General features: G+C 46.1%; 2 protein-coding genes across 2 annotated transcripts; both read left to right on the top strand.

Annotated features, from left to right (window-relative positions):
- The first annotated feature begins 5,409 nt into the window (after positions 1–5,409).
- nucks1a (nuclear casein kinase and cyclin-dependent kinase substrate 1a) lies at positions 5,410–15,892 on the top strand. The gene is made up of 8 exons (XM_056273797.1): positions 5,410–5,684; positions 7,625–7,674; positions 8,065–8,155; positions 12,461–12,507; positions 12,668–12,820; positions 14,057–14,209; positions 15,059–15,211; positions 15,636–15,892. The coding sequence occupies exons 1-8, from the start codon at positions 5,668–5,670 to the stop codon at positions 15,890–15,892; spliced, it is 921 nt and encodes a 306-aa protein (XP_056129772.1). The 5' UTR covers positions 5,410–5,667.
- Positions 15,893–68,233: 52,341 nt separating this feature from the next.
- Positions 68,234–69,850, top strand: si:ch211-117k10.3 (Krueppel-like factor 15). The gene is made up of 3 exons (XM_056275083.1): positions 68,234–68,730; positions 68,770–69,360; positions 69,482–69,850. Exons 1-3 carry the CDS (start codon positions 68,234–68,236, stop codon positions 69,648–69,650), a joined length of 1,257 nt encoding a protein of 418 aa, XP_056131058.1. The 3' UTR covers positions 69,651–69,850.
- The last annotated feature ends 2,239 nt before the right edge of the window (positions 69,851–72,089 follow it).

Below are 72,089 nucleotides of genomic sequence, written 5' to 3' on the forward strand. Positions count from 1 at the left end.
AACGTGTGTTGTGACAAATTAGGGACACAGATGTGTAGAAACACATATGCTTATTAAAAATAGTTTAAAACCAGGATTGACTGGATTTAGAGTTCAGATGCCTCTTGGCCAAGGGCGTTGGAACCGGGGGGGGGGGCAGACGGGACAAGTCCCCCTCAATGTGGAGGGGAGGCGAAATAAACAAGAACATCCCCTACTAGATATATGCATATATATATATATATATATATATATATATATATATATATATATATATATATATATATATATAATATTGGACATATATTCCCTGTATGTGCCAGTATTCATGTCATTTCCATCCCACAATATGTAAAAGTATTAGTTATTAACAACAGCAACAACAAAAATGCCCCCCCCCCCCACTCCCGATGCCTTGGTACTGGCGGCGGCTCGCTGAGACGTGACTGCGGTGAAGTGACAGTGGCACTCACAACTTTTCAATGCAGCAATGATGAATCCTCCTCTATTCATCATCAATCACAGGTTTGTAAATTCCCTCCCAAACAAAGTGTACTTACCCATTTTTACAAGATAAACATGTCGTTATGATGGAACCTGAGGTTGAAACCTATGTATTTAATTAAGTAAATGTATTATAGCGAATTCGGGGGGCAGTCTGGGACACCGTCGCCATGGCCGGGACGCGAATCTGTGTCTCCCGCTCCGCAAGCGACAACGTTAACCAGTCGACTAAAGGGTCCGACTCGTTAGTCAAGGACCAACGTGTCTACTTATCCATGCACGTTACACTACCCCCCCTCCTTCGGGAAGCGCGTCCCCGCGCTTAAGCATATCAGCTCTTTCACGCCTCAGAGCGCCTACGCTTCCGATGGCCTTACGGTCGCTCCATCCCACTTCTGACACCAAGGTAGCGAATTCGGGGGGCAGTCTGGGACACCGTCGCCATGGCCGGGACGTGAATCTGTGTCTCCCGCTCCGCAAGCGACAACGTTAACCAGTCGACTAAAGGGTCCGACCCGTTAGTCAAGGACCAACGTGTCTACTTATCCATGCACGTTACACTACCCCCCTCCTTCGGGAAGCGCGTCCCCGCGCTTAAGCATATCAGCTCTTTCACGCCTCCGCTTCCGATGGCCTTACGGTCGCTCCATCCCACTTCTGACACCAATGTAGCGAATTCGGGGGGCAGTCTGGGACACCGTCGCCATGGCCGGGACGCGAATCTGTGTCTCCCGCTCCGCAAGCGACAACGTTAACCAGTCGACTAAAGGGTCCGACTCGTTAGTCAAGGACCAACGTGTCTACTTATCCATGCACGTTACACTACCCCCCCTCCTTCGGGAAGCGCGTCCCCGCGCTTAAGCATATCAGCTCTTTCACGCCTCAGAGCGCCTACGCTTCCGATGGCCTTACGGTCGCTCCATCCCACTTCTGACACCAATGTAGCGAATTCGGGGGGCAGTCTGGGACACCGTCGCCATGGCCGGGACGTGAATCTGTGTCTCCCGCTCCGCAAGCGACAACGTTAACCAGTCGACTAAAGGGTCCGACCCGTTAGTCAAGGACCAACGTGTCTACTTATCCATGCACGTTACACTACCCCCCCTCCTTCGGGAAGCGCGTCCCCGCGCTTAAGCATATCAGCTCTTTCACGCCTCAGAGCGCCTACGCTTCCGATGGCCTTACGGTCGCTCCATCCCACTTCTGACACCAATGTAGCGAATTCGGGGGGCAGTCTGGGACACCGTCGCCATGGCCGGGACGCGAACCTGTGTCTCCCGCTCCGCAAGCGACAACGTTAACCAGTCGACTAAAGGGTCAGACCCGTTAGCTAGGGACTAACGTGTCTTATTAGTAGTTTACAGTCGCCACCCTCCCCGGAAGCGCGCCCTCGCGCTTTGTCATTCCGCGCTCCGAAGAGACTTCTGAGGATCTGCACACTTCCGGATCCCACCGCTGCCACCAATGTAACCGGTTATTTTCTTGCCCGGTGCGGGATTCGATACGTGTTGTACTGCACCACAAGGCGATATCACTAACCGCTCGGCTAAAAGGTCAGACCCATTACCTAGGGACTAACGTGTCTTATTAGTAGTTTACACACACACACACACACACACACACACACACACACACACACACACACACACACACACACATATATATATATATATATATATATATATATATATATATATATATATATATATATATATATAAATAAGGAACGATTCCTTATTTATATATATATATATATAAATAAGGAACGATTCCTTATTTTAAGGAACGATTGGCAACCCTAGTTATAACGTTAATACGGAACCGGTCACATTAAACTTATTGTGAATTCAATGTTTTATATAGCATTTACATTCATTTCAGAGTACCGTGTTTTGGTAGTTTGGTAACTTCATAATGTGCAACTAAGCTAATTTGAGATATTTGGCTATGCAAATAAAATTGACCTCACTTGACTTGACTAAGCTGTTGGGTAACATTGCTAGCTAGTTAAGCTTAATATGAGAAATGAAAACGTTGCATCCAGTACAGCAACCTGACCTTACAAGGCTGTGAAGCATTTACAGTATGCATTACATACAGGTTAAATGCATGTTTTGTTGCACTTTGTTGCATATTGCTTTCTTGCACTGTTCTATACTCTTTATTATCAATACAGTCTTCCGGGGGAGGCCATGGCCATGAAACATGATTTTCTTTGCTGAAAACTGTTGTAAAATGGCAGTTTAAAACCATTTTTTAAAATTTTTTGCAGGGGAGCATGCCCCCCGGACCCCCCTACAGGGTTTTTCCCCCCCCTCACCATATAAAACTCTCTCCTACGCTATTGCTCTTGGCCTCAACCAATCGCAAACCACCAGTAAGACATTAACATACTCTATAGGCTGAAAGTAATTGATGCATTTGGTTAATGCTATTTTTGTATTAAACGCACTCACGTTTCATAATCAGACCAACAAATTCAAATCCACTCAAATCGACCCCATGGTCATTTTATATACTTTGTTTTTTGGCGTTCAAGCATAAAAGCTCAAATTCACTTCATCACAGTCGAGATTTTTTTTATGTTGGGTGTGACTGTCCAAACAGAGACTATGTCCATACAACCACAATTCAAACTTCCCATATTCACTCTCCCTTTTTGTACAAATCTCTTCTTGTCTCCTCTTGTGATCGTCCCAGTAAGCATTATTTTTTCTCTTATGCCACTCTCTGTCAGAGAAAGACAGCATTTCAAACCGACTTCCATGCCCTGGAGTCTGCTGTTAACAGAGTTGCAGTATTACTTATGAATCACAAGGTGTCAGTGCTACACTGAAGAAGGGGCAGACGCTATTAAGTAGAGTATTTAGCATTGGTGCATTGCCAGCAAATCCTTTACACCTGGCACCAACTCGCCATGTTTGACGCAACCTTGCTCAAAGCAATTTCAACAGTCGTTGAAAAAAAAAAGAGAAACAATGGTGTTTTAAGCCATGCACTGCACAATTATTTGCACATTATGCTAACAAATCTGAGCTTATATCTATGGTACTATACTGTCCCCCATCTAGTGGACAGTGACTGTGCATAAACTGCAGTATATAAGTCATCACATTGTTGGCTGGCTGGAACATGCTTGTGTGCTTCAAGGACTTTTCTATAGTTCCATGCTCAGCAACAGAGCTTGGATGGATCCAGAACCTCAGCCATGAGCAGAGGGAAGAGACTCACTTCTCTCGTTGCCATAGCAACATACCTGACCCTCACTCCAGCATCGTCCCTGAACACAGATACCGAAGTCTGTGTGATCTAGCAAAAGCAAGTGATAGACTGGCAGTGTGAGGAAGAAATACAAAAAGCGAGGGAGAAAGAGGGCATGAGTTTTTAAGTATTTTACCGCATAATGCAAAAACATTTAGCAAAAATTTAAGCAGTGGTTGGTTTCCTCATCAGGGTTGATCATGGATTCTGCAGTGCCCAATTTATGTGAATTTGAAACTGTTAATTTTTTTCCATTTACACTCATACATAAATCCAAATGCATACAAAATACATACATACATACATACATACATACATACATACATACATACATACATACATACATACATACATACATACATACATACATACATACATACATACATACATACATACATACATACATACATACATACAGCACAATGGGAATATCTCACATTCCAAACAAGCCCTTTGCACAACCTACAATTTGATAGATCCTACTCCAAATCACCACCCTTGTGGGTGGACTTAAAATTCACTGAATCTCTAAAACAAAGACTACCTCCACCCAGAGCTTCCAGAAATTACTTGGAATTCTCAACAGAGGGAATCACTGCAATTTCCTTGCACGTTTCTTGTGAAATCCATGTTGGTTCAGTTTATATCAGAAATGTTTTGAGGTTACCATCTTAGATGACTGTTTCCAGGACAACAGGTATCATTTCCAAGACAACATCTTCGTCATTTTTTTCCTCATTTGAATGCCTGAAAAAAAGGCCCTCGGTGAAGTTTAAATTTTTATCATGGCTTGAGAAAACCAACACAACTAAAACATTCTGACAATATGCTTGGAACCACATTCCCGATGCCTTTGTGCATGCTCTTTGATACATTCCTGATGACTGAAACTCAAATAATGATGTTAGACCTCATAGTGAGGGAATGGTGCACCATTGTATGAGTATGGTCATTGCTGTATATTAGTCATCATCCGAACAAAACTAAGACTAACCACATGAGACACTTGGGAAAAAAATCTCATTTCTTTTTCTTTGCATTTCCCAACAATGCTTTGCAAACCTATGTTGAACGGTCAACATCTCGACAGGAGGCTACATGTTCAGTGATTTTCAGACGTATTACACATGTATCTCCAGTGTTAAACACACATTTGTTATCCATGAACAAGCTATACAATGGAAATGTGATGTCCGTATGTGTCCCCTACGGCATGTGAATACAGACTTAAGCCAACTACCTGCATATTAAGCTGCTGCTCTTTCTTGCCAGGTAAGATAAGGAGGGCTGTTCTCACTGCTGTTGCAGACTTGGTATAATTCTACTAAACCCTATCCTAAATTATATTGCTTATACGTTTACAATGTGCTTATGTATGCATTTTAACACACATCACAATGCTATATCGGGGCGATCTAGGACCCAAATTGAATCTTTGCAATGAAAACTGAGGGCCTCTTTTTGTTTTCTTAGCACTGCAAACTCAACCAACCATGCTCGAGGGGGGAGGGTAAAAGGCTCAAACAAGGTCTGAAGAGCAGCTAAACGCCCCAAAAGAAACAGGAATCATCGTTCAAATCGACCAATTACAACGTCGGACTGACTCGTTGCTCCTCTCAGGGCAGAGTATGGGCGGTCGCTCTGAGCAAGTACCCTCCCCAAGGCCGTGGGTTTGGTTGCACATGGGCTGCAGTTTCAGTTTGTTTTATTCACCATTTTGAGTAGGTGAAGGTAAAAATTTAACTAAAATCGCGTCTGGGAGACAAATCCCTCCCGTTATTTTAGTTTAACACACCAGCTCGGGCGTGGAGTTGTGCGCCTCTCCTCCCGCACCTCGGAGTTGTAGAGTGGGGATATTTTTTTGTTTTTTATTTCCCTGGGCTTCTTTTCCATTTCTTACATTCTCTACAGTATTCCTGCAAAATGTCAAGACCAGTGAGGTACGTTTGCCGAATATGTCCTCCGCCGTGCCTACACGCTGTACACGCACGCATCGCGGACTACCGCGCACGTATCTTACTATGTTGTGCTTATGACCACAGAATTGTTTATTTCATGAAAGATTTATGCAAATTTGCGTTTTCTCCCCATGCACGCTCATTCTAACATGGATCCCAGCAATGTGGAAGGTTCGCCATGTCTCGTAGATATATCTGCTGGTCGCGCTGTGGTGTCTTGTGTGCCATGATTAGGAAACCGAGCCGTGGTGCGGTGCGTTGTGTTGTGTTGGGTGCAATATAGGCCAGGCGTAATGATTTACGCGTGATTAGCTACCTTCACTGTATAGCACGATTTAGGGGCCCTTATATTCCGCCCCGATGCAAGTAGACTGGACTGGGAATAAGAATATGGCTACCCATTCATCCACTGGAGGCTCTGAAACGCTAATAAAAAACAGAACTGGAAGGTGGTCATCGGCCTCTGAATTTTGATCTTGTTACCGTGCCGTCTGGCGTGCGCGTTTGATCCCATTGTTATCGCGTTATTGGGTTTGTGGATGTGCTTTTTGTATTTTCCATTTTTTTTGCAATACGAGTGCGTTAAAGTGCCACTTTGCCTCTCAAAAATGCTGTAGTACATAAAGGGAGAGCGGGGCTACATTTTCACTGATGGCAGTAAATTAACGCTGTTGAAGTGATGTCAGAGGGAGGCGGAGTGCCCGAGAAAGTCCACCACACCCCCATGCTCGTTTCTCCGCGCATATAACGCAGAACAGACCCCCTGTTTTTTCTTCTTTTTTTTACCGCCCTTGTAAATCACGCTGAATTCAGCGATAATCCCAGTGAACATTGGCGGACGACCGCAGATGTCGTGATGTCGTAATCTGAAGATGTAAATTTGAAAGGTTTAGGTAACCCTGGCATGGCAACAACGTCTGGGGTTTTTTTTTCATTTTTTTATTTTTATTTTTTCGTGGCTGGATGCTTGCCCCTCCCCTCCGCCGCTCCAGGTATTGCGCGGGTCCCCTTCTCTTGGTATTCCGCTCAGCTCCGCAGCTCAATTTGAGCTTTTTGCTTTCAGCACATGAAGTCGTCGTTTTTGTAATTGCTGACGTGCTTTGAACGCCACAACATCGAGGTGTACGCGTTCACAAAAACAATGCACATAGTTGTGAGTTGGAATGTGTGAGATTTGGCCAAACTGTCTGTTGTAAGACACCCCCCCCCCAAAAAAAACGTGTCTCAGGGCCCTCTGTAGAGTGTCTGTTTCTGTCTGTCTGACTGCTCTTGGGGTTGAAAATGGTTTTATAGCCCCTTCCCCCACCACTGCCGGCTCATTTAACCTTGGGTGGGTGGGGGGGGATTGCTATTACAGACAATCCTTGTGGATGCTCTGGGGGGGGGGGTGATTGATGGTTCTTGAAGTAAGAGTTGGGGATGCAAGATTTTTTTTTGTTTGCTTTGTTTATTTATTTATTTTGTAGCTTGTGAACCCCATCCCAGGATTTCCTTGCTAAAACGTTGATCCTCGGTTCTTTGTCAGCATGCCATATACTTCAATGGTGAGCGCCTGGACTGTGATTAGGTGCTGTCACCTGAAGCCCCATTCATGCACTTTGCCAAATGAGCAAAGGAAACTGTAGAAGACAGACAAGTGTCCAGTTCAGTGTCCTTGTGGGAGGCAATTTTTCAACACGAAAGTACAGCCCCAGCTCATGTACCCTCACACACACACACACACACACACACACACACACACACACACACACACACTTAGTGTAGTGGATATCAAATTGCCGGTCATTATAGGTAAAATTAGTTGCTACCCCCTATTATGCGTATGATTGTGGAGATGTTTAATGTTTCCCTGTACGTTTCAGCAGAAACATTGTGCTACATAAATCTAATCTGCTTGTTTGATGTTTGTACTTCGCTTACAGGAACAGGAAAGTGGTGAATTACTCACAATTCAACGAGTCTGATGATGCAGGTAAGAGCTGACTGCAAAAATAAATAGCATACTAATTATACTATTCCTTTTACTGCATATAATCAACCAAATACTAGTTAAAAAACAGTTATTGTTGACATAGTTTTGCCATGCTGCTGTTACTCTTAACACCACAGACATGTAATGTGTTAATACATCAAAATATTTAAAAAAAGAAATACACTTTTCTTTGTGCTTTATGGCATACAGGGAAGCTGAATCATAGCCTACATTTTAAACATATTCTTTAGGAACAAATGTACATGGTGTGGGAGATTACAAGGTTTATTTCTTGAGTTTAATATAGAAAACAAGAAAGTCAGATTGTTGTGTTTGCCAAGTGTTCTTGTGTGGCAATGAAACGCTAAAGCTTTGTCCTTCCTGCTGTAGATGAGGAGTATGGAGGCGACAAGCCTAAGAAGGTGCGCGTGGCCCCTCGTGAGCCAAAGCACAAGCGCTCAAAGAATTCACAGGATGACAGGTGAGCTCTGCTTTATAGCTCAAGACAAATCTTCATGATTTCGCTGGATGCTGAAATTTGGCGTTCCCGAGGAACCAATCAAATCACAGCAGTGCAAAAGAGCACCAAAAATGTATGACATTTTGGGGTAACTTTCAATACTCTGTTGCTAGGGATCAAATAATGCTGGACTTGTCTGCCAGGCTAATTGTCTGCCAAGTGTTAACTTGTTTAGCATTTGTATTTAACATCTTTAAGATATCAGCAGTTAAGGTAGCAATTTTAAGCCTTGATTTTTGTCTTTCACTTTTCCATACATCAAGTGGATACATCTTGTTGGTGTAACAGCTTGGTGCAGTATAGCACCTAAAACACTTCTTCACTGCACATTTTGGCTTTAAAGCATTTTTTTCCACAGAGCCAAAAAGGAGCAACTTAGGATGATATTATATGGTACAACAACCAATTGTAGCAAATCTAAATGCCACTTGTCACTAGGGGTGGGTACCGAGACCCGGTATTAAATAGGAACCGGTGCTAAAGACCATTGTATTGCTAAGCTGTGATGTTAACGGTTCTGCTGTCGGTATTAGAGAAATTAAGAAAATAAATTTCTTATTTATTTAAGAATTAAAAAAAATAAGTAGGAAATATTTCCTATAAAATAAATAGGAAATATTTCCTAGTTCTATATAGATACAGGAAAAATATATGTATATATTTTTTTGTTTTCCTGTATCTGTATTGATATTTCCGCTTCTCGTTAGTTGAGCACTCAAAACACCATTGACGGTTTCGGGAAAAAAACGGTGTGTGTGTATATATATATATATATATATATACACACACACACACGTTATCGTGCCTCTTTTATCTCACCAAGTCAAGTCAATCTTTGTATAGCCCAATATCACAAATTTGCCTCAATGGGCTTACAGCAACACAACATCCTGTCCTTAGACCCTTGCATCGGATAAGGAACAACTCACTAAAAACAAACTCTATTTCTAATTTTCAATAAGATTAAGACATTTGTGTATGATGCATTTTCACTATTCCCAATCCAGAAGAGAGATCTCTGTTGGAGCCTGTTGTATGTGCAAGCCAAGGGGCGGGGCCAGCGACCTTCCTCTCTTTCAGATGCACACACACACCCACAAAGCCTGCTCTTAAGGACAATGGCAGAGAGAACTAAATGGTCAAAAAGTCTGGTTATACTTCACTTCGAGTCAATGCTGACAATGCTCGTTGCCACAAGTGCAACAAGTATTTTGCACATAAGGGCAGAATCTTTTGAAACATCTACCTAATGTGCATCAAATACAGGTGGAGAAATGCACAGTTTGAGTGCCTAGCTCATAGTTCATCTCTTGTTGCCCCATCCACCTCAGGTATGTTATGTGTGCTAGCAGTTATACAAACATGTTTTAATGATTAAACGTAACACTGTCCAGATGTGAGAAAATAAAGCAATGTTAATTCTGTTCTTCATTTGATTTGTTTTTTTCTCTTAATGTAATAACAAAAAGAATGGATAAGAGTACCGTTAAAGCACCGGATTGATAAGCTGTATCGGTAAGGGTAGTAGTAGTATTGTGAAATATTAACAGTACCCATCCCTACTTGTTACTGAAAGAGTCCAGCTTTACCCCAGCCAGTTTTTTTTTGCTTCAGATATTATCCTGTTTTTTTTTTTATATATATATCACACACCCCATTATCATCTCCGCCAGGTGGTAGCACGGAGGGAATTATGTGTTTGGTCGTGTGTGTGTGTGTGTCTGCGGCTGATCTTGCAAATTACCGGATCTGAAAAAAATATGTGCACAGAATGCATGACGAAAAACCTCTTGTGGTTGCGGTGATATGAAACCTTAGAAAAGCATTTGTTCCCGCTATTGCCGCTGCCTCTCTTCATTCATCGTTGCTCTCCATTTCTGCCCAATCTAAGTCAACCAGCGCATGTGCGACTCACATCTACGCTGAGTCAGATCAGGCAGCGATATTGTCAAAACCAAAATATGTATTTGGGTAGAAGTCTTGAAAGTAAACAAGAAGTTGATCATATTTTGCAAGCCAACAAATCATTCACTGCTGATATCGGCACAGGAGAACTGGAAGAACACTAGATGAACCAAAAATAATTCTCCTTATTCACCTCGCTGCCACGCAGAAGTGCCATAGTCTCCAATGTTAAAACGTCACTATAAAATACAATTTCAGGGGCGTCCGGGTAGTGTAGCGGTCTATTCTGTTGCCTACCAACACGGGGCTCTCCGGTTCGAATCCCCGTGTTATCTCCGGCTTGGTCGGGTGTCCCTATAGACACAATTGGCCGTATCTCTGGGTGGGAAGCTGGATGTGGGTACGTGTCCTGGTTGCTGCACTAGCGCCTCCTCTTGGTGGCCTGTTCGGGGGGGGGGGATAGTGTGATTCTTCCATGCGCTACATCCCCCTGGCGAAACTCCTTTCTGTCAGGTGAAAAGAAGCGGCTGGCAACTCCACACGTATTGGAGGAGGCATGTGGTAGTTTGCAGCCCTCCCCGGATCAGCAAAGGGGGTGGAGCAGAGATCAGGACAGCTCGGAAGAGGGGGGTAATTGGCCAGGTACAGAGCCCTAGAAAGAGAGAGTTGCGTCAATGAGGGGTCAGAACGCAAGAGGGTCACGTGGTTCATGTAGCCACCGAATAGTTCCCAACAAAGCTTGGCGGGTCATTTAAATGAACTGCTTAGCCGTGATTTCTGGTAACTACTAACCTATATTTTCAGATTTTTACATTTATATATAGATATAGATATATTCCAACGTGACACATATTCTGTGCGCACTGTTTGGAACTATCCTGGGCTGCCATGATCCGCCATTGCTGTTAAATAATTGGCCCATTGACGTCTACGGAGTTGACGTAACTTTCTCTTTCTAGGGCCCTGGCCAGGTGCTTTTGGGGGGGAAAGCCACAAAAAAAATAAAAATAATTCAAGAGTAGGATTAGTTACAGTTAATCATCTCAGTAGCTACAATAAAACATTTCCCATGGCTGACCTATGTTTTCTTACCATTGTTTTATGAATGAAAGTCAAACAACAGTGCAGCCTTCATTCATCTTAAGTCATTAAAACTGTGACAGTTAAACGCATTTAAAGTCTTAATAAGGGCTTTGAAATTATGATAGCCTGAGCTGTCATTTCATGTCAGACTTGGTCACTTTTGTGCAAGGGTCTGCCAAGGAAACTGCACATCCACAGACTGACAGGAAAAAATATTAGAAGAAAAAGAAATTACAAACTTTAAGACATTTTTATTTTGTAGATTTTTTTAGTTTGAATGCTGCATATTGAAACAATTGTTTTGTTCTTTTTTCCATATTTCCAGTTCAGTCGACTCGGGCGATGTGCAAAAGTGTTGTAATGGTAAATGGATTGCATTTATATAGTGCTTTACTAGCTGCAACAACCACTCAAAGTGCTTGTAATTGGAAGGAAAAAGTTTTTTTCTGTCCATGTGTGCGTGTATTTCCTTTCTCCCGGTAGGTGAACAAAGGGTTATTCACCAAGTTCAAACACAGGAGAAGGGGAGATATGTTCACCTGGCGGAGATCTGCACTCTACTGAGTGCGCTCCTCTAGTTTGACATGTTTTTTGCTCGCTGTGGTAAGATGTTAGACTGCTTTGTGGTTTTATCCTTGCAGCCTTGAATACATCTCCAATTAGCAATGTCAAAGTATTTGCAAAGTATCGTCATTGGTAATGTAACCTGTATGCATAATTTGTGGGTGGGCTATTACTGAAGGAGCAGTTAAACTTTGAGTTGAACCTCTGAGTTTATTATTGGATACCTCACGTTACCCCAAGCGGCATTTTTTTTTTATGCGTAAGTCAGGCTAATGAATTAACTTGCCACTGCATTAAATTAATACATCACAATAGTCACATAATAAACACCGGTGTGGTTACATATTAAACATTTTCAAAGAAAATATATGATATGCAGTTATTTGCATTCCATGTTGGCTTTTGTAAAAGCTCAATGTGCTTCTGGATAAAATGTTATTTAGTATCAAGTTGAAAAGACGAATAATATGTCGGCATCAGTATTGAAAAGACAGGCTCAGTTTCTGAATCTATAACATGTTTCATGAGAGCACAAGGCTGATTTGCCAGGTCAGAATTCCACACATTTCTACTTATGTATCGGTTAACCAGTAATGGAAACTAAAATATAAACTGAATCTGTGATTTTAGATGTTTTTCCCTGGTTTATCCTTCCTTACCTTGATGTTAAGATGTTTTTGTTTGTTTTTTTCTTCCCCTTCCATGTCTTTTCAGTGAGGACTCTGATGACAAGCTCTCCAAATCCAAAAATGATTCAGCAGGTAGGCCGTTCTGTTGTCTAGTGACTTATGTAGGGATTGTGGAAGGGGGGAGGCACTGCTTGAGTTTACAATGTGATGTATGGAGCTGAATCCTGGAGTTTGAAAATGAGAAAACTGACTTAGAAAGTTGACTTAACGACTTAACTCTTAATCACTACAGATGACTTTGGCAGTGATGATGAAGACAATGACTTCGGAGAGGAGGAGGAAGAGGATGGGGGGAGTGATTATGATGCAAAAAGAGGGAAAAAGGGAAAGAAACCCAAGGTAGAGAAAGCGAGCAAGAAGACACCGAAGAGAAAACGGCCTGCAGGTATACAGACAAAATCGGGTTAAAGGCAGGGTTGTGTTCAGCAGTGGGTATAACCTATGACATATCTAAATATTTTAATGTAAGTTGTTATATATATCCAGTGAGTCAAGTAAATTATTTATGAGACAGTACAAGCCTGTTTCATGCCATAAGCAATCATCAGCTTTGTGGCATTATGGCATGAAACAGGCTTGTACTGTCCCATAGAGAATTTACTTGACTTTTGCTCCTTATTTGTTGAGCACTTTCCCTACCATTGAGTGTTTCTTTTAACAAAGTTTTATATTTGTGTGTGTGTGTGTGTGTGTGTGTATATATATATATATATATATATATATATATATATATATAGCACCCAAGAGCTCATTTTGAGGTCGTCCCTTGAATTTAGGTCGTCCCACACAAGCTTAAACTAAGCATGTTTTATTAAAAACAGTTAAGGATAATTTGGGTGAGAAGTTAAGCTAGTTATCTGCAAAGTTAATGGTTGTAATTACAGTATTGTAAGAGGGTGACAGGTGAACTGTTAGGCCATTTTACAATGCTGTGATTGCAACCATTCCCAAATCCTCTGTGAACAGTACACATTGCCATTGAAATTCTAGTTAATGGTCATGGCAATTTGCATATGAAACTGATTGTTGTTTTCAGTCGTTATGCCACTATATTGTTTATAAGGATAGGGATACCTGCAGTCAGTTTAGCCTGAAGAGGTCACTTAGATGAGTGATGAAATTTTTCTCTGAATAAACGTTATGTCCAGAAGAACTAATTTGACGTTTTGATTTTCTTACCTTTATGTATGCTCAATAATCCAGGTAACAGCCACTGTTTTTTAAGACTCGAAATGTTCTGTTTTACAAATGAATAGGTAATAAACAAATTTTTGAATAACTGGCAGACCTGATGCCGAATATAAGTTTGCCAATGCTACTACTGTGTCAACATTTTGTTTTCAGTAATCTAAAGGACACCTAAAGTGTTACATCTTAGTTGGCCCATGCAAATTCCAGTCATAGAGAAGACCGAACAGCCATAGAAGTCAAGCCCTGATATACACTTTTTCTAGATTATGCCTTAACAGAAAAGCTATTCCAAAAAGTTGAGCTGAAAGTGTGTTTGGAGGGGTGCTAGTATATTTTGCCAAATTCAAATCTGTCAGTATTTTTCTTGAACATGCCAACTTGATTAACCAGAAATTCCTATCTTGTGTGTTTGTGCACTGATGGTGCATAGATGACAGTGATGATGACAGGGAGGTGAGTCGCAAGGTCCGCACGGTTCGCCAGGCTGCATCCAAGGCTGTGTCAAAACAGAGGGAGATCCTTCTCGGGGATGGAGGCAGCGAGGATGAGGAGCATGAAGACCAGGAGGAGGCCTACATGGATCGTACGTCAGATCTCCCTTTATACAATAACAGTCACCCTGTTCATTACTGCTTTAAATCCACATCAGTATTAAATCCAAATTTCAATCTTGAACGCTGCTATTTTAAGGAGTAATTGCACTCTTAAATTATTTGAGAGAAAAACTGAAAATTAATTCCAAAGGAAGACTGGATTGTAATTCAAAGATGAAAACTCTTCTTGGCATTTCTATGCAAACGTGATCTGCCAACATTTCACCCTGGCTGGTATAACTCTTGCCATATGCGTGCAATCCTGAATGCTTTTGTGTCCCAAGTAGTTTTGGCCACAGACACCTATTGCCTGCAAAAAAACTATGAATCTGTTACTGCCCTCACTGATCAGAGATGGTCTGATCCCAACCAACACCATCACCAACCCCAAATACCCTATATCTCAGCATCTTTGAAAGCTAAGAAAGGAGTGAAGCACAGCTGCTACTGCAGGGGTGATGTTACTCTTCAAGTCAGCGTTTTTACGTAAAAACAATTCTAGCCCTTCACTGGCTACATGGACACTATCACCAGACACCACCAAACAGGCAATTAGTAGATTGCTTTGCCAGTGATATCCAACCATATGCTACCAAGAACCATGTGTATCCAGGCTCTTGCACCAACAAAAACACCACGTCAGTTGATTTCATGGATAAATGTAATAGAGTGCACCTAATTGATGATATCTTGCTGGTAAGAGTGTGACACTTTACACAGACAAACATATAGCATAGGTCTATTGTAATGCTGCAATGTGAAACCAAGCCAACACTGTGCACTTCCTGTACACATGGTGTCAAAGGCTAATGGATTTGTTGTGCCTACCTTGTGTGCAGCTGACGAATCTGGCAGTGACGAGGACTTTATGGTGGAAGACGATGATGACAGCGACTATGGTCGCTCCAAGAAGAGGAGCAAGAAAGTGATCAGACGGGGGCGGCAAGAGAAGAAGGAGAAGAAATCCCCCAAGCCTCGACTAAAGGCCACAGGTAAAGGACGTAGATCAACCACAGCTTTTGGCCTCAGCCTACAAGTGGGATTCAGACTCCTGCCATTTTAGCAGACGATATCAACGGTTAATATCAGTGAGAAGGACTAGGTTGTTATCCTCAAAAATTAAAGGATAGCTTGTCTCATTCTGTGTTTTGCGTATGAATTATGAAAATAGCAGCACTAAGGTGTCGGCACATTGCATTTCTTGTAAAGGTGGCAGAGTAACTTGGTGAAGCCAGTTGCCCACCATACTTTTATTTAATTTGTGTATCTGAGGTGGATGTCTGTAACAAACTCCCCTTCTGTCCTCCAAACACAAACTAGGCTAAAGCATTGGAGATATTAGCACGGCCAGTGTTGTCAAAATGAGAGGAGCTGTGTAGTCCTAACTCTTTGTTTACCTGCATCACTTCTCCCCAGTCACCCCCAGTCCAATGAAAGGCAAGGGGAAGGGACGCCCCAGCGCCAAGGCCCTGGAGAAGAGCTCACCCAAAGAGGAGGAGGAGGAAGAGCCTGAGAGTCCCCTAGAGGAGGAGGAAGAAGAGGAAGTGGAGAAGAAAAAGACCTCCCCCGCCCCCAAGAAAACAAAGGAGGCTGCAGGGGAGGAGGAAGAGGAGGAGGAGGATGAAGAAGAGGAGGATGGATCAGAAGAGGACGCACCCTCTGGAGATGACTAGAAGACGGAACCCATCGACGTTCTTCCTCCTTATCTTTCTCTCTTTCTCAAGTTTTTGTTTTATTTTTTGCTCTGCGTTAAGATTTTTTTTTTTTTCCTTTCCTGTTTTTGTGGCAGCCTGGCTCAATGGTTTGGACTTCATGCGCTCTTATTGTTTTGCTCCCCTCTCCTGCCCTTTACCTCGTCGACCATGATAACCCAAGAAGTTGTGCTCATGAAAACATACTGCGTATGTAAGGAGCTGTCTATCTCTTGCGTATTTCAGTCACCTCCGGCTACAAGACTCAGCTTTACCCATTCCCACTCTCTTATTAACGTCTTCAAATGTGATTTAGTAACCTTTTATCGTGCTATTGCAGCCATGTGTCCAGAATGGGGCGTTTTCAGATTTTGGTTAGTTTGCCTTTCTAAGAGCTCAGTGCTAGTGAGCATCCGTCCTGAGCCATTGCCTAAAGCGTGAACCAGTAGTTCACTCTCCACAGGCTTGCATGTTGATTTCCTTTTTGCTTTGTTTCTTCTTTCCCTGGGCTTATCTGTGATCTGACATGGGTGGGCAGAGGAAAGCGGGATGTGGCATCCTTGATATTTGCTCATCCATCTACCCAAATAAATCTATAACTGGGCGACTAGCTTGTTAAAAGGATTGCTAGACGAACCCACTTATTGTCATCAGCACTGCTGGCCACACATTAGGCCACGCAGGGACTCATAAGGGAGGACATTACATCCGTCTCTCTGCTCTAGATTCTTTGTACTTTTAATTGTTTGGAAAGAGTGTAACAAGACACTAGAGCTGTGGTTTTCAAACTGGTCCTTGAGGACATGCAGTACTGCTGGTTTCCTATTTTTACTCTGGCAAGTAGTTGCATTCATGTTGTTCCAGGTCTAAAACCCCCTGATAGCTGGAATATCGAACACAACAGGTAAATGTAATTACCTACTTGACAGAATAGAAAACCAGCAGTGCTGCGAGTCCTACAAGTCAGTGGTTTGAAGACCATTAACCTATATAGGAAGGTTGTTTTAAAAGTTTCTACTTTGTGCCCTGTAAGGCTGTGTAACATTTCCGTTGATGTGCTTGAGGAGATATAGCCTTTTTTTTTTTTCTTCTGGTAGTTTTTGATTTTGATTTTTTTTTTTTTTGATTTTTTTTTTTTCTATTTTATTCTGTGGTCAACTTGTGGCCGCTCTGTGCTGTTGCGTCTCAGTCAGCTATTGAAGATTTATAACGGTCAAAGGTGTGTCACATAGACTGGTCTCAGTCAGTCTGTAGAGATGCTGTGGGGGTCACCAATGGGTGTCTGTTATGTGCTAGACCTGTGCTACCACAGATAGCCAAGGCCTGCGCGTTTGTGTGTGGGAGTATGTGTGTTTGTGTAGTTGTGTATGTTTCTGTGGGTACTGAAGAGTATCTGGTATTTTTCTTGGCCTTGAAGGGCCCCCATCAGCTGCTTAAGTGACTTGGGCCCAATCCCAATTCCCCCACCCCCACCCACCCTCTGGCCCTACCCTAGTTTTGGAGTGCCCTCTGCTGGGTAGTGGCCCTTCAGAACGGCGCTACAAGGGGTAGTAGGGTTTGAAATCTTAACCTAGGAAATGGGGCACCACTCGTTACATCATCACCATCGTCATGTCAGCTGCTCAGAATTTCATTAGTTGCCTGGTTTGCTCAGGAGTCTCTAGAATTTTACAAAATGGTTATAACATGGCAGCACAGTAACCCAGTGGTTAGCACTGTTGCCTCACAGCAAGTCAAGTCAAGTCTATTTTATTTGTACAGCCCAATATCACAAATTCCAAATTTGCTTCAAGGGGCTTTACAGCAACAAGAAGGTCCTGCGGTTCGCCCCAGGTCATCCCAGGTCCTTTTTGTGTGGAGTTTGCATGTTCTCATGTTGTCCCCTTGTCTGCGTGGGTTTCCTCCGGGTGCTCTGGTTTCCTCCCACCGTCAAAAGACATGTATGCTAAGGTTAAAACTCCTGTCTGTGCCCCTGATCAAGGCAATGGAAAGAAGAACTGGAGTTGGTCTCCCAGCGCTGCAGCTGCCCACTGCTCCTGTACAATAGGATGGGTTAAATGCAGAGAACACATTCATTGTAAGAATACAATGTCAAATAAAGTGGCTTTCATTCTTTCATTATAATACTACACATTTCATATTAAAGCCGGTTGCTTGCTATCATTATCAGCTATTATAGTGACAAATCTGACCAAAATTGCAGGAGTGAACAAGACAGATTAATCTATTGGCAATAGCTAGGAAGCATGTTTACACAAAGGCTATTTCAGTGTAGTCCTGCCCATAGAAATTTCTGCCCTGCAGTGGTATAAAATGAACAGGGAAGTGCAGAAAATTTGCTGCTGGATCATTTTTCAAGCTTCATACATGGGACAGCGAAATAACAGTACTCACAAATCGTCATTTACGCAAAGTTCTGTTGACATTGTGAATAGTGATTTTTCTAAAATGCTGGTTATAATGATGCAATTACGTATTCCTTTGCATCTACATGAAACTAAGATATTCCAGTGGATTTTAAATTTTTTGCATGATTATTTGCAAAGATACACATTTATGGGCTTCTTTCCCAGCACCGGTGATCATGGGCCATGTTACACTGCATCAGTTCGCATAGCATTCTGGGAATTTTCTTTTACCACTCCATTTGAAGTCGGCATCTGAAAACGTTCCGTTTGGAAGGCTAGATGACCACTACTCGGTCCCCAAAAGAAACGGGACACCCTACCCTACATGACAGCGCGTAAAACTGAGGGCCAGGGCCAAGGGGGAGAATTGGGATTGGGCCATAGTTTATATTGTATGTTGGGCTTTCAAATAACATTCATGATGCTGTGTGAAGCAACCCTAAAAACATGTTTCCTGCATGGCCAAAGCATCTTCTCACGTTCAATCCTTTGTGCCAGGTCAATCCCCCTTAAATCTTTTTTTTTTAATATCAAGGTTTTTTTTTTCTTTTTAAAGTCCAAAAAAAAAAGAATGTTTTTTCTCCTGTTGGTTCATTGTTCTAATTCTCTATTCAGATTTTTTTTGTAATGTTTGTTTTTTAAGAAAAGAAATAAAATGTATCTTGATTTTAAAAGAGAAAGTTGATCTTATCTAATCTGTTCTGCTTGTGGCTGGCCTGAGAGGAAGACCAGACCTGCCATCCCTCAAATCTAAACTCTCCTTCATTCTCTTTTCTTACTTCACCATCGATACAAGAGTAAACACGACTATCACCCTCCCCACCTCTCATACACGGCCAGTCCAGTCTTTCTCCAGCCCAACTGGTTGGTTTCCATGTGTTAGGATTTTCTCTTGAGGTCTTCTTGCTCCAGCTTCCTAGACAGAGGCAGGCCATACAGAGAGGTGTTCATTTCACAAGTGTAACATGAAATTCAGAATTCTGTGGTATGAAGAGTCAGCAAAGATTTTGACAATATTGTTTCCAAGAAGGCAGCTCAGTAATACACTCCAGAGATTAACCCCAGGCATTCATCTGTCTATGTATCAATGCCTTAATCAATGAAGTTTGTCAATGAGTGATTTTAAAAAGGACAGGTAGTGGCTCTGATACTGGCGGAGGACACTTTGAAGCCTCCAGAATGTATTCTAGCCCTACTGATCTCTGCCACATGGGCTAAATTTGGCTTGTGTGACTTAAAAAGATGTGATTACCAGACCATCCAAAGCCATAAACGATCTCGATACTAGTGACTTGGAGATCAGGTGAAGCACTTGAGATTTTTTTCTTCGGTGATCTGTAGGGTTTGATTTTCAAAGCAAAAAACAAAACAAAAAAAAAAGCAAAAAACAAAACAACAAAAACAAAGCTGCCATTGGGATCTCGGGAGCATTTAATGAATTATTAGGTATTTTCCAGGAGTAAATCAGATAATACCCACTTTTCAATTCGTCCCAAGGCTCCCAAGTAGATTAGTGTCCTGGTTGTCTTCAGAACACACCTAGTCTTTGGTACTGAAGCACATTCATTTGATTTTAGCAAACTTATTACAGTGGATTAGTGTTTCTCTTTTGTTGCTGTTTTTTGTTGCTTTTTTTTGTTTTTTACATTGAACTCCCACATCAGCACCAGCTAGGTAATAACTAGATAAATTGTTGTAAGATGATTGAAGAGGAATCTGGAAAAATTAGTAAAGGAAATGAAAAAGATGTGTTGGCAAGTGTGCTGATCTAATGCTCCAAGACCCTTGTTTGTGGTTAGAGTAGGAACCAGTGTCAAATAGATTGGTGATCTGGAGGTATGTAGTGCTGCTGAGGGACTGTTTGAAAGAGAGTCTACTCTATTTGTGAGATCACAGCTTCAGAATCCATCAACCAAATGTGATGCATATGACATAAGGCCTTGATTTTTTTTTCTTCTCTCATCCATTGTACAATCTCTTCTGTTGATCTGATCTATATATTTTTTTTTTATGTACCTTGAATTGTACTTGCAATGTAAATGTAAGCAAACTTGTGACTCTTACAGGGGATGGACATGGACAAGATTTTGTCTTAAGTGTGAAAAGGGAACGCTGAACTTTTGAGATCTGTTGCATGTTCTGCAAAAAGTGAGAAGCGGTGATGATAACGATAATGGTGGCAAAATTGTGGTGGTAAGGAAAGTATTAACGACAATGATGTTGATAATGCTTTGATTTCCCAGCTTCTAATAAAGGCAACCTACTTTTTATACATTTATCTATTTGATTTCTGGTGTCGAGGTCTGTGTGCTTTTCCAAATATTATGAAGAAAACCGTGTAGAAGGCCTCTCCTGCCAAGAAAGAAATCAAGCGAATACAGGGCAATGTTCGCAGTCAACCACACGGTGGTGCTGTTTGTCAGTCGTGGGAAAAACGGCATACATTTGCATTAGACGGATTATAGAGACAAAGGGGTCCTAAGCACCCCCCCCCCCCCGCACAGGTACACGCAATTAAACCAAACAGCTCATTAACTAAATACACCTTTCTCAACCACAAATAGATCAGTTAAAGGTACGTTCAATATTAACAAATGCAAAGCCTATAAAAACGGTGACAGCAAGCTATCATTGACGTGAATGGCTGAGTGCTTCAACTTTGAGACAAATGAAAAATTAATAACAGCAGGGGCTCTGTCTTAGGGGCCCCATATGCCTGCACTGACTGGCTGTGCACTACACCTCTGACCTTGCTTCCTGGTTTAGTTTTCCTGGGGTGGCACGGTAGCCCAGTGGTTAACACTTGCCTCACAGCAAGAAAGTCATGGGTTTGAACCCCAGGCTGTCCCAGGTCCTTTCTGTTTGGAGTTTGCATGTTCTCCCCATGTCTGCCTGGGTTTCCTCCGGGTGCTCCGGTTTCCTCCCACCATCAAAAAGACATGCATGTTAGGGTTAATACGCCTGTCTGTGCCCCTGAGCAAGGCAATGGAAAGAAGAACTGGAGTTGGTCCCTGGGTGCTGCAACTACTCACTGCTCCTATACAATAGGATGTGTTAAATGCAGAGAACTAATTCAGTGTAACCTGTACAATGACAAAAATAAAAGTGTCTTTCTTCTTTATGTATAGTATCCCTGGCACCTGTTATCACTGCACTGCTAAACCCACAAACAACTTAAGTGATGTTTTAGGGCCAGCATGAAGTATCTTGAAAACTGTGGATCTGAAAAAAGAAAAATAGCCATAATGGTATGTACCAAAGAATAACTTTATTGTTCTCTGTCTCTACCTGATTGTTTTCTTTTACATTCTCAGACACTTGGTGCAACTGACAATGCCATGCCTGTGATGCTTTCTTGACTTTAAAATATGGTTCTCAGTCATATTTGAATACACTGGACGTGCTGACAAGTAGCAGCTTCAAATTCCCTAGTTTGACTGGTTACCACAGTTACCTCCTCCCTCTCTCTCTCTCTCTCCCTCTCTCTTTCTCTCTCTCTCTCTCTCTCTCTCTCTCTCTCTCTCTCTCTCTCTCTCTCTCTCTCTCTCTCTCTCTCTCTCTCTCTCTCTCTCTCTCTCTCTCTCTCTCTCTCTCTCTCTCTCTCTCTCTCACACACACACACACACACACAAGTGCAGGAGAAGGATCTAGTTCTGAGTTGTGATGGTCTCAGCAAACAGTGTAGTGCATGTTGGGTAGAATCATGACCTATTTATTCATTTGCCAGTTTGGCTTATCACTGACAGAAACTCTCCATACCATTCCACAAGGTGTGTCAAGCCAAGTGTTCATTTCTGTCCACAAACAATTTACATCAGGATTTGTGAGGGAGTGGGAAAATAAAGATGTTGTAGAAGTTGCCCTCAGAGCAAGCCCCTCCACCTGCTACAGGATGGCTGCTATGCTGTACTGGGTCAGCAAATCGACCCATAGCTTCCTTCCCCAGAGGGAGAGGTGGGAAAGAGGATCTCTCAGCTCCAAGCCTCCCGGGGTTGGGCTCTCCTCCCCCTCTTTGCAGGTGTGCCCCACCTGTTCTTCCACTATTTCCCTGACAAAGATGAGTGGCATGAACACACACACACACACACACACACACACACAAACACACACACACACACACACACACACACACACACACACACACACACACACACACACACACACACACACACACACACACACACACACACTGCTCGTAAAGCAGCTGTACATCTCTTCTGGTGTCCCTCAGGCTGAGTAGGAACTGGTGATTGGACTTGGTGAGCTGCTATTAGCTTTTCAAACCACTTTACTGCTAGTTTTTAAAGTGGGGATCAAAGGGTTTTGTTTTTGTTTTTTGTGGCACGTTAAACAACAGAGCTGTTTTCAAAGAAGGTTGAATCAGTTCATCTGCTTACATTTATTGACAGATATGTTTCATCTTGAAACGTATCTGTCAATAAACATTGTATCCATCCATCCATTATTCAAACCGCCAATCCTTCTCTCAGGGTCACGGGTATGCGGGAGACTATCCCAGCAGTCATTGAGCAGCAGGTGAGGAGACATGCTGAACAGGCCGAACAGGCCAACAGGCCTGTCCAGATTCAACCTTCTTTGATTTTCGTAGCTGGATTATTGAGCATGCATCAAGACCAACAGAGCTGTTGATTGCTTATAATTTTGGAGTGTTTAATTAGATGAACGTTTAACAGAAATATAAGGCTCTTGTTCGGTGAAAAAACAAAATGTGATGTAGTTAAGCATGCCGTGTATGAATCCTTTACAACAGTGCTCTCTGTATGACTATATGGTGGTTGTGTATCCCAACAAGGCACCAAAATGAAACAAGAATTTAAATGACTTGAAAGAGCTGAAAAGTTTAATTCTGTTACCAGCAAACTTATCAAACAAGCTCTTCATTATTTTTCCTGTACTAAACATTATTTAAAATGCCACTTTTTGAAAGCCTAAAGGGTCTGTTTGTTCATCTTGTTCAAGGTGTGTAGATGGATATAAAAGTTGTCAAGCGACAGCTTGAGAGACAAGTCAAGGAAACACAGTGAGTAAGTTCAGCTGCCTGCAGCAGACCCTGTGGTTTGGTGTGCACCAACCCCAAGCACCAATTCAAACCAACATTAACTTCACAGGGTTGCCATTCAGAGAGAAAAATCATTGGGTAGCCGATATGTTTCATACTCTTTTGTGGCCAGATTAATACCTGCAGAAATATGCAATTGCACAACTCTGTAAAAGTAATGATTTTTTTTCTACCATTTCCAAAGACCTGAAATGGGGGACCAACATCAACTCCATCCTCAAAAAGGCCAAGCAGAGGATTTTCTTTCTGCAGCAATTGAGGAAATGTGGTCTGCCACAGGAGCTGTTGAGCCAGTTCTACACCGCAGTCATTGAATCTGTCCTGTGCACATCCATCACGGCCTGGTTCGCAGCAGCAACAAAACAGGGTAGGAACAGACTGCAGCGAACAGTAAAGACAGCAGAAAAAAATCATTGGCACTCTCCTACCCACCCTGCAGAACTTGTGCACCTCTAGAGCCCGGAAATGGGCGGACAGAATCAGCACAGACCCCCCACACCCAGGACACAGTCTGTTTGAACTCCTACCCTCTGGCAAGCATTACAGAGCAATGTGCACCAAAACCACCAGACACAGGAACAGTTTTTACCCACAGGCCATCTCTCTCAAGAACACTTAACAGCATGGGGCAATAATGGACACTTATTATGTAAACATGACACTTTGTAAACACGTCCCTCTGGTCAAGATGTCTTAACTACATATCCACAATGTGCACATGTGCACTTCCTCTTTTTAAATCAGATGTGCAATACAAATGTACAGTTGTAAATACTGGTCATAAATTATCGTTTTTATTTTTATAATTATAACATAAGTATATATAGTATATGATTATATAATAGATAATAGATAAATATATAGTATATATGTTAGTATATATCAGCATAATAAGTTATAAATTATTCAGCCATGACAAAACTCTGTATAGTTGTGACATACCTTGTTGTGCATTTATTATTCCACTTATTTCTTTTGTTTTCTTTTTTGGGGGGGGGGCTATATGTAAGTACTAGAAGCTGCTGTAAACTGGGATCAAATTCCTTGTATGCATAAGCACACTTGACCAATAAAGTTGATTTTGATTCTTGATGGGAGTCTATTTTGCTCTTTTAACATTTAGTTCTTTCATGGTAGACCCAGGCAGCCTTCTTTACCTGAACAAGGAGATATAGAAGTGGCCACAAATTTACCTTTGATGAGCCAGGTTGCTTCTCTTTTTTTTGCCACAGATCATGGATTATCACCCACCTTGCTCTGTTACAAAGTTTAAAAGGACAGTTTAAATAAGTGTCCTTTGCTAAAATCAAAACAAGACTTTTCTGTATCGCCTCTGGTTTCACGTACTGCAGACATCAAGCAGCGGATCAAGTTGAATCAGCAGTCTGTCCAAACTCCATTAGAGCAGCCTTTTTTTTTTTCTTACATGGTGTGATGACATCAGGGCTGCCAACCCTCATGCACTGAGCTTGACACTCACGCAATTTGGTCCTCTCACACGCACTCATGCCACACTTAGTAATTTCTCACACGTGGAAAGCGGTAGCCTATATTTCACGGAAAGTTGAATCAGTTCATCTTGACACAACGTTTATAGAGAGAAACGTTTCATCACTCATCTAAATGACCTCTTCAGTCTCAACTGACAGCAGGTATCCCCACCTTTATAAACAATACACTGGCATAACGGCTGAAAACAACCATCAGTTTCATATGCAAATTGCCATGACCATTAACTGGAGTTACAATGGCAATGTGTGCTATTCACAGAGGATTGGGGAGTGGTTGCAATCACAGCATTGTAAGATGGCGACAGATGTACTTTGGGGGGCTAAGAGGGGGAGAGGGCTGGCTCACTGGTTACTTATTGTTCTTCATTAGTTTGCATAGTGGGTTGTTGAGTTAATGCCGATGTGTACGGCATGGCTGTGGCCAACAACAGCCGAGAATAAAGACGTCATTCGGTTGTAAGTTCTGCAAATGTGATCTTTATAGTGGTGAACGCTACAACTGGTGTTAGAAGTGGGATGTCAACGGGGGCCATAGTGACAGCAGATCCCCCTTTGAAGTTCACTTTGCCTCCTTCTAGGTACAGCTGGCAACCCATAGCCCTCAAAAAATTCAAACCCAGGGTACACGGGTCCTGCACCGCAGCTATAGCTACACCAGGTGACGCATCGGCCCATCCCCTACAGTCACAGTCAACATGCCTTTGCCTTTCAGCAGCGCTAGCTCACCCATGACCATGCGCACTCACACAGTGGTGGCTCAAACTGAGCCCAGCCCTGTACCACATCTAGCCTCACCAAGGTCATGGTCGACCCTGTGTCCACTAGAGCAGAGCAGGAACCCCCCCCCCCCCCCACGGTGATAGGAACATAAGAGTCCCCAACACAGTCATGTCCCAGCATGATGACAGGCTCCAGACTCCAGACATGTGTATTTTCTTCTGGGCGGAATGGGGCCTGGCTCCTGACCCCGGGGCTTGGGCGTGGCCTGCATGCTGTCTGTAGTGATACAGCTTTTATCATTTCAGTCACTTCAGCCACCCATGCCAGCCTCTCTCCCTCCGAGGAGTACTCTACTCAGCCCTCACAGCAGGTGAGCTCTTCTTGTGCAAGTTCCCAGCAACCACATCCCACACTCTCTCTCTCCACAGCTATCTCCAAGGCCTCCCACAAAGACTGTGGATGCTGCAGCTGTACCTGGACACGTAAGTCAGTGGAGAAGAGGGCTCTGATGAACTGATCCCATGCCAGCTCGCTCTCTACCTCCAGGGGCATATGTGCATATGCCCGCCATGTCAGGCTCTCTATGTCATTGGCTAACATCCGCAGTGGCTCCCCAGATTTTTGGCATTGATTACACTGTTCATTATGCAGGAGGTCAGGCTGTAAGCACTGTCCAAACTGCCTCTGCAGGGTCCCCACTAAAGCCCCATAACTACATCCGCTCTCCAGGCTAAGCAGTAGCAGACAGAACAGAGCATTGTCTGTGAGGCACAAGCCAGCTGTAGTAGTCTCTATTGACCACCCCTCTGCCTGGGCTACAAGTTCAAATTGGGCATGGAATGCCTCCCAGTTTGCCCTATCAGAGTCCTTAGGCATTTTCACCACTGTGACAGCTACTGGGTGATGGGCGCTGCCATGTTTATTTACATCCTGAGCCCCAGCCCTATGCTCCACGCTGAAGTTGAAAGCCTAGAGCTCCTCTAGCCACCTGATAACCTGCCCCTCTGGCTTCTTGAAGGTCATGAGCCACTGAAGAGCAGACTGGTCAGTCCTCATAGTGAATGGCAGGCTACACAGGTAATACTTGAAGTGCCTGATTGACAGCACCACTGCTAAGAGCTCCCTGCGGGTGACGCAGTAACACTGCTCAGCCTTACTGAACGCCTGGCTGAAGTACACCACCATTTGCTCCCCCTCGGGCCCCACCGGAGAAAGCATACCTCCCACACCCATGTCGGTATCCTCTGTGTCTAGGATGAAGGGCAATGTAGGGTCAGCTGGAGCGAGCACCGTGGCCTCACTCAGGGCATGCTGACGGCTGCTGAACGCCCCCTGACATTGCTCAGTCCACACAAAGTCTCTATCTTTCTGGAGCAGCTGAAACAGGGGTGCAGCAGTGCATGAGAAACCCCGTACAAACCTCCTGTAGTATGAGGCCAGGCCTAAGACAATCTTCAGCTGTTTCTGTTTGGTGGGGGTGGGCCAGTCGGCGACAGCCTGTACCTTCTCCTCCAATGTGCCGATGACGCCCTCCCCCACCTTGTGCCCCAAAAAGGATACCTCTCTCTGCATAAAGTGGCACTTCTCAGGGTGCAGGTTTAGACAGCTGTTCTGATCCTTTTCAGCACCGGCTGCAGGGATGCCAGAGAAGCCTCAAAGGAGCTGCCATGCACCAGGATGTTGTCAAGGAAAACCAAGCAATGCTGTTGGGGAATACCTGCCAGCACATTGTCCATCAACTTCGTGAAGGTGGCAAGGGCATTACAAAGTCCAAAGATGAGGACCTTGAACTGCCACAACCCCCGCCCAGTACAGAAGGCTGTCTTGGGTCTGGCCTCTGGAGCAAGAGGTACCTGGTTATACCCACTGTGGAGTTCCAAAGAGAAGAACCAGCAGGAGCAGGATGCTGACCTTCAGCCATACATCAGTAGGTGGGGGCACAGCATCGGCCTCTGTGGGAAGATGTAGCGGTGTTCTCCCAAGCAGCCAAAGGGGCTGCGGGCTATGTTTGGGGCTCTGCAGCTGCATCAGGGTGTGCTGCAGTGGGCTTGGAAGGAACCAACAATGAGGGAAGAGAGGTGGCAGGTGGTGGTTCCTAAGAGCCTGCAGGAGATGATGCTTAAGGCCATGCATGGAGCCAAAGGGGCTGGGCATTTTGTAATTACTAATAATTACTAAGACACTCGATCACCTCCGGCAGGGTTTCTACTGAGGTCAGTGCAGGAGGGATGTGGATTTTATTTATCTTTTTAAGATTTTTTTCTCCTTTTTCTCCCCAATTGTATCCGGCTAGTTACCCCATTCTTCCGAGCCATTCTGGTCGCCACTCCATCCCCTCTGCCAATCTGGGGAGGACTGCAGACTACCTCATGCTTCCTACATGTGGAGTCACCAGCCGCTTCTTTTCACCTGATAGTGCGGAGTTTCTCCAGGGGGACATAACGCGTGGACATAGAGGATATTTGCTGCCACTGTGACCCCTGTACGGTATGAAAGGGTCCCCCTGGTCATTCCCATGTGCCGCTCCAACAGTTTCTAGTGGGGGCTCCCACGGAAAGAGTGGTGGTTGATGTAGTGGGTCCGCTACCTCGCTCAGACAAGGGTAACCGCTATGTCCTTTCCACCATAGACTAGTCCACAAAATGGCCAGAGGCATACGCCCTCACAGACCAGGAGTCAGAGACAATCATAGATTGATGCCCTGCCCATGCCATAGATTGATGCCCTGGCATGTTCAACTGTTTTGGCATGCCGAAAACCATACACAGTGACCAGGGGAGGAATTTTGAGTCCCGGGTGTTTGCCTCCATGTGCGAGCATCTGGCCATACAAAAGACTCGCACCACCCCCTTGTGGCTCCAGAGTGACGGCTTGGTGGAAAGTTTCCATCACATCTTAGGCCAGCAGCTGGCCACCCTCACTTCGCAGCACCAGTGGGACTGGGAAGGCCATCTACCCTTGGTACTCATGGCGTGCCGCGCTGCTGTTCAGGAGACCATATCCTGCATGTTTGCCCTTCTCATGCTGGGGAGAGAGCTCCACATTCCAGCAGAGTTGGCTTTTGGTCGGCCACCAGAACTCCCAGACCCTTCCTCAGGTCCTGAGTATGCCAGGAGGCTTCAGGACTGCCTCGAGTCAGCCCACGTTTTTTTTCCTGGGAGCAGCAGCAGAGAGTCGGTATGAGGCATCCCTGACTGAAGACCAGGGAACCCCATTCATCACATTTTTTATTTACACACGCCACACACTGTCTTTTTATATTATGTTGTCATCGATTAAAGATGCCATGCATATTATTTTTCTTAACCAAGGCGTAATATAACAAGTAAACATCAGCAGGGGTTGCTGAATGGGGACTAGCTACCTGACCAGGGTGTCTCCCTGCACTCTACCCAATGCCTGTGGGGATAGACTCCAGACCCCTATGACCCTGAATTGGTATAAATAATGGATGGACAGATGGATGGAAAGACAGATGGATGAGTTACTGGATGGTAGTGATTCAAACAAAGTTAACAACTAAACACAAACTCCTCCTCCTCAGAGAACGATGACGTGATTACAACAAACAATATCTCCTAAAAGTGTTTGAAAATGGCAGATGTGGTTTACCTGCTAACTTTCTATTTGAATTTGCTGTGTTTTTCCTCTGTGGAACGACAGGTCAGGGTTCAAGTAGAATTGAATGCAGCACCTTTTTGATGGCGGCTCTGAAGAGCAGTACTCACCATTCTCCTTTTAGTGGTTGCAGTTGTGTTAAAGAACATTGTTTATGTAGCTGCAGTCTGAAGGAATGACTGTCATTTCTGAGCCATACCTCGCTATCATGTTCTTAATTCTTATACCACCTGGGCTGTTTAACTGCTCTACACTTCATCTTTCAGCCTGAAACCCTGCCTTTATTTAACCTTATGCTCTGTGGTAACTCTGTTCTCAGATTTGTGCTCCCTGCAATGGCCTGGATCCGTGCCCCCATGGCTACTTACCTGGGTGGTCAGTAGCCCTTAATCTATACCCTGCTCACCCTCATCTTCCCCAGCTGCATCCTCACCACAACTTGCATCTTAGAGATGAGAGGGAACAGAGGAAGAGAGAAAAGGCTATCGGCAGTTGCTCCTTCAACCCCCGTCAGAATACGAACTGCACTCCATCATTTCTCCCACAGCTACAGTGTTTATACCTACCAGTCGGCTAGGTGTGCACCGGAGTGCAGGTCACTACTGTCATATCTGTATGGAGTGTGAATGTGAATGTGTGTGCCGGCAGTCATACAGAGGCTGTTTGTGGCCAAGTTGTGTAGCTGGATGGTTCTGATGAGCTTCATGCTTTTCTATACTGACTTTATTGGAGAGGGGCTGTACCAGGGCATTCCAAATGCAAAGCCAGAATCACAGGTATGCAACACTATGATGAAGGTAGGGTGAGCTATATCTTGCTTCAGGTCCAATACTTTGAGGTAAATTCTAATGTAATGGTTACTGTCTCTGGTTGTAGCAATAAATAAATAAATAAATAAATAAAATAGATAGATATATAGATAGAAAGATAGATAGATAGGTAGATAGACATTTTATAGTTCAAAGTTGTTAAATGGCAGAACAAGCCTGTTTTCGTTCTCAGTGCACTCATCAGCTGCCCGATGAGTGCACTGAGCACTGAGCTGGAGGCAGCTGATGAGTGCACTGAGCACGAAACAGGCTTGTTCTGCCATTTAACAACTTTGAGCTATAAAATATATCTTTGCTCCTGAATTGTTGAGTTCTTTTTTCTACATCAAAGGTTTCATTGCAACATCCTGTGAACATATAAATAAATTAAGGGCACTCAAATTTTGAGGGGTGTGCAGGATTGAGAAGATTGGAAATTTCTAAAAATTGTACAAATTTGAGTATATAACCCCCATAATAACCCCATGGAGTTATTTATTATAAATGGAACCTTTTACTGAATAAATCAATTAACAACAGCTTTTCACTTGATCACCTGTCTGGGATACAGAGCTAAAAGCCCGTCACAAGGAGTAGGACAAACTGAGCTCAACCCGAGGAACAAATTTAAAATAAAACATAGGGGATTCAAATGGTGCCACCATAAAAAAATATTTAAAAAAATAATAAAATACAAAAAAATGCCACTTGAGAACTGATCTTAAGTTCAGGTATCAGAAAATGTGTCTAATCTTATAATCTATCCAGTATCAAAACCTCTTATCCTACTTTCAGGGTCATGGGGGATGCTGGAGCCTATCCCACCAGTCATTTGGTGACAGGCGAGAAGACACTCTGGACAGGCCGCCAGTCCATCATAGGGCTCACACTCACACACGCACACACGCACACACACACACACACACACACACACACACACACACACACACACACACACACACACACACACACACACACACACACACACACACACACACACACACACACACACACACACACACACACACACACACACACACATTCACACCTAGGGACAATTTAGTACGGCCAATTCACCTGACCTATATGTCTTCGGACTGTGGGAGGAAACTGGAGCACCTGGAGGAAACCCACGCAGACACGGGGAGAACATGCAAACTCCACACAGAGGACGACCCGGGACGACCCCCAAGGTTGGTCTACCCCGGGGGTCAAACCCAGGACCTTCTTGCTGTGAGGCGACCGCGCTAACCACTGTGCCACTGTGCCTCTAATCTTATAATGGCTAATATAATATACTAATAATATAATATAGTATAATAATATAATATAATAATAGTATAATATTATACTTCCCAAATTAGAATTTCTTAAGAACACAACCTTGCATTTAACCAGGCTGCCTTTCTGCATGAGAAAAAAGGCACTAAAATCAAACAGTAAAATTCTAATATCATACAGAACTAATAACACATGCTCAAGATATATTATATCATATTGTTGAACAGTATTGCACTGTATATCCATTAATGCCATTGTTCAAGTCAAGATTACCCCAGCTATGGGTTAAATAACATTAATAATCCAGTCAATCAGCCTTTGCTGCCAACATTATGACAGTAAATGGTACCGTCTGCATCTGTTTCTACTGCCTTGTAGATTTGCCTCTTTAGGCAAAGGCTAGGGGAAGGTAACTCCGAATTCAAATCCAAGAAGGCACCGGCAGCAGGGCACTCAATGGTGTTTGCGGCAGAAGAGCCCAATAGGATCATCAGCCCTATCGGACCAGTGGCACAAACATCAGATGGCATGCAGAGGAACCACTCTGCTGGTCAATGGATGGCATCACTAACCCTAACCCTAAGGTGTGATGTGAGGAGAGCTCGATGGGAAAAGCACTTGCAAGGAGAGCTTGGTTACAAAGTCCTATGGCAACAGAATGAACGTGATGTTCGCAGGCTTAAGGAGATGGAAGCTTACTAGCGGCACCTCTGCACATAGGCGACTCACATGCGATGGTTGCAACTCTGTTGAATCCTGGACAACAACAGGGTCGAGGCAGCTGTGTGAGTGTCCAGGCAGCCCTTTTCAGGGAAAGTGCTGCCTGCCCTGTAAGGGGAAGCCCCTAGAAAAGGTGGGATAAAAAAAAGCTTGCACAGAAACTACCTGGCTGGAAACTGACTGTTGCTACATGGAATGTTCGGACCATATTGGACAACCACACCAGGCCTGAGAGAAGAACTGCACTGATTGCTAAGGAAGATGAGAGATACAGCATTGACATTGCTGCTCTCCAAGAAACAAGGATTGAAGGCCAAGGACAAATACAAGAGAGCAGCTACACCGTCTTGGAAAGGCCGATGGAAGGAGAGATGCTGGAGTGGCCTTTGCCATTACCAACAGAACTGCATCCAGATTGCCCACTCTACCATTAGGAATCTCTGAGAGGATTATGAGTCTCTGAGTCCCCGTGAGGGGAGAACACTTCTTATCACTCATCAATGTGAATGCTCCAACCATGGCGTATCCAGATGAGGACAAGGAATCCTTCTACCAGAAACTGGCTGAAGTAGCAAACAGTGTAACAAGCACAGACAAGCTTCTCATTTCAGAAGACTGTATTGTTTATAAGGGTGGGGATACCTGCAGTTAGTCTAGGTCAGTCTAGACTGAAGAGGTCACTTAGTTGAGTGATGAAACGTATCTGTCAATAAACGTTGTATCCAGAGGAATTGATTCAACCTTCCCTGATTTTCTTACCTGGATTACTGAGCATGCATCAAGATACTTTTTTAAAGTACCTTTTGATTTTATTACAGCACTGTCTTTCTGGGTAAGAATCTATCAGGTTGGCATATCTTGACTTGGCAATATTTCCCACTCTTCCTTGCAAAAGCATTTTACACCTGTCAAATTGCCAAGGCATCTCCTGCGTACAGCCCTTTTCAGGTCACCCCACATATTTTCAATTGGATTCAGGTCTGAGCTCTGGCTGGGTCATTCCAAAATGTTGGTGAGGCCATTCCTTTTATTTTTTATTTGGATGTATGCTTTGGTTCATTGGCTTGCTGAAAGGTGACATTCTTCTTCATCTTCAGCGTTCTAGGAGACGCCTGAAGGTTGTGTACCAAAATCGACAGGTATTTGGAGCTATTCATGATTCCCTCCACCTTGACTAAAGCCCCAGTTCAGGCTGAAGAACATCAGCCCCAAAGCCTGATGCTGCCACCACCATGCTTCACCGTGGGTCTGCTGTTCTTCTGGTGATGTGCTGTGTTGTTTTTGCACCAAACATACCTTTTGGAATTATGGCCAAAAAGTTCGACCTTGGTCTCATCAGACCATAATAAATTTTTCTAATGGTTTTTGTAGACTGGATGTATCCATCCATCCATCCATTTCCCGAACCGCTTATCCTGCTCACAGGGTTGCGGGGATGCTGGAGCCTATCCCAACAGTAATTGGGCAGCAGGCGGGGAGACACCCTGGACAGGCTGCCAGACTATCACACAGGGCCGACATACACACGCCCACACTTAGGGACAATTTAGTATGGCCAATTCACCTGACCTACATGTCTTTGGACTGTGGGAGGAAACTGTAGCCCCTGGAGGAAACCCACGCAGACAGCCTAGGACTCTTCCTCCTGAGTGTGGTGTCTGTGCTGTTTTCTGCACTCATGGACACCTGGGTTGTGCTACTGGGAGCCAGGAAAGTGTACATTAGTAGTGTAGTTTTGCTAGCATTAGCCACTGAGCTATGTCTATGTCAGAGATTGTGCTGATGGTTACTGTCATGACTGCGATGACAGGCTACACCATCTCAGTACTGCAGATCCTGCCTTACATGCTGTTGTGTTTCTACCACTCCAACAGTCAGGCAAGTTTGTCTCCCAATGAATGCACTTGCAGCAGCTGTGTTGTATAAAGAAGGAGAGGTCTCCCTTTTATCTAAGAGGTGATGACTCTAAATGAAGTTTGTTTGGGCACCCACTTCTATTTGCCCAGATTTCTTTTATTTTTCTCTCCATCAGGTTTTTCTCATGTTATACGCAGACTTTTTCACCAAGATAAAAGTGACAGCTCTGCCCACCCCAGAATCCTCCTTACCTCTGATCTATACACTCAACATAGCAGTGGACTGTCTAGGGGAGTCCCATTCCCTAGGTCAGTGCAGCCCATTGCTTCCCGCCCCCCCCCCATGCATTTCTGATACTACAGAGAGATGAAAGTGAAGGAAACTCCATACCAGTCGCTCCAAGAGTGATTTGCTTTGATATGGCGATACTGGATGGTACCTACCTCCCCTCACAGGTAAGGTGGTCACTGTCAAAGTTACTGCTTTTTTTTTTTTCTAGGAACCTTCTATATTTCTACCCAGTCAGTACTTTTGGGATTTGATGAGACAGAATAAAACACTGATGTGTCAGAAGCACATTGCATGAATGTTACAGGGGTTTTGGTACAAGGCCTTGCACATCACCTTTCAGTCACTTACAACCATATACTAAGTAGGTATAGAAAGATATCCTGTTGTGGAGGATGGAAGAAAGGAGACGAGACCGCTTCTCCTTTTGACCACACAGCTGTTGGGGCGTTTATTCCACAAAACACATTTCTGGTCAACAGATTTTTATATTCAAAACCATGCCCTCACGTCTACTCACAATCCCCCCTGCTAACCCCTGAACCCACTGTCTTAAAGGGACCGTCTCATCCGCATGGTGGATATCTAACCTCAAAGTAGGTCACTACACACGCCCACCCCAGAATTCACCATGAAAAAAAAAAAATCAACATGGCGGGGGATGAATAATGCAGCCAAAACAGCTCCTCTTTAAGGGTGTAGGGGCAGGGGGGCATCTACACCGAGGGGGCTGAGCCAATTGAACCGGCCTGTCCAAGTCCAGGTGAGCTGGCTTGAGGCAGTGCATCGAAACCCGCTCCAGCTTATCGCCTATGTCCACCACAAAGTTCTTAGCCCCCGTTGTCAGGATGTGGAAGGGGTCATTGTAGGGGGGCATGGTGGTCGTCATGCCAGTTGAGGACGTACCCGGCCGACTGCTGGTCCTTGGGGTTGTAAGACTGAGGGAGGCCGTGCCGCGAAATTGGGACTGGAGTGAAAATGCCTGTCCTGGAACACAGCCCGTTGGCAGGCAGCAGACCAGGGTGTCTCGCAGTCCGGGAGAAATTCCCCTGGGACCCACAGCGGCTGGCCGTACACCAGCTCAGCCGACGAGGACTGGAGGTCTTCCTCGGGGGCAGTCCGCAGGCCAAGCATGACCCATGGGAGCCGGTTGACCCAGCTGCTGTCTGTGATGCTGGCCCTAAGAGCGGCCTTCATCAAACGATGACACCGCTCACATAAACCGTTGCCCTGTGGGTTGTACGCCGTGGTGTGGTGGGGCTTCACCCCTAGGCTTTCCGCGACTGTAGCTCTGGATGTGTAACCCTGTGCCTGACGAAGTCAATGGCTGGCAGGCCCAACTGGCACTTTGCTGGGTTGACAATGAGCCCATGCTGGCTGAGCCACTTGAATAGCTGCCAGAGGTGGACCAGGTGCTCTGCCGTGGATGTACTGGCCACAAGAATGTCGTCCAGGTAAACAAACAGGAATGGCATATCCCGCAGCACAGAGTCCATGAGCCGCTGAAAGGTCTGCACAGCCCCCTCAAGCCCAAACAGCATCCTCAGGAACTCGAACAGGCCGAACGGCGTGATTACTGCAGTCTTCGGCACATCCTGCGGGCGGACCGGCACCTGGTGGTGTCCGCGCACGAGGTCTACCTTGGAGAAAATGACCGCCCCCGCCAAGTGGACTTAAAAATCCTGGAACTTAAAAATCCTGGATGTGCGGAACGGAGTAGCGGTCTGGCGTCGTGGCGTTGTTGAGGTGACGGTAATCACCACATGGACGCCAGCCACAGTGACCATATGCAGTGGGGAGGCCCACGGACTGTCGGAGCGGCGCACGATGCCGAGGCGCTCCGTGTTGGCAAAGTCTTCCCTGGCAATAGCGAGCTTGGCTGGGTCGAGGCGCCGTGCACGGGCATAGACTGGGGTGCCAGTGGTGGTGATGATGTAGTCTTGCACTCCGCTTGGTGACTACTGAGACGATGGGCGCTGTGAGGTCCGAAGCCTCAGCGAGCAGACGCTGAAATTCATCCCCGGTGGCAAGCATATTGGACAACCCGATGGGACCCGCCTCTCCCAGCGTACATCGGTTGGAGACGGCGCCAATCAAGCGGCGGTTATTAACGTCCATATGCGCGCAGGAAATCCGTCCCAGCCAAGCCGCTGACCTCTAGAAACCACCCCCACATACCTCGTGCCATAGGTGCGGACGGGGGTGTCGTTGGCAGCATCCATGGGGGGCCGAATCCGCCGGCCCATCGCGTCCACTGCTGTCTAAGGCAGGATGCTCCGCTGCGCGTCCGAATCAACTAGCTACCGCCGGCCGGAGATGGTGTCTTGAATAAACAGCAGCCTGCCTTCCTGGCCAACGCTCAGGGCTACTACTGAGCGCCGGCCCTGGCCTTTCCCGCCCCGCAAAAAGCACATGGTGCACGGCATTGCTTTGGCTCCAAACCTAGCATGGTAGAAGCACAGTCCTCCCGAGTCCTGCTGCCGACGCGAAACTGCTGCCGCGGCGACGCTCGCAGCCTCAACCGGCGGTGGTTGGAAGAGCGTGGGCGTGCAGCCGCATACTGCACTGCACACTGCTGTCAGCTGGCCAGAAAAATCCTGTCAGCCTCCGCGGCCAACTCCCGACAGCTGGAGCTAGCCAAGACAGCACGGACGTGCGAGGGGAGCTGCCGGAGGAACAGCTGACCGAAAAGGCAGACGGGGTCGCACGAACCCAGCATAGCCAGCATTTTGTATATTAGCTCCGATGGCTTGCCGTCTCCCAAGCCTTGCAGCGAAAACAACCGGTTCGCCCGCTCCACCTCTGCTAGCTCAAAAGCCTGCAGCAAGTGTCTCTAATTGTAGCGTACTTATCCACGGGAGGCGGGGCTTGCAGCAGGCCCAATATCCGTGACGCCGTAGATGCTCCGAGTGGCGCTACGACGTAGTGGTACTTGGTCTCATCCACGGTGATGTTCCTAACAGCGAACTGGGCTTCGATGTGAGTGAGCTATGCTGCCGCAGCCGTCTCCCAGTAGTCGGGCAGTTTGAGCGAGACGGCGTTAGCTACTGCCGCTGCACTGGTAGCTTCGTCCTCCATGGCTCACGTCAGGGGTCACCAATGTGGAGGATGTAAGAAAGGAGACGAGACCGCTCCTGCCTTTGACCACACAGCCGTGCGGTCATTTATTCCACAAAACAAACTTCTGGTCAACAGATTTTTATATCCAAAACCACGCCCTCAAGTCTACCCACAATCCCCCCTGCTAACCCCTGACCCCACTTTCTTAAAGGGAACGTCTCTTACACATGGTGGATATCTCCCCTCAAAGTAGGTCACTACACTGTAATTATATACTTGCCACTGTTCACTTTTTTATTATAAAATGTCGTTCTTTTGTTCTGTAGGTGCTGTCTGCAACGTCTTGACTTTCTAGTGCAGCAGGTTAATAGTGTGACGGCCTATATAGTGTCTGCATGCTCCCTTAGCCTCCTGGCTTTGCTCTGCTCCACTGGACCCGTCTACAAACACACTGACCTCCAACAGCCATTGCTTCACTAACTAGCCATATGGCCAAAGAGTCATGTCTGCCGAGTATTATGCAACTTACTGAGCAACCACGGTTGTTGCAGAGTGAGAGACGTGTACCTCAGGTGGTTTGTCAATGCCCATTACAGGTAAATTGCAAAATAGTTTTGTTTAATGTGGGCGGTCTTTTTGGAGGTTTCAAAGACTCTGGCAGTTTGAAAGATAAAGCCATTGACAGGCATAATGCATTGTTTAAAAACGACACGCTGCATAAGGCTGAACGTGTGACATTATTGCTGTTGGTAAATGAGCATGCTGTGGTAGATTTGTAAAAAAAAAAAGATTCAAGGGGGTGTTGGGGTCTGGTGCAAAATGTAACCAGGTTAAAATTAATGTTTTTATTTTATTTTGTTTGAGTATGAAATATCACCAAATCCTGTCTGTGTGCTGTTATTTGTGTTTACTACATTTTATTTTATGTCATTATTTACTTTTATGTATGTTTTCCAACGACCGTCATATACGTGTACTGTCGCTTTAAGAGAGAGGTCTTGTGGGTACACGGAAGAGGGAACGCGGGAGAGGCCATTTTTGTTTTGTGGGAGAGTCTCAAGCAGCAATCGAGCCGAGCCACACGTGTTTCTTACCGTGGGACAGTTTTACTGGTTGAGGAGAACGTAACCTTGAGTATCCCTGTAAGAAGATACTGCAAGCTGTGGGATAAAATACTTGTTTATCCTTTCTTACATCGGAGTCCCGTGGACGGTTTCTACTTCTAACGCACACGAGTGGAGTCCGGGCAGTGGTTGAACTTCGACCCCCACGTCCGTAAGAAACACCGCTCCCGCTGGAGGACTGGACGGTTGTCGAAGGGTTTGAAACCAAAATAAATGGCAAGGTGGGCCAAATAGAGTCCTGTGTGTCCCCGCTCCTTCCTTGATCATGATGATGATGATGATGATGAGAGACTGAGGGCCCCCCACAACACCTGGGGCCCCACCCAACTAGAACACAACGCAGAGCTAATGATGAGAGTGACGGGCATGCAGCAGGCTGACCAGCACAGAACAGCATAGGACTGCCCCCGTTACATTGGTGCCGTAACCCTCCTGGATTCTGAGAGTGACATCAGTTGCTCGCCGCGGGAGGCTGCTGTCGTCATCAAGCCCCAGACGTCCTCAGGTATTTCTACAGACTGTACACTCATGTTACAGTGGACTGGAGTTGAGCTGTGTGGACACTGGACAGTCATAGCTGTGGTTACCATGGACTGGGCTTGTGAACAGGACATTTGTATATACTGAAGGAAGAAAAACACACGGAAAAAAAAGGAAAAAAAGGTTAATGTTGATGTGATTGAAGGACTCGTGTGAATAATCTATTGATCTAAACTACTGGATATGTGCATATGTGATTAATCTATTGGTGAATTTGTTGATTGTGTGTGATTGTTTCAATCTCTTAGTGATTTCTAGATTCAATTATTTAAATGAATTGAGCTTTTCACTTTTTTATTTTATTTTTTATTTTATCTGAGTGTTAGAGGTAGGAACATGGCAGAGGGTGGTTCGTACGTAGGTGGGGGTAACATTGCTGATCAGGATCTTTTGGATCGCCAGTGTGCTATGGAGAGGGGGTACCAGTTAGATGTGGGTGGGGGTTTACGGCTAGGTGTAGGTAGGAGTTTCGGGCAGCTCTTAGAGGGCGGGGAACCAGACACCAGAGCACCAGGACCTAGAGACCCGACCACATTTGGCACTCCTCAGTTCCCCTCCACACGCTACGCAGAACGGGCCAGGCCAGGTATCAGCGAAGGGGCTGTGCTGGGTAACAGCGAGCAGCCAGTGGGTGAGTTAGCCATGCTCATTACTCGGTTAGCAGAGAAGATAGGAGAGTCAATCACTGCTAAGCTGCAGGAAACACAAATGCTTAGAAACACACACACAGACAGTGCTAGGTCTGCTGAACAGTGTTCGGAGACAGTGCCTAGTGTTAGAGTAGTAATGCAGACAGACGCTAGGGAGCCTCCTATTTTCAGGGGCGACAGCTCTGATAAGTTTACAGTTCATGAGTGGGAGAGCCTTATGACTTTGTATTTGAGGAAGCGAGCCATTCCAGTTAGTGAGCAGTCACATGAGATTCTAGCTAAGCTTATGGGGAAAGCAAGGGACGTGGTGAGGATAAAGCTGCGCAACACATCTGTCGACCACATAGCGAACCCCCACATTATTTTTGATGTACTGAAGCAACACTTTAGTGACTTCACATACTCGAGCATGCCCCTGGCGGACTTTTACAGTACGCTGCCCAAGCCAGGTGAGGACGCTATGGAGTATTGGATTAGGCTTAATAAGACAGTGGAGGTGGCTGACGAATGCTTGAAGCGGCAAGGCCGTAGTATTGAAGAGCCAAGCCATGAGGTAAGCATGATGTTTATCAAACACTGTCCAGATCAGTCTCTTGCCAATGTTTTTAAGTTCAAGTCCGCAGGGAAATGGTCTGCTAGCGAGATCCAAGAGAGGCTTGATGAGCACATGCTGGAGAGGAAGTACCGTGTTGCTGCAGGTGGACAACGTGAAGCAGGCGCGGTAGAGCGTAGGTTCCATTCACAGGTTCATGTCCCTGTAGTCGACGTGGCTCCCGACTTGAACACGACCGTGCCGGTGGTGCCATCTCCCGTCCCGGCTCATGCGTCATCTACATCATTTTGTGCAAGGTGTCCTACACCGTCTCCCGCACCTGTCTTTGGCGGTGATGACTATATGAGGAGTTTGGTGAGCTTGCTAGACCGTTTGGTCACAATGCAGACTCAGGTTCCAGTTAGCGCTGCGGTCCAGACACCGACGCGGACTCAACCGCCAGCTAGCGCCGCAGGGCGGGTGCCAGACGCACCGCAGCGGTTGTGCAGGGTTTGTAAGTCTCCGGATCACTCCACTTTTTCCCACTGCAGCCGGGAGAACCGATGTATAAACTGTTTGTCTCCTGGTCATTGGAAGAGGGACTGTCCTCACCCTCAGCCGCCCAACCAGCTCCGTTCTCAGCCTGGTGGAAGAGCTGGTCGTCAGTCTCGTCCGTTAAACTACTAAACCCACACCTAGAGAGGGATGGTGTGGGTAATGTAGATGTATCCCTCACTGATGTCTCCGACCTGGCTCACTTGTATGAAGACAAGTGTGCCAAAGCACCTCAGGGTTCGCGTATGGTCATTCAGGCGACACAGAGGATTCAGGCTTTCAGTGACTTGTTCTATGCTCCTGTTCTTATCAACCAGAGTGTGCAGCTTAATGGCATATTGGATACTGGCTCTATGTCATGCAGTATCAGTGAAAATGCAGTAGAGAAGCTCCGCTCTGGGGGTGTTTTACCTGAGAAGCAGCAGCCTGAAGAGAACATTGTCTTGATTGGCTGCGGTGGTCTGGAGACTAGGCCTGATGGTTTTTATGACCTCAACATGCAGCTTTATGGTGTTTCCTTTGTCATACCCACTCTGGTCGTGCCCGGTCAGCATGATGATCTGATAGTCGGCACAAACGTCATTAAACATGTGGCCCATGTACTCAAGAGTGGTACTGAGTACTGGGACATCGCGTCCAGACAGGAACATCCGTCTAGTCCTGACGTTGAACAGTTCTTGTCCATGTTCACGAATGTAGAGCGCTGGAGGGGTGGTGCAGTTCCTGAGAAGATAGGTACTGTTAAGCTCACCCAGGCCGTGACACTCTTACCGAGGCACGAGCACTTAGTCTGGGGCAGACTTCCTGCTAAGGTGCCTATGTCAGCTGGAAGCACTGTTGTTGTGGAGCCGACAGACTCCAAGGCCATGCCACGCAGTGTCCTCGTAGGTCGACTTGTCACACCGCTCTGGGGTGATAGGTGGGTACCCATGACTGTTGTCAATCCATCTGACAAAGCCATCACACTGAAAAGGAACTGCAAGTTGGCTGATGTGTTTCCATGCTTGGCGATTGAGGACTTTAATGTTTTCCAGGGACTGCAATCAGTTGCAGGGAGGCATGAGTCCAACGCCACAGATAGTGCCTGTCCCCCTGTCCAGCCGGCTAGGAGTTTGTCAGAGCTCGGACTCAGTGACATTGACCTCAGCTCCTGTCAGGTTAGTGAGGCATGCAAGTCCCAGCTCACTCAGCTGCTCACCGAGTACCATGACATCTTCTCCAGGGACTCTCTGGACTGTGGCTAGGTCACAGGATACACACATCGCATCCATCTGGTGGATGAGCGCCCCTTTCGCTTGCCCTACAGGAGGGTTCCCCCAGCCCACTATCAGAAGTTGAGACAGGTTCTCACTGATATGGAGGAGAAAGGGATTATCCGGAAGTCCTCGAGCGCATACGCTTCACCGCTGGTTATGGTATGGAAGAAGGATGGCGGGCTTCGGATCTGCACTGATTTCAGATGGCTGAATGCTCGGACCTTGAAAGATGCTCATCCCTTGCCACACCAGTCGGACTGTCTTGCCGCGCTGGGTGGTAACTGCCTCTTTAGTACGATGGACCTCACCTCTGGCTTCTTCAACATCCCAATGCATGAAGATGACAAGAAGTACACTGCTTTCACGACTCCCCTTGGGTTGCATGAATACAATCGCATGCCACAGGGCCTTTGTAATAGCCCTGCAGCCTTCATGAGAATGATGATTGGGATCTTTGGGGATCTGAACTTCACGAAGCTTTTGTGCTATCTTGATGATCATCTTGTCTTCGCGCCGTCAGAGGTTGAGGCTCTGTCGAGGCTCCGCACTGTGTTTCAGAGGTTGAGGGAGAACAACTTGAAACTGGCTCCGAAGAAGTGTCATCTGCTGCAGAAGCGGGTGCGGTTTTTGGGCCACGTGGTTGATGGCGGAGGTGTGTCTGTCGATCCCTCCAAAGTAGAGGTCATCTCCAACATGACAGTGCAGGATCTCATGGAAGGTGATGGATGCACGCCTTCTGTTCGTAGGATCAAATCTTTCCTTGGTATGGTATTTTACTACCAGCATTTCCTCCCGAACTGCTCCTCCGTGGCTAAGCCCCTGTTCGCCCTTACAGCTGGACAAAAGAGGAGGGGGAGGTCGGCTAAGGATAAGAAGCCCCATGGCAGCTTCCGTAAGCTTACCTCCGCAGACTGGACGGTGGAATGTGGGGAAGCATTTGATCTGTTGAAGACGATGTTACTGGAGTGTGTGGTGCTTGCCCATCCAGACTTTGAGGTGCCTTTCATTTTGTCGGTCGATGCGTCTTTGGACGGACTCGGCGCGGTGCTGTCTCAAGTGCCCCGAGGAGAGTCCAAGGCCAGACCTGTTGGTTTTGCAAGCAAGTCCCTCAGTGCCTCACAGCGGAAGTATCCAGCTCATAGACTGGAGTTCATGGCGCTGAAGTGGAGTGTTTGTGAAAAGTTCAGCCACTGGCTGAAGGGTCAAAGCTTCACCGTTTGGACAGATAATAATCCGCTGACTTATCTCCTAACGAAGCCGAAGCTTGACGCGTGTGAGATCCGCTGGGTGTCTAAGTTGGCGTCTTACACCTTCGATCTCAAACACCTGCCAGGGAAGAAAAACGTGGTGGCGGATGCATTGAGTCGCGACCCTTTTTCCAAGCCCGTCAGTCAGAGGCTACTTAGGGAGCCCTACCCGGCCCTTGTTCAGGAAGCCGACGGGGTTGAGGGGGACTCTGTGCAGGATGTTTTCAGACTCCGTTGCCAGTCCCAAACACTGAGTAGTGCGCGATCTGGGTTTGCTTGTGATGCAGCTGAGGTCAGGGCTTTTTGTCAAGCCAAATGTGACTGGCCTGATGCATCAGTATTCACAGCACTCAGTTTGGTCCAGCACGTTCAGCATCTGTCGGGTGGTCAGGATACACTGCCAATGTTATCCACCGAGGAGCTCAGGTTGAGTCAGGAGCAGGACCCCTGCATCTCCAAGGTGTTGCCCTTTGTCGCTGTTCGGAAGCGGCCATCGAGGCGTGAGAGGCATGGTGCTGACCAGAAGGTCCTCAGGCTGTTGAAACAGTGGGAGAAGTTGGAAGTCAATGATGGTGTCTTGTACAGGGTGACAAAGGACCCAGTGTCCAAGCAGAGGAGGTCTCAGTATGTTTTACCTCTGAGTCTGAAAGACAAGGCACTGTCTGGCATCCACGATCACGCTGGTCATCAGGGCCAGGACCGTACTCTCTCTCTTGCAAGGCAGCGTTTTTATTGGCCCGACATGGAGAGGGATATCAGAGCATATGTCAGATGCTGTCGGAGATGTGTGTTTGGGAAGACCCCAGAGCCAGCTGCTTGCGCGCCCCTGGAGAGCATTAAAACTTCCGCACCGATGCAGCTTGTGTGTATGGATTTCTGGTCCACTGAGGACAGTAAGCAGCGGTCAGTCGATGTCTTAGTGGTTACTGACCACTTCACTAAGCTTGCTCACGCGTTCCCCTGCACCAATCAGACAGCGAAGCAGGTCGCCAAGAAACTCTGGGATCATGTATTCTGTGTTTCCGGGTTTCCGGAAAGAATACATTCTGACCAGGGCACAAACTTTGAGAGCAACCTGATTGCAGAGCTTCTCAAGTTGGCGGGTGTAGTGAAGTCCCACACGACGGCCTACCATCCTATGGGTAATGGCGGGACAGAGCGTTTTAATCGCACGATGGGGAATATGCTCCGTTCCCTTCCGCTTCAGCAGAAGCAACAGTGGCCTCAGCAGATCCATTCTCTCACGCTCGCGTACAATGCCACTGTTCACGAGACCACGGGTTATGCACCTTTCTTCCTGATGTATGGGCGTGTCCCAAGACTGCCGGTGGATGTTATGTTCAGGCAGGTTTTGCATGATCCTCACGTTGTTGACTATGACTCTTATGCTCAGTCTCTGCTTTCCTGTCTAAGGAGTGCAATGGAGATTGCTCAGAAGCACTCCACGGCTGAGCAGCAGCATCAGGCGCGACAGTACAACAGACATGCCAAGGGCACTGTCCTGTCTGTCGGGGATCGTGTTTTGGTTGCGAACCAGAGTGAGCGAGGGAAGAGAAAGTTGGCTGACAAATGGGAGAACGGAGTGTACACGGTTGTCGGTGTCAACCCCAATATCCACGTCTACAAGATTCAGGATGCAGAGGGGCACACCAGAGTGGTGCACAGGAACCGTTTGTTGGAGGTCAACTTCTTGCCCCTCCCTGAGTTAGATCAGGGTGAGGAGTCCAGTACAACCAGTCAGTTCCTTGACTGCGCAGAGTCCGATGAGGAGGACAGTGCAGATGGCCTGACGGTCTCAGGGGATGCAGTGGGGCTAGCAGTCTCATCACTTGGAGACTCGCCTAGATCTGAGTGGGCAGAAGCGGAAGAGTTCATTCCGTCTAGTCTGGTAGTCAGTCCTGTGGGGGCCACTGCTCAGACTCCACCCAACACACACGCACCACACAACACACATGCACCACACATAGAGGCATCACACTCACTCGATGTTGGTGTTATATCTCACACTGATTCGCACACAGAAGCACCACACTCACTCGATACAGATGTTGCAGCTCGCACTGTCTCACGCACACAAGTAGAGAGCGATGGTCGGGTTAGGACACGCACAGGGAGGGTGGTGAGGTCAGTGAACAGGTTAATAGAATCTATGGCTCAGATGCCATTTCTACGGAGTGTGAGGGTTTGAACTTTGATGGAGGTTGGAGTCATTCAAACTAGTTTAATGTGAGTTATTAGGTGTCTATCAGACAGGGTTGTTTTGGGCCAAGTGCATGGTGTGGCGTATCAGGCATCACATTGATCTAGGGGAATACTGAGACTTGATCAACCTCATTATTTTCTGAACCTCGTAACCGAGGTAGCTCCTAAGTTGACTGGAGGACTAGGTCCTTCTTTTCACTTGTGCCAGTAGTCAGTGATGGGCTTTTCCTTTCCTCTTTCTCTTTTTATCCTGCTGTCAGGATGTTGGTGAATTTCAGGAGGGGTGAATGTAACCAGGTTAAAATTAATGTTTTTATTTTATTTTGTTTGAGTATGAAATATCACCAAATCCTGTCTGTGTGCTGTTATTTGTGTTTACTACATTTTATTTTATGTCATTATTTACTTTTATGTATGTTTTCCAACGACCGTCATATACGTGTACTGTCGCTTTAAGAGAGAGGTCTTGTGGGTACACGGAAGAGGGAACGCGGGAGAGGCCATTTTTGTTTTGTGGGAGAGTCTCAAGCAGCAATCGAGCCGAGCCACACGTGTTTCTTACCGTGGGACAGTTTTACTGGTTGAGGAGAACGTAACCTTGAGTATCCCTGTAAGAAGATACTGCAAGCTGTGGGATAAAATACTTGCTTATCCTTTCTTACATCGGAGTCCCGTGGACGGTTTCTACTTCTAACGCACACGAGTGGAGTCCGGGCAGTGGTTGAACTTCGACCCCCACGTCCGTAAGAAACACCGCTCCCGCTGGAGGACTGGACGGTTGTCGAAGGGTTTGAAACCAAAATAAATGGCAAGGTGGGCCAAATAGAGTCCTGTGTGTCCCCGCTCCTTCCTTGATCATGATGATGATGATGATGATGAGAGACTGAGGGCCCCCCACAACACCTGGGGCCCCACCCAACTAGAACACAACGCAGAGCTAATGATGAGAGTGACGGGCATGCAGCAGGCTGACCAGCACAGAACAGCATAGGACTGCCCCCGTTACAAAAACAACCCCCCTGCTGGAAGTCGGTGGTGGTGGTGGTGGTGGTGGTGGCGTGGGGGGGCGTAAAAAACCCCTCACAATAACCTTTTAAATTGTAGCTATAAGCCTGTATATTCTTAACCATGGAAGATTTTCTTACACCAAGTGTATTAAAACATATTTGAGAGCTCCAAAAAAGAGGCTCTGGTCTTTGGGTTTGGTTTGTGATGAGACGCATTTTTCTATTATTATTATAACATAGGGGGACCAGATTTTCAAAATCCCAAACCGGGACCCTAAAAAGTGTACCGCACGTTCGTGCACGCGCTCACAAGCGTGTCTGTCTCGCCGGACATGATACATTGAAGGATTTTTATCCCCTCCCACCAAAAAAAGGCAGGCTAGAGTAGCTGGGACTCGGGACACCTAGCTTGAAACCGGGACAGTCCCGGACAAACCGGGATGTCTGGTGTCCCCGGTTATAACAGCATATTTTTCTTTAAATCTGTACTCATAGTTTTGACTGTCGAGAATTCACTTTATTATTTCATTATTCATTGACTACAATGTCCACAGAACATCAATATGGATATAATTTAAATGTTGATAAAAGACTGCTTCCTACTGTTTGTAATAACGTTCATTGGTTAAGATCACATAGTGCCATTAGCCCAACGCATATACTAGAACAGCGGTCGGGAACCTATGGCTCGCGAGCCATATATGGCTCCTCCGGTGACGGCATATGGCTCCCAGACAATTTTGAGTTGAAAATTATTTTTTTTTCAAAAAAATCAGTTTGGAACTGATTTTAAAATACTTGTGATATTTCTTAATAATACTGTGTCATTTTAAAGTAAACAGAAATTAGTTTTGAAGATAAATTTCACGGGTCACGGGTCACCCGTGGGTCGGGTCGGGAACCAATGGCTCGCGAGCATGTCCGGGTCATTGTAAAGGTGAAGAAATCAATTTTATCAGATAGCCAACTAGTTTATCCGCTTCAACCCTTGTAACGGAAAAGATGGCGAAAAGAAAAAAAGACGATGATTACCGTGCATTCCAGGCTGCGTGGACAGAGGAATTTGCATTTGTGGAGAGAGCAGGATCTGCGGTATGTCTAATATGCAATGATAAAATTGCATCGATGAAACGGTCAAATATAAAGCGGCGCTTCGATACGCACCATGCTTCATTTGCATCGAAATATCCAGCGGGGGACAGCAGGAAAAGGGCATGCGAGGAGCTACAGCGGAGAGTGCAGACGAGTCAGCAGCAACTACGTGTGTGGACCAAGCAAGGTGACGGGAATTCCGCTAGCTTTGCGGGGGCTTTGGCATTAGTAAGGAATGGAAAGTCATTCACAGATGGCGAGTATGCCAAAACATTCATGCTTGATGTGGCCAATGAACTGTTTGATGACTTCCCAAATAAAGACAAGATAATCAAACGAATAAAAGACATGCCCCTGTCAGCAAGAACTGTGCACGATCGTAGCATCATGATGGCAAATCAAGTCGAGGAAACACAAATTAAGGACATAAACGCCGGGACATACTTTTCTCTCGCGTTAGATGTGTCAACAGACGTTAGCCATCTATCTCAGTGCAGTATCATTGCCAGGTATGCTGCAGGTGACACACTGCGTGAGGAAAGCTTGGCTGTTTTGCCAATGAAAGGGACAACAAGAGGAGAGGATTTATTCATGTCTTTCATGGAGTTTGCTAAAGAAAAAAAAACTACCGATGGATAAACTTATTTCTGTCTGTACTGATGGTGCACCCTGTATGTTGGGGAAGAACAAAGGATTTGTAGCGCTTCTCCGTGAACATGAAAAGAGAGCCATCCTAAGTTTTCATTGCATCCTGCACCAGGAGGCGCTTTGCGCTCAGACGTGTGGCCAGGAGCTTGGCGAGGTGATGTCTCTGGTCATTCGAGTGGTCAACTTTATTGTTGCCCGAGCTTTAAATGATCGCCAGTTTAAAGCTCTGTTAGAAGAAGTTGGGAATCATTATCCCGGTCTGCTTTTACACAGCAACGTGCGTTGGTTGTCAAGGGGGAAGGTGCTCAGCCGTTTTGCAGCTTGCCTGAGTGAAATCCGGACTTTTCTTGAAATGAAAGGCGTCAAGCATCCTGAGCTAGACAACACTGACTGGCTCCTGCAGTTTCACTATCTCGTGGACATAACTGGCCATCTGAACCAGCTCAATGTGAAAATGCAAGGTATTGGAAATACAATCTCATCCCTTCAACAAGCAGTGTTTGCATTTGAAAGCAAGCTGGAAGTCTTTCTCAGGGACATTGAAACAGGTCGTCTTCTGCACTTTGAAAGACTGCAACAATTTAGAGATGCATGCTTAGCAAGTGACTCCACTCAACATCTGGATCTCCAGCAGCTAGCTGGCTTTACGTTCAATCTCCTGCAGTCATTCAAAGCACGTTTTGGAGAATTTCGTGCGCGCACTGGTCTTTTCAAGTTCATCACTCATCCACATGAGTGTGCAGTGGACAAAATCGACCTGACATGCATCCCCGGGGTCTCTATCGGAGACTTTGAGCTGGAAGTTGCTGACCTGAAGGCATCAGACATGTGGATGAGTAAGTTCAAGTCACTTAATGGAGAGTTGGAAAGTCTTGCGCGACAGCGAGCAGAGCTGGCGAGGGAACACAAGTGGACAGAAATTAAAAATCTTCAACCTGAAGACCAGCTGATTCTTAAAACTTGGAACGAGCTTCCTGTGACATACCACACAATGCAGCGTGTGAGTATTGCCGTATTGACCATGTTTGGCTCTACATATGCATGTGAACAGTCTTTCTCGCATATGAGGAACATTAAGACCAACCTACGCTCACGTTTAACTGATGGAAGCCTCAACGCCTGCATGAAGCTCAACCTCACCACGTATGAACCAGACTACAAGGCCATCAGCAAAACCATGCAGCACCAGAAGTCGCATTAAAAGTAAGACATATTTAATTTATTATACGTTAAAAATACTATATGGCTCTCAATGAAATATATTTAGAAATATTTGGCTTTTATGGCTCTCCCAGTCAAAAAGGTTCCCGACCCCTGTACTAGAAAGACAGCTTTGGCAATATGTACATTGTTACGTCATGCAAATAAAGCCACTTGATTTGAATTTGAATTTGAATTGACAGGATAGCAGTTTCACAAAGGGTTGTTTTTTGTCGATTTGTTGAACGAGGTGGAGGGGGGGCATCCCCCGGGGGGCATCCCCCAATCCCATCCCAGTGAAATTCTCAAGTGCGTGTATCAAAAAGGCACCTGTTAAACACACCAGTGTCCCCAAGACAAAAAGTCATGCTGGGAGGTATTTGCAAAGTAGGTCAGTGATTAAAAAAAAAAAATTCCAAGATGTCTGTGAACGTTCTCATTCATCCAGGTCGTGGTTATCCAAAGGAGTTGAATCAAGTGCAAGTCCAGTTGCACTTGATTCAACTCCTTTGGATATTTCCAAGATAATCTTCAGACACCCTGTCCAACGATTGTTCCAACAACGTATAGCCTGGCACCAGAGAATATTGACACATAAAAGACATTATTTACCTTTCCATAACTGTTTTTCTTATCCAGACTTCCCTATCTAAAACAAGTCCATGAGTCAACACAATATTGCCAATGTGACCCAAATACTGAGCTGATGTTATCCACTCTCTGAGAGCGAACCTGGAAATTGTTTTGAAGATTACCTTAAACTGCTGAAAGCTGGTGTAAAGGTGGGTTAAGTCAACGCAAACACAGAGAAAATGTCGCGGGACTGCGTTTAGATGTTCTTATATTAAGTAGTTGGAGGCTGGGAATTATGGTGCGACAACACAGTCTCTGGCGTTAATTAGCCGGGCTAGGCTACGGGTTTAGCAACCCACCTTGCACTGCTCCTGCAGTCTGCAGACGATGACGGACGCTGGCTAGCCTGGCTGGGATGGTCTCACTCTGCAGACACTCGCACTGTCACTGGCTGCACACTCTGATCTCTCTCTGGGGGCTGGTAATCACTCTTACTGGTTCTATTATGGTCGTCGCTGGTTAGTCACTGTCTAGCGTCAGCTCAGTCGAGGTGTAGGAGTCAGGAATGTTACGTCTGATCGCTAACACGTTATGCTAAGCTAACACTGTGTGACAGTCTGTAAACCACTATAACAACTAACTCACGCTGTGCTGTGCAATGGATAACAATAGGCAGCACGCACGCATTCCTAAGTCTCTTCTCATTGGCTAACAGGGTCTCGCGTTACTTTAGTCAGACTGTCTGTCTGTCAGGGAGCTGTCCCGCAACACTACCCCCCCTTTAGATTGTTGAGTCCCTTCAACATAAAGATAAAATAACTCTGGGAACTAGAGTCGGAATTACACCCGGGACAAAACACCCGGCACACAACTAGGCCCGGAACTAAGGGCGTCAAAATAAACTGGTTGGGTGGTCACTATTAAAGTAGGACTCCTGTGACTAGCCTAGTAACCCCCTAAGTCAACTAGTCACGTCCGTCAAGATCAGTCTCGAACAGAGTCCCGGAGCCAGGCAGGCGGCCGGACTGGTCTGCCCCGTCTAGTGGTGGGGAGGGGCAGGGGCTCAGCAACGTCTGCTTCGGCTCCCTCTGGGTCAGGGGCGGAAGACTGCCCGCCTGGAACACGGGCTGCGGCCTCTCGGCGTCGAGTAGTGGTCGGCTCCCCTGGAGAACTGCTGGCAGCCAAGGGCGGAGACAAGGAGGGAGACACCTGGGCGCTCGTGGGGCTTTCATGGGGCTTTCGTGGGGCTTTCGTGGGGCTTTCATGGGGCTTGAGCTTGAGCCCGCTGGCTTGGACCCGCTCGAGGACGATGGCCAGGTTCTTCAACCCATCTTCAACACTGCGGCCAATGACGATGACGTCATCTAGGTACACGAGGAGGCTCTTCCACTGCAACCCGCGCAGGACAACCTCCATGGCCCTCTGGAAGGTGCCTGGCGCGTTGCAGAGTCCGAAAGGCATTCGGGCGTACTCGTACAGGCCATAGCGAGTAATGAAGGCCGTCTTGCATCGGTCAGCAGGATGGACTCCAATTTGCCAGTATCCACTCTGCATGTCTAACGTGGAGAACACGGTTGCGCCTTCCAGGGTGTCCAGACACTCTTCAATCCTTGGAAGCGGGTACGCGTCCTTCAGCGTCAGTTCATTGAGTCTTCGGTAGTCGATACACCATCGAACGCCTCCATCTTTCTTCCTCACCCGGACCACAGGTGAAGCCCACTCAGACGTCGATGGCGTTATCACTCCAGCCTTCAGCATTTCCTGGAGGTGCTGTTCCTCCTCTTGCTGGAACCCCAGTGGTGTGCGGCGGGTTGCCTGGCGTACTGGGCGTCCCTCTCCGGTGTCGATGCGGTGCTGGACAGCATCAAAACAGCCCAGGTCGTCGTTTGCTGCTGCAAAGACCTCCTTGTGCTTGACCAGAAGCTGCAGTAGGGCTCTCTGCTGCCCCTCTTCGAGCTCCTTACTGGCGGCTGCATACAGGGATGACAGATGGTCTGGTAGATCCAAGGCTGTTGCGGACTCCAGCCGTCGCACTGACACTTGTTCCTTCTCCGCCGGGTTCGTGGGGTTCGGCTCTAGGGACGGGGTTTCCTCTGCCTCAACCAACACGCCCAAGCAAACACCTCTCCTTAGGGTCACTTCGCGGGGCGACAAGTTGCATAGTCGCACAGGGACTCTCTTGGCAACGTCGACTACTACACTGCCTGAAGAGACTCCTTCTGCAAGGCCAGTGGGCTCCAGGACGGCAGAAATTCCTGGCTTTGGGCCTTCCACTAGACCCCAGACGTCGCGTTCGCTCTCCGCTGGTAAAGTCGAGGGGCACTCCAGCAGTACTCTGGAAACCGTGTACTCTCCTAGCGACCTGCCTATGACGACAGTGCCGATCGGTTCTCCATCAACGTGTACTTGTCCTCCGACCGAAACTGTGACTCTGGCGGCTAGCATAAAGTCCAGACCCAGGAGAAAGGGGTCGCGGATGGGTGCGACGTAGACGTCCCAGTCCTTGGTCTTACGGCCCAAGCGGATGGTGACTCTATACTTCGGAGTCTCGGTCATTTCTTTCCCCTCCTCCGCGTTCCTCAGGACGGCAGTCCCCACACTTGGCTGACCAGCTAGCTCCAGCTGACGGAAGGTGTCTTCAGACATGACGGTCGCCTCCGCGCCGGTGTCCACAACGCACTTGAGTTCCAGTTTGTTGACCGTGATGGGCACTACCAGACTAGGACCATCTCCTGCTGCTCGGTTTATGCGGGGTGCTGGCTGGCTATCGGCCTTTTCCTTGACGTGAGGGCTCGGTGAGCGGGAGGTGCAGTCTCGTTGGAAGTGGCCCTGGCCTCCACACTGGTAACAGGAGCCTCTAGGGGTGGCGCCCGGACTCGGTGATTGGTAACGCCGCTGCCCATTAGTGCTGCTCGCCGGCCGCTCTAGAGTTCTGCCCCGTTCCTCCTTCTTCTGTTCGGCTGTGTCGGATGTCAGCTGTGGGGGGGACGGTTTCCAGGAACGCCGCATTTCCTGCAGCAGCGCCGCTACCTCGGCTTTCAACTCCTTGATGTCAGCATTTAGGTCGGACTGCGTCGCGCCGGTGGCCGTCGATGTCGGGTTTGGCGCTCCCCCTTTACGCTCCGCTGGAGTACTGGTGACAAGGGGTTTGGGATGGTGACTTCTGTTGCGGCCATTCGCTACTGGGCCGACATTCTCCATTCCCGGGGGCAAAGCATATTCACGGGGTCTCACATCCGGTCCGTCTGGACGGGGGACCAGTGGAGTAGTTAACTCCATGTCCTGGACCTCCAATGTTGTATGCTATGACTGGCTCCATGGCCACTATCAAAGCCCTCCTGATAGCCATTGAATGGCTGCGGGGAACTAGGGAGCGGGTGGAGTCCCGTGCTCAATTGCTGCACAGCGGGAGGTTGGGGATGTGGCACAACTCGCCCGACAAGTACCCCTTTAAGCATGCACTTCACCTCCTCCATTGATTGTTCCTGCTTTTCTTGGTTAAGGAGGGACCGCTCAAACATTTGGGCTAGACGACACATCTGCTTTTCCATTTCGCTTTCCACAGCGCTATCCTCTCCCCCCCCCCTACAGCACCGTGCTCCACGTGCTCGATCTCCTCAGTAGGTTCCAACATCATCTAGATCACATGCAACGATGGCCTTGATAAAGTGCTACTGCACGTAATTAGCCGGTTGCTAGTTAGCAAGGACGCTAACGTAAATAGCAATAGCACCGCTATTCTGTATGGAGACAGAATGCAATCCAATTATCCCGCTTCTGACACCACTTGTCGCGGGACTGCGTTTAGATGTTCTTATATTAAGTAGTTGGAGGCTGGGAATTATGGTGCGACAACACAGTCTCTGGCGTTAATTAGCCGGGCTAGGCTACGGGTTTAGCAACCCACCTTGCACTGCTCCTGCAGTCTGCAGACGATGACGGACGCTGGCTAGCCTGGCTGGGATGGTCTCACTCTGCAGACACTCGCACTGTCACTGGCTGCACACTCTGATCTCTCTCTGGGGGCTGGTAATCACTCTTACTGGTTCTATTATGGTCGTCGCTGGTTAGTCACTGTCTAGCGTCAGCTCAGTCGAGGTGTAGGAGTCAGGAATGTTACGTCTGATCGCTAACACGTTATGCTAAGCTAACACTGTGTGACAGTCTGTAAACCACTATAACAACTAACTCACGCTGTGCTGTGCAATGGATAACAATAGGCAGCACGCACGCATTCCTAAGTCTCTTCTCATTGGCTAACAGGGTCTCGCGTTACTTTAGTCAGACTGTCTGTCTGTCAGGGAGCTGTCCCGCAACAAAAAGTTGTGCCGAAGACAAATATTGTTTCGGAAAAGATTGTCAACACCTCGTTCATTTTGAGTTCATTACCTGTCTCTCCTATCTATGTACATGTTTCCTCTTGGTAAAAAGCTTCTGTTACTGCTACCGCAGATTGTCTTTTGCTTCATGTAAAAGTGTTGTGCAAATAAGTAATCTGACTTTGCTTTCACATCTTCTGAAATGGCTTTAGTGGATGGTAGTTGGTTTTTTATACTACGGAAGATGATTTGTGGAGTACCGAGGACAGTGTGTTACTTTCTATGGGGTGGTTGGATTTGAGTTGTGTTTAGTCAGAGATTTTTGTTTAGTTTAAGTACAAACTTGTGAAAGTTATTTCGTTTACATGTAGTTAAATTGTAACATTGTTTGAATTGTTAGTTACATAAGTGAATCTGAGTATTGATAATAATAATGAGATTTATTCCAGTTCCGATCGTGTGTGATTTCTGTGTGCTTGATAAGGACTTTTATTGCGAAATTCTATTGGCGAGAAATGCGTGCATCCGGGGTCTCAGTTAGGGAGCTGCTGTGATTGGCTGATTTACGTTCTGGGGTGACGTCAAGAAAGTTAATACAGCTTCAGAGCGGGGACTCTTTAGTATGACGGGACGAGGACGGACTGGTGAGTGATTGCAAGAGTGAGTGAGTTATATTGTGTGTTAGCTTTGAGTTGAGGGTACTTGAATGATGTATGTTTGTATTTTGTGTGTTTTCTTTGTCAAGGTTCGTAACCTGTTGGTTAAAAATAAAGAAATTTTCGACCATTGAGTGACGTCCTGTTCATCCTCGCCTCAGCTGCGGGGCTTGTTTGAGAGTTAGCAGCACAGTTACGAACCACCACGACGGCAGAAGAGTTGCTGAACCGTCGCCTGGACGAGAAAGGTTGTGGTATCCATGTTGTTGGTGTAAACGTAATAAACCCGCACATAAGGCCACTAGGGTCAGCGGGCAGGTAGTGAAATGTCCCTTTCAACGACGTACCTGTTTGTAGCTAGCATGCTAGGTCAGGTCCGTGTAGCTGACTAACGTAAGGGCTCAGCTAGCAGTTTAGGAAGCTACCGCTGCTAGCTAAAGTAAGCACAGCTAGTAGGCTATGAAGCTAGTGTGCTAGCTAGCAATTATGAGAGTTAGCAAGGGAAAGCTAACGTGAGTTAGCATCGGAAGCTAACGTAAGTACCATAACAAGCTGACGTGAGCTAGCAAGGAAAGCTAGCCCAGCCAGTAGAATAGGAGCTGGTTAACTAAACCGCTACCTGCTGATGCCAGTGATCACATTTAGCAGCCGTCTAAATTAATGGCCTAAGCTTTAGCTTAGTTTTGAGCGTACCTGGGTAGCAAGCCGGCGGGGGAAGGTGAGACCTTCCCCACTTTATTTATTTGTGTTGTTTTCTATTTTGGGCGGTATCCCCGGGGGGACCCCTGGTGAGCCCGGTAACGCCGCTGAAGACTAGTCAGGCTGAGCTAGTCAGGGCAGAAGATTCTGAGCTAGTGTAGGCAGCTAGAGAGGGCGAAAGACTTTGAGTTAGAAAAGGAGATACAGGTACGCTCAGGGCTTAGCATCCAAGGTAAATCAATAAAAATGGAATCACTAAAGAAAGAGAGGACCAAAGTGAAGACGGCGTTCACGAAAAGAGCCAACTACATCCTTAGAATGGCAACAACCATGGTTCGAGATGAGCTGAAAGTTGAGTGGAAATCATTTTCTGATGATGCAAAAAGGGTTCTTTCTGCAAATGATGACTATGAGGCTGGCTTGCTAGCTGAAGCGACGGATGACGCGGAGGCACTGGATGGGCAGCTCAAAGCAGACATAGAGAGAGTAACCAGAGAGTGTGAGCTCAAAGTTGAAGAGGTGAGACGGGCAGTCAAGTCCAGCCTTTGGTCGAGATATGCGGAGACCGAGCTAATATCTGCCATTGGACGGGCAGAAAGAAGCTATGAAAGCGCTGAAGGAGTCAGCCTGAAAGGAGTAACCTACAGCAACGGTAAGGAGCAAAACGCACTCTTGGAAGGTCTCATCGCCAAGGCAGAAAATCTGCCGGCTGTCTGGGAAGAGTGGATCCCTGAAGGTGTTACGTGCGACATGAGTAAGCGGCTTCGGGTGCTGGAGGACAAGAGAAACGAGCTCTGGATCAGGTGGTTGGCAGAATTCGGCAGGGCCAGGAAAAAGGAGGCCGATGAGATCGCCGAGACTGAGAAGAGAGCCACTGAGGCCAGGCTAAAGGCTGCCGAAGTTAGCGCCGAGTCTGAGGAGAGGGCTGCGGAGGCCAGGAAAAAGGCTGCTGAAGCTCAGCAAAGGATGGCAGAAGCTGCCGAAGAAGAGCGTGCTGAGCTAGCTAAGGCTCAGCGGAAAGCATGGGAGGAAGCACATAGCGCCAGTATGGCAAGCCTGGGAGCGGGAGGCGCGCAAGCAGCAGCCAAACCGAGAGTGCGCCTCCAACCAACAAGACTACCGACGTTCAGCGGTTGCATGAGAGACTTCCACCGATGGCGAAGAGACTGGGAAAGTCTGCAGAGGCAGGGAGATCCGTCAGAGTCACCGGAAGTGAAAAAATTCCAGCTCCTAGACAGCGTGGAAGAAAAAATCGCCAAAGACCTCAGACTTTCGAGCTATGATACTGCAGGAGAAATGTTCAGGGTCCTAGAGAACCGGTTTGGGAACAAGACTACCATCGCGATTCAGATAATCAGGGAGTTGGAGAAGTTTCCAGTGGTGAAAGGAAACCAACCAAGGAAGACAATTGATCTGATTCAAGCTGTGGAGAAGGCCCTGACCGATCTGACGGATCTCGGAAATACTGATGCCATAAAGAATCCGCTGGCAATGGAAACTATAGAGAGCAAACTACCTGACAGTGTGAAGATGGACTGGCTCAAATTCGAAACCAAACCCGAGAACGGTGTCACCGCTGATGGTCGCTTTAATGCTCTCTTAAAGTTCCTAAAGGAGCAAGAAGCGGTTTTCGAAAGGCTGGAGCAGTTAAGAGTGTCAGAAGAGCCTGAGAAATCGAGCAAACCGGAAAGGAGGGCGTTCACAAGGGCCACAGGAAGGAATTTGGCAAAAGAGGAGTGCAGCGTGTGTGGAGATGAGAAACACGGAGGCAGGATCTTCTTCTGCGAGAAGTTCAAAGGGCTGAGCCTAGCCGAAAAGAAAGACGTCATCGAAAGGAATGGAGCCTGCAGGAGATGCTCGGCATCCCATGGTCCGGATGGAGAATGTAGTAACAGGTTCCTCTGCAAGAAGAAGTGCTGCCAGACAAGAGACGGCTCAGACCACCACTACCTCTTGTGCTCCGTGGAAGGAGGGCACAAAAGTGATGAGAAAAAGATGGAAGAGCAAGAAGGGGGAAAGAGAGACACAAAGGCAGGAAGGCTCTCAAAAGAACAAGAGAAGGCCCTAGCTGATGTCTCCCCTGAAGTAGCGGAAAGGGTAATAAGGGCATTTACCAACAAGACAACAGCGTCAATGAGAGCGAGCACAAACGGTGATGGTCGCCTTGAAGAAAGGGGTTTGACAGAGCATCCAGTGCTTATGATGATCATGGAGGTCACAACCAATGGAGGTCAAACTATTGGGACCCTGATGGACCTTGCGTCTGACACTAATTACATTCCCACCAAGCCGCCAACAGACTCCGACTGAAGGAGAGAAGGTACTGCTGGTCGTGCATGGAGTTGGTGGAATGAAAGTAAGAGTCCAGACAAAAAGGTACTTGCTCAAAGTCAGAATGTGGACTTCAGAGAATGAGTTGAGTCCCCACCAGATCGTCTGTTATGGACTGGACGAGATCGCACAAGCAGACCATGTCGTTAGCCCGCGGCAGCTCAAGAAGTTCTTCCCGGAGGTCAAGACAGAGGAACTGGTCAGGCCAAAGAAAATCGAACTCTTAATCAGCCACCGAGAGGGTAGGCTTGCTCCGCAGCGGATGAAGACAGTGGGAGACCTGGTGTTGTGGGACGGCCCACTGGGCAAGACTGTGGAGGGAGCGCACCCTGATCTGTTCGAAGAGGTGAAGGTATCCATTCACAACTCAAAGACACATTTTGCACGCTCAATGAGAGCAAAAGTGATCAAGGTCGAAGAGATTTCCAGAGAGCCAAATAGCTCCAGAGAGGAAACGCTGGGCCTGGAGCAATAGAGTGGTGAGGAGATCAGGAACATGGCCACAACCAGCAAGGAAGTTCTTGAGTGGTGGAAATGGGACAGCATCGGAGCTGCCTGTGAGCCGAAGTGTGGAGGATGCCGGTGCGGGAAATGCCAGCCAGGGGGGAAGGAAATGACTCTAGCTGAAGGGAAGGAACTAGAAAAGATCAAGGAAGGCCTGACCTATGTGGCTACTGACGACCACAGTGACTCGCCGCACTGGAACGCGGGATACCCCTGGACTGAAGACCCGGCTTCACTTCCAAATGACAGGAAAGTGGTGGAAGCGACATTCTTGAGAACTGAAAAGCGCCTCATGAAGGACCCATTGTGGAGAGCTGCTTACGCAGCCCAAGTACACGAGATGATGGAAAGAGGAGCAGCCATCGAGTTAAAGAAGGACACGATCAGCAGTTGGAGAGGACCAGTTTGGTACGTAAGTCACCTAATCGCACCAAACCCTCACTCTGTCACCACGCCAGTGCGGCTCGTCTGGAACAGTAGCCAAGAATTCAAAGGGACAAGCATGAACAACATCCTGTTGAAGGGTCCGGATGTGCTAAATCCAATCCGGGCGGTTCTGCTCAGGTTCAGAACAGGAAAGCATGCAGCCGTAGGAGACATCAAGAAGATGTACAATTCTGTGTGGCTGAACGAAAGAGAGGTTCACCCTCATCGGTTCCTCTGGAGGGACTCACCCGAGGAAGAGATCAGAGACTTCGCTATCACTCGGGTCAATATTGGAGACAGGCCAGCGGGATGCATAGCGCAGTTGGTCATGAGGGAAACCGCAAGACTGCCCAGGTTCTCTCACATGAACGACGAGAGAAGAGTGCTTGAAGAGGACAGCTATGTGGACGACATCCTCACGTCCCACAATGACCCAGAGAAACTGGACAAGATCACAAGAGGAGTGGAGGAGATACTCTGGGCCGGAGGCTTCTCGCTCAAACCGTGGGTTCGGTCCGGTCAAAGTAGGTGCGAGGGTAGTCAGGTTGGGCAAGCTGTTAAAAGCCCAAGTCCAGAGTCCGGAACCCTGGTGTTGCCCAACCAGCTAGGGCAGGAAGACAACAAGGCTCTTGGTGTCGGATACTACGTGGACAGCGACAGACTCTTCCTGATGGTTTCAATCACCTTCTCCAAAAGAAAGCAGAAGATGAGGACGGGGGTCGACCTCTCAGAGAAGGAGATAAAGGAGAAAACGCTAAACCCTCAGACCAGACGGGAGCTCCTAAGCCAGGTAGCAGGGCTCTACGACCCTGTTGGTGTAGCTACCCCGGCCAAAGCGAGAGGGGCCATCTTGGTAAGGAGAACCTTCCAGGAGACTGGGGGAGGAGACTCCATGAAAGACACGTGGGACAGTCCCCTTCTGACAGACCTCTGGGCAGATGCCATCAAGCTTTTTGAAGAGTATGTGCGGCTTCGTCAAATCAGTTTCGAAAGGAGCCTTACTCTTCCTGGATGGAGGGGGAGGCCGTGGGGCATCACGTTTTCAGATGGGAGTGATGACGCCTTCGGAGCTGTTCTGTACCTGAGGTGGGAGACGTCTACAGAGGCGGACATCCGCCTTGTTGAGTCAAAGGCCAAGCTGGCGCCCCTTGACCAGAAGGGCGAGGTGGTCAAAGCAGAGTTCTGCGGCGCCGTCTTCGCTGCCAGGCTGAGAGGTTTCTGGGAGAGGCAGGATCGACTTGAGGTGGAGAGATGGTTCCACTTCGTAGACAGCCAGACTATCCTGGGAGCTATCCAGAGGGAGAGTTACGGGTATCAGACGTTATTCATGAACAGGGTCGGGGAGTTTCAGAAGGCTGGGCCAGTAGCTGACTGGTGGTGGATCTCAGGAGATCTGAACGTCGCCGACCTCATCACCCGAGGAGGTCCTCTAGAAGACCTGGGTGAGGGCTCCATTTGGCAAAAGGGTCCTGAGTTCCAAGTGAGGCCGGTAGAAGAGTGTCCCATGAAGTCCGCGGCGGAGGTGGCGGCCAGCACCAGAGAGGCTGTGAGTAAGCTCCAGCGGAGGGCATTCACAGTGGCTTTCACTAGAGCCCAGTGGAAGAAGACGGCAAATCCTGTCCAGGGGCGTCTGGATGGGACTGACGAGGCTCCTGTGCACACGGTGAAGGAGGAAGAGTCGACCTCCGCTGAGATTGAAAACAAGGAGAGGCTCTGGGGCGCGGCTATCGTTGATCTGGTTGAGCCTGAAAAGTTCAGTAGCTTGGCCAAGCTCTGTGGGGTGATCGGTTGGGTTCGCCGAGCTGTTAAGAGACAGATGATTCGCGGGAGAGCCATGGAGAGAGCAGAGTGGGAGGCTAAGCACTCGAGAGAGAAGGTGCGCAAGCCAGTTATCGATGTGGGGGAGGTCAGAGCTGCCTTTTGGGACCTATGCTTGGCAGCCCAAGAGGGGGTAGCTTTCCCTGAGTCTACATTGAACAGGCTTGTAGTCGTCAGAGAAGAGATGTCAGGACTACTGTTGTGCTATGGAAGGGTCCAGACCACAGGAGAGACAGGAGTGCCACTGGTTCCGTATGGACCATGGGTAAGCACCCTGCTGGCAGCGAGCGACCCTGTGATGCTGGCCGTGCCTCTTCGGGGGGACCTGGCTCCGGGGTCGTTAAAGACTTACAGAAGAAATTAAAGAGTTAACCGAAGAAACACCACCAAAGAGAAAGCGGTGATTATTAGTGTGGTCTCCTTAGGTCTAGAGTCCAGTAGACCAAGTGGGAGGTGTGTTACTTTCTATGGGGTGGTTGGATTTGAGTTGTGTTTAGTCAGAGATTTTTGTTTAGTTTAAGCACAAACTTGTGAAAGTTATTTCGTTTACATGTAGTTAAATTGTAACATTGTTTGAATTGTTAGTTACATAAGTGAATCTGAGTATTGATAATAATAATGAGATTTATTCCAGTTCCGATCGTGTGTGATTTCTGTGTGCTTGATAAGGACTTTTATTGCGAAATTCTATTGGCGAGAAATGCGTGCATCCGGGGTCTCAGTTAGGGAGCTGCTGTGATTGGCTGATTTACGTTCTGGGGGTGACGTCAAGAAAGTTAATACAGCTTCAGAGCGGGGACTCTTTAGTATGACGGGACGAGGACGGACTGGTGAGTGATTGCAAGAGTGAGTGAGTTATATTGTGTGTTAGCTTTGAGTTGAGGGTACTTGAATGATGTATGTTTGTATTTTGTGTGTTTTCTTTGTCAAGGTTCGTAACCTGTTGGTTAAAAATAAAGAAATGTTCGACCATTGAGTGACGTCCTGTTCATCCTCGCCTCAGCTGCGGGGCTTGTTTGAGAGTTAGCAGCACAGACAGAGGTTCGGTTCTTCCTGGGTATATTCTTTGGTAGATAAGATTATTTATCAGAAGAGAAAACGTTTTAATGGGAAAGTGTGCTTCGGCATATGAATGCAATCTGAGGTTTTGTTGCCACCCTTTGCCACCAGAGGTCCCCTTTTCATCACAACACACCGATCATTACCATGCCAGTGTCCACGTTGTGTCAAATTTGGTATTGTGATAACATTAATATAAAAAGGCGATACCCACATCAGAAATTTTCCCTCGCACAGCTTTACAGGTTGTGTGTGTGTGTGTGTGTGTGTGTGTGTGTGTGTGTGTGTGTGTGTGTGTGTGTGTGTGTGTGTGTGTTTAAGTAGTTGAATGTGTGTGCAAGCATGAATATATGCCTTTGTGAATGAAACAGGCCTGGGGCAACAGTAAGTCAATCTGCACACAGTCAGCTGTGCATAGAGCAGAGGAGCATAGAGTCAATTATGTAGTTAACGTGAGGGAAAAAAAAGTGGCTGGTATGGTGGCAGATATGATGGATCACATACTGTTTGCTGAGTCTGAATTTTAATTCTGAGACAGTGTCTCAAAGGCTCACATAATTGGGAAGCTTGCTTGAATAAGTTTAGAGAGTTGCAGGAGCTTAACACAGATCATCATTAATGTATTGTTTAGCAAGGCTTTCCAAAGCTCACTAAGACCTTGTAGTTATTAAAGATGAGATTCTGTTGATTCCAGTAGTTTTATTAACTTGCCAAAGACATTACATTGGTTTTAACTATGGGTCATGGTGAGACGTGGTCTCACACACACACACAGACACACACACACACACACATATGTATGTGTGTGTGTGTGTGTGTGTGTGTGTATATACATATATATATATATATATATATATATATATCTCAACACAGATACAGGAATATATTCCGCTCCTCATTAGCTGAGCACTTATAACACCATTGATGGTTTTGGGAAAAAAATGCTATATATATATATATTTCAATATTGATAGATAGATTAGATAGATAGATTATTAATATATAAATATACACACACACACACACACACGCACACACACATATATATATATATATATGAAGAACCCCGCTACAATGTAGCAGTTTGGTTATCCACCTGTCTAAATCTCCCTCCTCTTCATCCTGCCAGCTAACCGCCTTCCCCCTGCCCCTAACTCCCCCACTCCAACTCCCTCCCCCCAAATGCTCAGAATCATCTGAAATGCCGAGAAAAGTGGTTTTTAGCAATTTTTAGAAAATGCATATTTTGCATAATTATGCATAATTATTATAATTATATTTTAATTTTCTGCTTTTTTCTGGTCCTCTCTGGAACAATACCTACCACCTCCAAAAAAAATTAGGATCATAAGTGCATTTTTGCAAAAAAGCATATATTTTGCATAATGCCAAAACATTTGTCCCAGAAATTTTTTTTTATATAGGTGAAAAAATCAAAGATGCTCAGAATCATCTGAAATGCCGAGAAAAGTGGTTTTTAGCCATTTTTAGAAAAATGCATATTTTGCATATTTATGCATAATTATGCATAATTTTAATTTTCTGGGATTTTTCCCTTACTCTCTGAGACAATACCTACCACCTCCAAAAAGAATTAGGATCATAAGTGCTTTAGTTTTTGGTCCTGCTATCTACACTAACTAACACACACACACACACACACACACACACTAACACCACACACACACACATTACGAAAATATATGAGTATATATATATATATATATATATGTGTGTATATATATGTGTATATATAGTCTTTGTACACTATGTGGCCAAAAGTGTGGAAACCCAAACATCACACTGATATGTGCTTGTTGTACATCTTATTCCAAAACCATGGGCATTAATTTGGAGTCGGTCCCCCCTTTGAAGCAAAACAGCCTCCACTATTCTTCGAGGGCTTTCCACTTGATTTTGGAACATGGCTGTTGGGATTCGCTCCCATTCAGCCACAAGAGCATTTGTAATGTTGGGCACTGAAGTTGGGGAGAAGGCCTGGCTCACAGTCGGTGTTCCAGTTCATCCCAAAGGTTTTGGATGTGGTTGATGTCAGGTCTCTGTGCGGGGAAGTCAAGTTCTTTCCCACCACACTTGGCAAACCATGTCTACATGAACCTCACTTTGTGCACGGGGGCATTATCATGCTGAAACAAGAAAGGGCCTTCCCCAAATTGTTGCCATAATGTTGGAAGCACACAAGAATGTTGTTATCTGCTGTAGCATTAAGATTTCCCTTCACTGGAACTAAGGTGCCAACCCCAAACCATGACAAACAGCCTCAGGTCATTGTTCCTCCTACTCCAAACTTTACAGTTGGCACTATGCATTCAGGTTCCCCTGACATTCGCCAAACCTAGATTGGTCTGTCAGACCGCCAGATAGTGAAGTATGATTCATCACTGCAGCGAACACGTTTCCACTGGTGTGCTTTACACCACTCCAGCCGACACTTGGCATTGCACATGGTGATCTTAGGCTTGTATGTGGCTGCTTGGCCATGGAAACCCCATTCATGAAGCTGCCGATGAACTGTTCTTGTGCTGACGTCGCAACATTCAAAGTCAGTGTTGCACAAACAAGTGAAAAGAAGGCCATTGAAAGATGTGTGTGCATGTGTGTGTGTGTGTGTTGTAGCCATCTAAAAAGCAAATAACAAACAGGACTTATCGGTGTGTGTGTTGAAAATAAATGCCTTGCACTTGCAGCATATAGAAAATGGCTCATACTGTCAGAAGGGTTTGACACTTGACATCTCTTCTTTCCACCAGCTGCAGCCTGGAAAGAAGAAAAGTCAAATCTTTGTCAGTGTTGACAAACAAATAAGCTCAGTAGTCAAAACAAGTGTTTTTCAATTACGACTTCTGGGGAAAGTAAAGGCCTATCTCCCTCCGAATGATCTTGAAAGGGTAATTCATGCGTTTATTAACTCTCGTCTAGATTATTGTAACTCATTGTATGTTGGCGTAGCTCAGTCGTCGCTTCGTCGCCTGCAGCTTGTACAAAATGCAGCTGCTCACCTTCTGACAGGAAAGAAGCGACGTGATCACATAACGCCTGTACTGGCCTCCCTTCATTGGCTTCCTGTCTGTTTTAGGATCCAGTTTAAGATTTTATTACTTGTTCTCAAGTCGTTAAATGGGCCGGCACCATCTTATTTATCTGAGCTAATACATCATCATACACCAGTCACTCAGGTCAACAAACCAGATGCTTTTACACGTTCTGAAATCCAGGCTTAAGAACAGCGGCGACAGAGCCTTTGCAGTGGCTGCCCCTGATCTCTGGAACAACTTACCAGCACACATAAGATCTGCTCAGACCCTAGAGACTTTTACATCTTGGTTAAAGACCTACCTCTTCTCGCTGGCATTCAATTCAAGTTGAGCTAGACACCGTGATTTTATTGTGGAAATATACTTTTACTCTTGTGTTTTATTGTTTACATTTTAATTCCTTTATTTTACTTTGACATGTATTTTTATATTCATATGTGTTACTTATTTTATATTGTATTTTAAGCTTGTGCAGCACTTTGGTTCAACTGTGGTTGTTTTAAATGTGCTATATAAATAAACTTGACTTGACTTGACTTTATCACTTCAGGATGTTAGAGCAACTTTTGTCTTTCTGCTATTATCACTCGACAAACATATACAGGACAGCCCCCCCCCTTCCCATTTAATTTTGAGGTGTCACTAGTGCTTTTCCAAGCTCTTCCAGAAAGAGTCCCCTCCTGTGGAGCTTTGTATCATCCCCGTTTGGAGACAGCTCCATCCAGATCGGGACGACAAAAGCCTTACAGGTTAATATGTCCAAAATGTGGTAAATGACAACAGCCTTTCAGCCTCAATATTTCTTTCCCAACATTGTCATGATAATAAATAATGCAAGCGAGGGTACAGTGCTGAAAGAACTTGAAACAACATTTGAACAGGAGGATTAATTTGTAAAAAAAACAACAACAAATGAATATCAAGCTATACCACTCATCATAACAGAACAAATTAATTTGGTGTTCCCATTTTTATGACAGTAGTCATAATTCCTGTCTACAGATTCCATACCTATAAGTGTTAAATTGAAATCAGTTGCTTCTATTTAGGCTAAAAATGACTTAAAAAAATAAAAAACTGGAAACGTGATGAGTTTAAGACACTGTTCCAACATGTTCGGATAGTAGAATAATGATGCTAAGCCATGAATTATAAGTACTTTCCAAATTAACTTAGTAGACGAAGACCAAGGCCCTGAGCAACAAGGAACTTAAACTCAGAAAAGAATGGGATAAGATACTGAATCACCACTTAACATGGTGATCATCAACGTTTAACATTTTCTGTCTTTATATATATACATATATATACATGTATGTATGTACACACACACGTGTGTGTGTGTGCATTATCAGCATTGATTGCTTTTTTTTACATGGTGATGCTGGTCGCAGGCTTATGTGGTGGCGTCTGGACACTGCTTGGCATCCTCCTCATCATATTCTTCATATATTTTATAATTCAATTATAATGCTGTTATCCTCTTTCAGTGTTGTGTTCTGCAAATTGTGTAAACACAACCTCCATTGCACGCTGTCCGTCTTGGGAGAGATCCCTCCTCTGTTGCTCTCCCTGAGCTTTCTTCCTATTTTGTTCTCCCTGTTAAAGGTTTTTTTTAGGGAGTTGTTCCTTAGCCGATGCGAAGGTCTAAGGACAGGCTGTTGTGTTGCTGTAAAGCCCCTTGAGGCAAATTTTTAATTTAATAATAAAATTGATTTGACATTCATTGTCTGTTTTCTTTCATGGTCAGTGAAGGAAAAGGATCTCTCTACCTGAACTTTCTGTGCTATGCTGTGTGTGTGTGTGTGTGTGTGTGTGTGTGTGTGTGTGTGTGTGTGTGTGTTGGAATGGTTAATTTTGAACCCAATATTACCTAGAACTGGGTTTCCTAATAACTTAAATAATTTTTCTATCCTTCCTGACAGTTGACATTTGAAAACGACTGTAGCGGTGTAGCGGTCCTTATATGGCATGAATGTGCAACTCTGTAACAGGCAACCCTATTTTTAAATGCATTTGTACCAGAAAAGTGAAAAAGTTTGTCAGTGTCACTGTGTACTGGCTGTATGGAGACAATAATTATTGGTAGCTTGCTTAAAGCATTTTAGTTACAGCTTAACCCCCCCCCCGCCCCACTCTGTCTTCATACACAAATACATGGATAAATGAAAATTATAACTTTTCTAATGGGTATACATGTTATCAAATAATCCAAAGTAGACAAATAAAAGAGATGAATAAATCAAACAAATATAATTGAACGCGTGAACATTAAGTTTAAAGATGGGAAACTAGGGTGTTCTTCTACTGGTTAAATGACGTTATTCTTACGTTAGTTAAATGACGTTGTGGGTCGTAAGAAGAAATGCCTAGAAGAACCGATATTTCTCCGTCAGCAGAATGAATCAGACTCAAACAAAAACCATGTTCATGATTAAACAGCTCCCTCTCCCCAAACATAAGCGAGCGCTGATAATATTCTTCCCCATTATTTTGCAGTAATAGGTCAAATTCCTTGTTTTCGCAGCCCGTGCCCGCCGACTAATAAAACGGGCCGTTTCCTGGAGAATCGGTCCGCTTTGTACACACGCAGACGGAAGGAGAGCGTTCGTCGAGCGGAAACCAATGAGAAGTCTCATCTCCGGGCGAGCCTCCACTCTCTAGGCCAATCAGAGACGCGGAATTGGACCCGTGCCTCCGAGAGTACAGCAATGCGGTCATGTGACGGCGTCGAGAAAAGAATGCCAACATGGATCCGTGGCAAGGACGGGAGCCCTGTTATAACCACAACACGACGGAGTAAAACGCAATCGACGGAACGCTCCGTTTTGTCCTTTTAGAGTTTTATGTTGTTCCCCCCCATAATTAAAGCCGGTAGGTTCATAATCGAAAACGGATTACTTTGGTAATATGGCTTTGTTGGCTCGACGAATATAAATAGAATTTCGACCCGACCGAACTTGAGACTCGTGAATTCCCGGGAAGGCAGTGGTGTTCAGGTGGCTTACCATGTGCCCAGCGCCTCTCCTTGTGTTGCGGTAAAACTGTTGGTCAAAAAGATTATTTGCGCTTTGCTTTTGCTTTGTTTGTCCGAACGTCATTTGCGTCTGTATTTTTTTTATTCATTTTTTTGGCATCGTGCGGATGGGTGCGTCGCAAGGGGCCGTGTTGACGGAACGCGTTATGTGTACAAGTATTGGGCCTGCGTACGTCTGCTGCAACATGTGCGTGATGGTCAGATAGATGTTGCGTGATGTCGGCAAGAGCGACCCGGATTATTTCCGGATTCCTTCATTACTGCACTGTATACTTGTGTCCGAACTCATAGAATACCACGCGTAGGCTCCCTTGTAAATGTTTTTTTTTTCCGAGCTCAAAGCTTTCAAGTTGGTGATAACGCATCCATCTCGTTGGTACTTTCTCAGGTTTGTCGTATACTGTATTCCTGGCGTCCTCTACACTGTCTGGAGTGGATCAATGGTGTCTGTCAGCAGCCGAACGCTGATTTTGGAGAATGACTTGTTTAAGGACAGTGGCAGCCTGTTATCCCTGGGCCTGGGAGAGGAAGCAGGCAGCAGTTCAGCCTCCTGTTATAGCTCAGAAGCTGGAGAGCTGGGAGCTATGCTCAGCTCTAGCCCTGAAGAGGAGGAGGAGGATGAGGAGGAGGATGGCATAGATGAAGGGGCTCATCTGCGGATTTTTCTAGGACCAGAGAGAGAAGAGGAAATCAGCGATACTTGCCATGACCCCAGGCTGCCAGAATTCCCTCTCCAACTGCCCTCCCCATTCTCCCCGACCCTGGAGGACATAGAGGAGTTCCTGAGGGAAAAGATGGAACCTGTCAGAGAGGGGCTCATGGCATCTAAAGGCGAAGCCTCTTCCTCCCCCTGCAACTCCACTGAGCCTCCATCCTCCTCTGAACCCTCTTCTGCCTCACCTGTGACACAGAGTGACCCTGGGTCCACTGCCTCCCAGTGGAATCCCAGTCCAAACTTCCCTCAGAATCAACACAGCTGTCCCAGCCCTACTGACCTGTCCACTTCTCCCCCGATAACATCTTCACCCATCTCATCAGCCCCTACGTCAACCACCTCAGCCCCGCCAGTACTTTTGGGGGCTCCATTAGTTTTCAAGCTGCAGTCACTGCCTCTAGCTCAGCCCCAAACACAAACAGTGTCTACTCCTGGGGGCCCCAGTGGCATTCAACTTACACATCTAGTCGTGGGGCTCCAGGGTACCACAGGGCAAAATTTCACCCTGCTGGCCCCACAGGTGCCTTCTGTCCCTGCCACTATTGTGTCTCATAACAGCGGCAATGCAGGTGGAGCTGACCAGAAGTATGTGAAAATTGCCCCTCTCCCTATCACAATGAGGACTTTGGAGATTACAGGGATAACAGGGGTTAAGTGCCAAGGCAGTGGCCTGTTGAAGGCAGTGGCCCCCCGGGTGTCCAGAGCACCAGCTACAGAGACTCTGAGGGTCCATAAATGTTCCCACCCAGGCTGTGAGAAGATGTACACCAAAAGCAGCCACCTGAAAGCCCACTTCCGTCGGCATACAGGAGAGAAACCCTATACCTGTAGTTGGCCTGATTGCGGCTGGAGGTATACGTCATGATGAGTAGTTAAAAAATCACTGGCATTTACAGTAAAATAGATATATAACTGGGCAAAAATAGGATATTAACTGTAAATAACATCCATATTTCTGCTCTTATTTTGCCAGGTTCAGTCGGTCAGATGAACTGTCGCGTCACCGACGCTCTCACTCTGGAATCAAGCCATATGAGTGCTCACTGTGTGACAAGAAGTTTGCCCGCAGCGACCATTTATCTAAACACACTAAAGTGCACCGCAGTTCAAGGCCCAGCAGGATCATCAGAGCTACAGTGTGACACTTTGACCAGGCTCAAACCCCAAGCTCAGCTTAGCCCTGCTTTAGTAAAGCCAAGTTACTCATGGACTCCCTCAGGGCTTTGGTTCCCCGTGAGCAGAGCTCACAAATGAATCTCGAGAGCTGGCTGTTGTTTCTCTTGCACCTTTGATGCTCCCTATTATTTTTGTGCCGTTTGCTCTCATATCTTTTGTTGGTCAACCTCCCTGCTCCTTAAGAGCACATGCTTATCACAGTGCTACAGTAAGCTAAAAGCCACCTCAGGAAAAAAAAGACTGGCTGCAGAAAATTGATTTCTGGCCTTGATACGGGCAGGGAAGACACACATGTAGGTGCTAACCTGATAAGATGACAAATCCACAAAAGAAGCCAGTCTTAACGTCAGAGACCTGTGTTTCTTGTAACCTGTTGCTAAACACTGCTATTTGTGCTCTGTTGCGCTTAAGTACATTTCACTTGGGTGGAACTTTCAAATTTTCACATTCTCCTGGAATTACATATAGAGTCCTGTAATCAGGAGTGGAAAACTAATTGCTTGACAAGACTAAATGAGTCTTGACTTGTCTACAACTTTGGTAACAGAAAATAATTCTCAAACTAATCGTGTTTTACTCATACACCCTCATCTTTTATCATAATCTACCCTGTTTTATCTATATGCCTTTTATGAAAACCCGATATCCCCCTAATCTTGATTGATGCCTTTGTCCATGCCACAGAACCCTCACTTGAGCCTACTTTTAGTGCTGTTACCTTAAAATTGCTCCTACTTACCTTTTGATTCTGAACACAAATTTCAGAGACAGAAATCATTGTGTTGTTTTGAGCGCACAAAAGTGACACCATTGTTGTGTGACCTACAATTTATAAGATCATTGTTCTCGTTCTTGAAAGCTCAGTCAATTAATGTGCCCCCGTAAATACTTGATGTATTTCTTGTAACTTTTGGCTTGACAATGCAAAGTGCAGCATTTCACTGCACTTATTTAAGGTAATGGTATTGCCTTTAACCCTTTGTTGGTTCTTGCACCAAGGAAAGCTAAGGATTTTAAACCTGAAAGTTTATCTCTATTTGATCATGTGCATTAACTTACGCAAAAGGACAACAATAACGTGTACATGTAGCCTTTGAGTGGATTTTTTTTCTTGTTTTTATCAGAGTATTTTCAATCAGCACATTAAGCTATTTTGTAATTTTTTTGGAAGAGGTTTTGGTCTATCATGTGAGTTTGATTGTAGCGTGATCAATCTGGAATGTCACTGAATGGTTATGATCCCCAGGGATTTGGAGCCCTACTCTACTCGTTCACAACCTGTTAAGCTAAGTCTGCTGGTCTCAAGTGCAATTGTGCTAGTGGAAAATGGAAAAGGTCGATGTGTTCTACGGCAATTCCACAAAATGTATTGGAAGGTCCCATTGATGTTGAAATGTACTGTATTAGCTAGTGCTTTTACCATTATTGATTATATGGTCTAAAAAATGTATGCTGCTTGTTAACTGGTGCTACACATATGTGGATGATTTGGCCTAAATAGAGCACATAGATGAATAAAAAGAGCTCAAATAATTGGATCTTCTCCACTGGACCAGCAGATATATGTATTCATGACTACACACATAGGTTACAGGCAATCTTACCTTATGATGTGCAAATGTGGTGCTTTTTGGATAATGCACGAAGCAAAGTGCTATTACATGTAGCAATGCACAGTTATATAGCAATCACCCTCATGTATTTGTGCCGTTTCATTGATATGTTAAGTTTCATTTGCTTTTTGGATAATGCACAAAGCAAAGTGCTATTACATGTAGCAATGCACAGTTATACAGCAATTGCCCTCATGTATTTGTGTTGCTTCATTGATATATTAGGTTTCATTTTTCTAAAATGTGCTTAATCAAGAGACCCATTTAATCAGACAGACGGACAGACATGTTTATCTGTCTGAACCAGAGATGTCTTTGTGTCTGAGCCTCCCCAGGCTGCTTCTACTGACCTACATCTAGATCTGTATTCTCCAATTATCCGGTTTTCTCTGTTTCTCTTTCATCCCAGCTGTACATCTGTTGGTATACAGGCTGTATTTTTTTGATTACCAGAAATGCTATTTTCCTATATACGTAAATAAACTGCAAGAACTCATTAAAACTGATTTATATGCATCTTTGTCATTTTAGGGATGTTTATTCAGTCTATTTGTGAGTCTGTTTGAGTGTTGGAAGGAATCAAAATTGAACAAACCATTTCCATTGTCATGTCAGACAAATTTATGATAGCATAGAAATATGATGGTTGTGCTACCTGTCACAATGACCTGTATAATTAATCAAGGTTAGGAACCACAGACGGTAACCTACTCCTGATTTGTAAACCACACTTAAACTAGTCAATTGGTCTATGCCATGATGCTCAGCAACTGTGTCTGCAGAAGAATAGTA

This window comes from Lampris incognitus, chromosome 2 (genome assembly GCF_029633865.1).
Source record: "Lampris incognitus isolate fLamInc1 chromosome 2, fLamInc1.hap2, whole genome shotgun sequence".
Classification (NCBI taxonomy): Eukaryota; Metazoa; Chordata; class Actinopteri; order Lampriformes; family Lampridae; genus Lampris; species Lampris incognitus.

What these genes read in the sequence shown, in the direction of transcription:
- nucks1a (XM_056273797.1), top strand. An exon ending in ATCCAAAAATGATTCAGCAG is followed by an intron (nt 12,508 to 12,667) that starts GTAGGCCGTTCT and finishes TAATCACTACAG; the next exon opens with ATGACTTTGGCAGTGATGAT. An exon ending in GGAGGAGGCCTACATGGATC is followed by an intron (nt 14,210 to 15,058) that starts GTACGTCAGATC and finishes CCTTGTGTGCAG; the next exon opens with CTGACGAATCTGGCAGTGAC.
- si:ch211-117k10.3 (XM_056275083.1), top strand. Translation starts at nt 68,234, where the DNA reads ATGGTGTCTGTCAGCAGCCGAACGCTGATTTTGGAGAATGACTTGTTT. An exon ending in CCTGGGTCCACTGCCTCCCA is followed by an intron (nt 68,731 to 68,769) that starts GTGGAATCCCAG and finishes GAATCAACACAG; the next exon opens with CTGTCCCAGCCCTACTGACC. An exon ending in TGGCCTGATTGCGGCTGGAG is followed by an intron (nt 69,361 to 69,481) that starts GTATACGTCATG and finishes TTATTTTGCCAG; the next exon opens with GTTCAGTCGGTCAGATGAAC.